The 71,846-nt window shown below is 45.3% G+C and overlaps 2 protein-coding genes and 1 long non-coding RNA gene across 3 annotated transcripts in view; 1 reads left to right on the top strand and 2 right to left on the bottom strand.

Moving 5' to 3' along the window:
- Window positions 1-23,664: 23,664 nt before the first annotated feature.
- RARRES1 (retinoic acid receptor responder 1) lies at window positions 23,665-53,924 on the top strand. Its single transcript, XM_081086670.1, has 6 exons — window positions 23,665-24,075; window positions 41,105-41,167; window positions 43,936-44,119; window positions 46,578-46,714; window positions 53,216-53,278; window positions 53,360-53,924. The coding sequence occupies exons 1-6, from the start codon at window positions 23,752-23,754 to the stop codon at window positions 53,510-53,512; spliced, it is 924 nt and encodes a 307-aa protein (XP_080942796.1). The 5' UTR covers window positions 23,665-23,751; the 3' UTR covers window positions 53,513-53,924.
- On the bottom strand, window positions 26,022-37,686 carry LOC308515955. The gene is made up of 6 exons (XR_013995680.1): window positions 37,578-37,686; window positions 36,986-37,124; window positions 32,884-33,106; window positions 30,076-30,272; window positions 27,474-27,679; window positions 26,022-26,242 (listed from the first exon to the last, which is right to left on the bottom strand). It is a non-coding gene; the product is annotated as an uncharacterized lncRNA (long non-coding RNA).
- A 5,500-nt stretch (window positions 53,925-59,424) lies between the features above and the next one.
- GFM1 (G elongation factor mitochondrial 1) overlaps window positions 59,425-71,846 on the bottom strand; it is a 43,579-nt gene continuing 31,157 nt past the window's right edge. Inside the window, exons 14-18 of the mRNA XM_081087521.1 lie at window positions 66,717-66,879; window positions 64,921-65,065; window positions 61,824-61,984; window positions 60,797-60,850; window positions 59,425-60,647 (exon numbers count right to left, since the gene is read on the bottom strand). Coding sequence (XP_080943647.1) covers window positions 60,516-60,647; window positions 60,797-60,850; window positions 61,824-61,984; window positions 64,921-65,065; window positions 66,717-66,879 — 655 coding nt within the window. The 3' untranslated portion in view covers window positions 59,425-60,515. The remainder of the gene's footprint in view (window positions 60,648-60,796; window positions 60,851-61,823; window positions 61,985-64,920; window positions 65,066-66,716; window positions 66,880-71,846) is intronic.

The following is a 71,846-nucleotide window of genomic DNA, read 5'->3' as shown; positions in this document are numbered from 1 at the left end:
CTCCAGGGAAGGAAAACGTGGTATAACAAAGGAAATATTATCAGTGTACACTGCATGCCTTAGCTGGGAGAAATATTTACAATAATCACAACAATGTTAATTTCTGATTCAACCAAAAAATATGATAAAATTACTTTGGAAGAATGGGAAGAACAAGTGTGCTAAATTCTCATCTTTCATGGGAGGAAGTTGAGTTTATATCTAAATCTGAAAAATCAGTCTAGAAGCGTGTTATGTAGACACTTGGAGGCACAGTCAGGAGAAGCCAAGACGCCAACTGAAAGTGAAATTTTCATTTCTCTGATGAGGAGGGTGTATGGGAAATGGTAATGTCAGACCACAGGGAATTTTCTCATCCACAAACCTCAGATTTTCGTGATTCTCTCCCCCTCCTTCACTGGGTTCAGCCAAAGTCTTCCCTTGAGGGTTACCAAGTGTAAGCTCTAAGGAAACACATAAACACACACAATGAACTTCACTTGAACTTTGTTTTGTCCTTTGTTTCTAAGCCAAAAGTGTCATAACAGATAGGGAAGGAGTCAGAGCCCACACAAATATGTGGGGTTTAGTGCAGAAGGTCTGTTCCCTGAGCCTCTTGCATCTACGTTTTTATCAACATGAAGAACTGAGTGGCTTCAGGACATGTTTGACTGAATGAAAGAATCAACATGTGAACAGCCATGAGCCCATTCATTTTGACACATCGTAGATGCTGCACAAATGTTAGGACCCACAGGGTTTGCCTTTGGTGCTGCTTTCTGACTCACTCAGAGGTTTAATTGCCCCTTACGTATTTTTGCTATCTATGAGGTAGGCACCTCTCATGTGAAGACATGCCTGTCTTCAAAGAACTACCGTGTGTTTGGGAAGGCAAAATGTGAATAAAGGAGAATTTAAACTCATGGCCACAGACAGTTGAGGATGGGTGCAGAGGAAGAAGTTATTGTGGACTTAAACCCATAACCTTAATGAGAGGCTGGGGCAGGGAGGTGTGACTTTCCCAGCACTGGCTGCAAAGTCCCTAGAGTCTTTTCCAAGTATTTTGTTCACACAGAGGGTGGGAAACTGGGAATAGAGGGTCACACCAAGTGACACACTTGTTTACAAAAGTCAACAAAGAGCAATTGGTTGGCTTCCTGCAAGCCTTCTCATGTTTACCTTAGCAATTTTATTCTAAGGCAAAGAAATGGGAGTTCCTCTGGTGATAAAATCTCTCCACCAGCCTTTCCTTCCTGCTAGGAGGGAAGAAGGGGGGTGGGGGGAGGCCTGCCTGAGGGCTGCCGGCTCTACTCGCTCAGTGAGCAGATGAAAATCATTGGGTATTTCTTCCCACTGGAACAATGATCATATCGTTATCCAGGAGTGGCTAAGAGAACCTGGTCTAGGCCACTTCTTTGAGTGTTTACTTATTCTGGAATCCTGTGTCTACACTCCTGTGTCCTCAGGAATCCACCAGGTCCCCCACCAATTCATAGCATAGCAGTCCCTTCCTCATTTGTTCTAGGAGAAACACCCTCATGGAGGAGAAGTCTTGGTCTCAGCCTGAGCTTGTTCAAACTTCAAAGTATAGAGTCCTCACCCAATACATTTCTTTAGCTCTGGTGACACAAGGCAGGTCAGAGGAAGGACCCTAACTTGTCGCCCTCACCTCAAAACTCCATAATCCATTGTTCGGCCCTTTGGACGCATCAGAGTTTGATATCTTTTGGGCTTGTTTTTGTTTAGAGAAAAAAATCCACAGTCTTGTTTTTTACTTTTCAATAAATTTAAATTCCCGAGGGTACAGCATCTCACGGATTCGCTGTGCAATGGCCGTCGCAGGAAGGCTGCTTTGGAGTTTGACAGGAAGCAGGCCACTGTGTCCACGGGCACGAGTTACTTTTCTCCAGGTGCCCAGTTTGTTCAGTTTGCTGCCTAGAGTTACTGTTATACTTTATGCTCATTAACACACCTTTTGCCCAAAGCACATCTCCGTCAAAAATGCAGTTTCATGTCGGGCATAAACACCTGTCATTTTAAGATGAGCTATGTGTCCCCTCTGGTTCTGGAGTCCTTGCTGATAGCCAGCAAAAATGTCCTTGGACTCCAACCTCCCCAACTCAGCTACCGCGCTGGCAATCCTGTCCCTGGCAGGCTTCCTGCACCGGGCTCCACGGCGCTGGTCAGAGTGCACTTGGTCCCTTTTGATAGAATTAGAATCTCTCTCTAATTGGAGAAGAACAAAGTACTTTTTAAGTACAATTTGTCCCAAAGTAAAGTGTTCTGATTGCCGAATCCAAGATGTAGTGATCACCGTAGCCCTAAATCTTACTCAGATTCCTTTAAAACTAGCTTTAATTTCCAGAAGGCTTATACCATATTATTTTGTTGGTACCATTTATTATTTTGTGATGAAAAATTAACACTACAAAAAAGTAATCGTTCCACTAATAATTCCACCCAAGAAAAATAACTTCACTTCTCCTCATTAAAGCTTGAAAGACAGCATATCAGCTTACAGGGAGATTGCTTCAAAATTCGTAATTAATCCCCAAGCGATGTAAGAGTTCTGAGGGTCAATAAAGAGGAAAATAGGAATGAATTTCATGAAGTATTAAGATTGCTCAAGGTGTGGCCCACAGCCATACCCCCTCGAGCTTTGCGGGGTCATGTTCTCAGGCAAAGTGGAGTTAGGGTTGGAGAGAACCCAAAGAAAACACCACCAAAAAGCACGCGGGGGGGGGGCGCGCAGGACATGGTAGTTATGACTGAGGAGGCCTTGTGCGCCTTGAGTCCGCAATAATAACAACAGTTATCCCTCCCAGGGTGCTTCCGAAAGCCCCTCAAAGCCCTACCCACTGAGTTGCTGAGAAAGGTCGTTGCTACAAATACCATGTGACCTGATGTCTCCCACGCTGGTGGACAGCATGGGGAGGGAGAAACCAGCACCGAGTGCCTCGTAACACCCTCCTCACTGAGCTTCCCGCATCCATGTGTGCCTGTTCCATATGCTCACCGCAGGGGCCAGGTGACCCTTTGCAGTCTGCTCACATCACACTGCTGCTAACAGTCAGGCCTCACATCAATCTTACAACAAAGATCAAATCATAATAGGGTCTTCAGGACGTGGCATCCCCTCTGGCCCCACTCTCCACCATCATCTTCTACTTGCTGTTCCTGCACTCTGACCACTATAAGCTCCACAAGCAGTTCCATGAGGGTTCCTTCCCACCACAGAGGGTACAGGCCATTCCTCTGCCAGGAACTCTCTGTACAGACTGTCCCCTTGGTAGGAACTCTGCCCCCTCCACCTCCTTTGCCTGCCTCACACATGTACTCAGGTCTCAGCTTAAAGATCTGTTCCTCAATAAACGTCCTGCCCACACAAGTTTACCTCTCCCAGCTCCAATGATCTTTCCCTCAAGAATTTTTTACAAATATATTTTACTGATTTCAGAGAGGAGGGAAGAGGGAGAAAGAAATACAAACATCAATGATGAGAGAGAATTGTTGATCAGCTGCCTCCTGCACGTCCCACAGTGGGGATCAAGCCGATAGCCTGGGCATGTGCCCTAACTAGGAATTGAACCGTGACCTCCTGGCTCATAGGTCAATGCTCAAGCCCTGAGCCATGCCAGCCAGGCTTTCCCTCAAGAATATATCACAGTATGCAAGTATGCATTCATGTGCATGATGATCTGATTGATGTCTTCCTCCTCCACGTAAGCTGTGATCTCCATAGAGCCCACATCCGTTTTGCTCAGAATTACTTCCTAATGCCTGGCTCAGGTACCTCATAGGCCAGGGGTCCTCAAACTATGGCCCGCAGGCCACATGCAAATGCAAATATTGTATTTGTTCCCGTTTTGTTTTTTTACTTCAAAATAAGATATGTGCAGTGTGCATAGGAATTTGTTCATAGTTTTTTTAAAACTATAGTCTGGCCCTCCAACGGTCTGAGGGACAGTGAACTGGCCCCCTGTTTAAAAAGTTTGAGGACCGCTGTCATAGGCTCTCACTGAATGCTTGTTGCATGCACAAGTGGTAATGGGCTGTCCTGTCCTTTATACGGGTAATATCTGGGTTCACTCCTACCTCTCCAGCACCGGGCATAGTCAGTATGCAAATCTCTATCCCAAATACAGTAAAGACTGAATCATATCTGATTCTCTACCATTGAATAGTATTTTGATTACTTGAATCCATGCATCATCCTTCAAAAGGAAAGAAAGTCATCAGACTTCTAGTGCTAAAGGGGACTCAGTTATTTTGACTGAACAGTTTAAACATTAGGCAAGTGTTAAGCCATCTAGTCAAGAGAACTGAGCTTCCTAAATGTTTCAACTGTTAGAGACCCTCTCCCTGACCAAGAAGCCCAGGCAAATGGCACTTAGATCTGTGTTCACCCCAACAGACAAGGAAACTCCTCCTTGCTCTTCATGTGCCATCCCTCTGACAGACTGCTTGGGACGTGAAGGTCAACCATGTGTAGCTGCAATGCATTCCTTACTGCTCACAGAGCTCTCTGCGTGGTTGACACACACTTGCCCCCTTTTCTCTGAAATAAACAACCACCTTTTCTGACTCAATCCCTTTATTCAAGGTGGTTTTTCTTCTCAACTTTGATCCGTCTTGGAAAAAAAAAAAGTTTGTTTGAAAAAAAAGAGTATGGATAAGCTTGCTCTGCCAAATATTTAATACATTTTAGGGCTGTGATGACTGTTGTGACTAGTGCCAAGATTTCCGTTTCAATAGCCGTGAAAGAAGAATGTGAGATCCCCATAATGCAAACCCTGGCCAGTGCCTGTTCAGGGCTGAAATCCGTCATGGCTCCCGAGGTGTACTTGACCCACTGAGGCTGCTTCTAGGCCAAGGCCCCATTCAAGGATGGCTCTCCCAATCCCAGAGTGCCTGGTTTCTCCGGTCTTTCCCAGCCTCTCTTGTCTTCTGGCCATTACCCCTTTAACCCACTGAGCCAAAACCGTGGTCTCTTCTCTTTCCTCACAATATCTATTGTTGGCCTATTGGGAAAGTTCTCAACCACCTCAATGGTGAGTCCCAGCTGTTAGCAACTGGCATCACCATGTCAGTCCTCAAGGGCCAGTGCTGCTCAGTCGTCCTCAAACCCAATAGTCTAATCTCCACTCCAAGGAGAGCAGGGAGGAGTTCCCTCTCAGCTCTGGAGAAAGTTGCCCTCCCACCCAGAATAGACCCAACAGCTCTTTACCACCCAAAAAGAGCAAGACAACAAAAGTTGAGTTTTTATTTCAAGAGAAAGTTATATCCTGCTTTTCATACCATAATTCATTTAATACTCACAAATATCTCTAGCACATGCACATTAAAAGGTGACATACTCTTGTCCAGCCTGTGTGGCTCAGTGGTTGATGATCAACCTATGAAACAGGAAGTCATGGTTCGATTCCTGGTCAGGGCACATGCCTGAGTTGAGGACTTGATCCCCGGTGTGGGGCGTGCATGGGGCAGCCAATCAATGATTCTCTCTCATCATTGATGTTTCTATCTCTCTCTCCCTCTCCCTTCCTCTCTGAAATCAATCAAAATTTTTTTTTAAAAAGTGACATGTTTTTTATATTTAAGAAACTTCTCAGAGACAGAATACTCATTGTTATTTGTATTTTGTTTAATGCTCAATTTATTAAACATAAGTTTAATAACCAAAACTGTGAAAATCAAATTTTCTTATTCAAGCAATGATCATATACTTAAGTTACCTTAAATTATTTAAGGTACAATTAAAATTGTAGTATAACTGATTTTTGAATATTTCAAACATACTAACACAATGACTATAAAATTCTTAAAATGATTCTAAAATATTAACCCAACTCATTTTCTAATTATTTCTATACTTCTCATGCCTTTTCAAGTATTATACAAATATCTCAGGCCAAAAGGCAGGCAGTATCACTCAGTGTCTGGTTGGGAAAACCAGACCCACTGGGGTTATTGCCGACACAGGGAATTAGGTGCTCCTTGTATGGAGGCTCCCAAGCACCCCACTGCCACCACGGCCTGCAGGAAGCGGGAGCTCACCTCCCACCAACACAGAGCCCACCCCGTCAGGGTCAGAGCCAAACCCAGCGGTGTACTTCACCGCCTCGCCTCCCAGTCAGGAACAAGCATGTGCCCATACCCCGGGTTTGTAAGTAGACGCAGCCCCAGAGAAGAAATACAAAGCCCACGTGTATTGCTGTTCTCCTAATTACTGCCAACAGTACGACATTAAACACATTCCATGGCACTGACTCTTCCACTACAATAAAGGGTCTGCTTTCTCCTCACAGAATTAGCCTGCGGATCAAATAAGAGCCCATGTAAAGCTCTTGGCTCAGCATCTGTCACAGAGAAATTGCTCAAAAAATGTCAGTAATCTTTAGTAGTATTATTACTTCTTTCTGAACCAGCCAGTTTAGAGGCACCTACAATGTGTACGCAGGGGTCCTCAAACTTTTTAAACAGGGGGCCAGTTCACTGTCCCTCAGACCGTTGGAGGGCCGGACTATAGTTTAAAAAAACACTATGAACAAATTCCTATGCACACTGCACATATCTTATTTTGAAGTAAAAAAACAAAACGGGAACAAATACAATATTTGTATTTGCATGTGGCCCGCGGGCCGTAGTTTGAGGACCCCTGGATAGTGATTTGAGCTGGGGTTAGTATAAACAAACAATCCTGCCTATCCACTAATATCAATTATCTTTTTAACAGATTAATTTTATTGATAGAAATGTTGATACAGGTCACAAGGTGTTGTTCTGAGTAAGGAGGAGAGGGGCTGGCAGCGGGTGGGGGTCAGCCAGCTCTGAGGAATGGGATGCACGTGGCGTGTTTTAGTGAAGAGCTTCCTCCCATCTTCTTTCATGATCTGAGAAAAGTAAATGAGTCAAAAAGTAATTGAGTTCAGAACTATCATGGATTAAAGTTAATTAAATGCACATCCTTATTAAGCATTAAGTTAAATGGTCTAAGCATTTAAGATGGCTTCTCTTCACCAAGAAGTTAAAGGACAGTCTTGGTTTTGGCACATAAAAAGAGCCTACTCTATCCAATCCTACTTCCTCCCAATAAGGTACACTATTTTTGTTTGTTTGATTCTTCATTCAGAGTGATTATATTCCCAAATTGAGGTCCACTAAATGGCCTTCTATCTATAGGCATGGTAGATCAAATACACTGAAATTAGCTCAGAAGGTTGTGGAAATGTCACAGTAGAGAAAATTGAAGAGTTCCCATACCACATACTATAAAATCAACCTTTTTAAAAAGCAGAAGGAAAATCCTCAAACTTCTGGTACACCGCCAATCTGTTTTAGTCAAAGCTATCTCAGTTTCTGTCCACAGTGGCACAAATTGACAATAAATAATTCCTTTCAGTTCCTAATTTCTCAAGTACAGAATAAGATACTTAGCATAACTTTGAGTCACCTAATTAGTAACTGCAGTCAATTGGGAAGACATTTTAAAATATAATTTAAAAATATTATATGATTGAAGTCTTCCTATCATACTCAAAAACAGCATTGGGGGGAGACAACCAAGATGGCGACATAGGTAAACACCTGAACTTGCTGCCTCTCACAACCACATTAAAACTACAACTAAGCCGAAACCGGTTTGGCTCAGTGGATAGAGCGTCAGCTTGCGGACTGAAGGGTCCCAGGTTCGATTCCGGTCAAGGGCATGTACCTTGGTTGCGGGCATATCCCCAGTAGGAGATGTGCAGGAGGCAGCTGATCGATGTTTCTCTCTCACCAATGTTTCTAACTCTCTATCTCTCTCCCTTCCTCTCTGTAAAAAATCAATAAAATATATTAAAAAAAAACTACAACTAAAACACAAAACGGATATTATCCAGAACCATGGTAAAGCTGCCTGAGTGGAAATTCTACAACTAGAAGAAAAGAGAAAAGCGCATTGAGTCCAGTAGGAGGTGCAGAGGTGTGGAAGTGTGGAGGTATGGAGGCACGCACAAAAGGGGCTGACAGCTGGGTATGCTGCTGTCTTTTTCAATTGGGAGGGAGATACAAGCTCCCATCTGCTCTGAACTCCAGTTCTGGGTGGAATTTGGGGACCCAGACTCTACGGAGAGAAACTGGACTGTCTGGCATCAGGCCGAAACGTGAGGGCGGCTTTCTTGCAGAGGTGCTTACAGCAGTCATTGTTCCTGCACGGGGCCACAGGACACAGACCCCAGGACCTCTCCGGGGCAGAGCAGACTGGCAGCCATTGCATTTGCTCCAATTTACAACCCCATCCAAGCTGTGAGCAGAGGCTTTTGCATATGAATGGCCTGGCCTTTCTTTGCCTAAAAACCTGGGCAGACTCAGTGAGCACCAAAGGCCCAATGAAGCAAGTCCTGCCCCATAAGGGTGTCTCCAGCAGAGAAGTTCTCCCATTGTAGACACAACTGGTCCTCACAGCCAATTGACCTGGAGGTCAATTCCTCCCAGTGATACCAACTAAAATCAAGGCTTAACTACAACAAGACTGTGCACACAGCCCACAAAGGGGTGCACCAAGAGTGTCCACCTCAGGTAATTAGGGAGGCTGAGCCTCTGGGCCCTATAGGACACCTAGCACACAAGGCCACTCTATCAACACAGGGAAGCAGCCACAATGCAGAGACAAAGAAACAGGTCACAGGTGAAAGAAATGGAGGAAAGCAAACTACTGGATATAGAGTTCAAAACCATGGTTATAAGGTTACTTAAGAATCTTCTAGAAACCTCTGAGAAATATAGTGAGACCCTCAAGGATATGAAAAAGAACCAATCAGAAATTAAGCTTAAGCATACACTGACTGAAATAAAGAATAATATACTGAGATCCAACAACAGAATAGAGGATTCCAAGAATCAAGTCAAAGATTTGAAGTACAAAGAAGCAAAAAAACACCCAACCAGAAAAGCAAAAGAAAAAAAGAATACAAAAATATGAAGATAGTGCAAGGAGCCTCTGGGACAAACTTCAAGCGAACCAACATCCGAATTATGGGGGTGCCAGAAGAAGAGAGAGCAAGATATTGAAAACCTATTTGAAGAAATAATGACAGAAAACTTCTCCTACCTGGTGAAAGAAATAGACTTACAACTCCAGGAAGCACAGAGAACCCCAAACAAAAGGAATCCAAAGAGGACCACACCAAGACACATCATAATTAAAATGCCAAGAGCAAAAGACAAAGAGAGAATATTAAAAGCAGCAAGAGAAAAACAGTCAGCTACCTATAAGGGGGTACCCATATGACTGTCAGCTGATTTCGCAACAGAAACTATGCAGGCCAGAAGGGAGTGGTAAGAAATATTCAAAGTGATGAATAGCAAGAACCTATAACCAAGATTATTCTACTCAGCAAAGCTATCATTTAGAATTGAACGTCAGATAAAGAGCTTCACACATAAGAAAAAGCTAAAGGAGTTCATCACCGCCAAACCAGTATTATATGAAATGCTGAAGGGTATTCTTTAAGAAGAGAAAGAAGAAGAAAAAGGTAAAGATAAAAATTATGAACAACAAAGTGACAACAAATACATATCTATCAACAAGCGAATCTAAAAATCAAGTGAATAAAAAATCTGATGAACAGAGTAAACTGGTGAATAGAATAGAATCGGGGCATAGAAAGGGAGTGGACTGATAATTCTCGGGGGGAAGGGGGTTTGGGTGGTGCGGGAAGAGACTGAACAAAAATCATACACCTGCCGAGACCGGTTTGGCTCAGTGGATAGAGTGTCGGCCTGCGGACTGTGAAGTCCCGGGTTCAATTCCGGTTGGGGGCATGTACCTGGGTTGCGGGCACATCCCCAGTGGGAGATGTGCAGGAGTCAGCTTATCGATGTTTCTCTCTCATCGATGTTTCTAACTCTCTATCTCTCTCCCTTCCTCTCTGTAAAAACTCAATAAAATACATTAAAAAAAAATCATACACCTATGAATGAGGATAGTGCGGGGGGGGGGGGGGGTAAGGGCAGGGGGCGGGGTGGGAACTGGGTGGAGGGGAACTATGGGGAAAAAGAGGAACAACTGTAATAATCTGAATAATAAAGATTTATTTAAAAAACAGTATTGGAAATAAGTGCTAGGTTAAATGCTACAATGAAAACCTATGCTTATATGTATAAACTAGAGGCCCAGTGCACGAAATTCGTGCACAGGTAGGATCCCTAGCAGCTGCCAGCTGCCAGACAGGACCTCCCTTCCCTGGCTGCCAGCTGCCGGCCACCGGCCACAGCCTTTCTTCATTCCGTGCCACCTTCTGGTGATCAGCGCACATCATAGCGAGTGATTGACATCCCGGTCTGTTGAACTCCTGAGGGGACACTTTGCGTATTAGGCTTTTATATATATAGATATTAACTATAAAATATATCACCTAAGCTTATATATTTTATAATTGGTGCTTCTATATCATCCAACCAAGTGTTCATTGAGATATTCGCCTCTCAGATTTCTAATAAATGCAACACAAATTTTGGAACTCCTTGTGAAACACCTCCATAAAAATGTTGCTATACACCTAAATATATATTCCCTCCAATGTATGGGTATCCAGGGAGTTTGCCATCTGACTCAATTATGGATAAAGAGAGTAATTTTTTTTTTTTCATGTGCAATCAAACCTTCAAGCCTACTCCACTCATGGAAATGGGATTCCCATTTATATTAACCAGAGGGTTAATCCGAGCCCCAAAGCCCTGCTATCTCATAAAAGACAAATTCCTTTGTAGGGACAACCAAAAGGGAGTCAGGGTTTCAAGCCTGTGAGATAAGCTATGGACCAACATGAGGGACATATTTTTTTTTCTGTCTCACGTAGAACATTTATAAAAGTTGAACATTTACAAAACTGACCTCTGACCAACAGCAAAAGGAATTTTGTTTTTCACTAACTACCAAGACTTGGTACTATGCAGATAAAGTTCTCTAACCCTTGGAAAGTACAATAAAAAATAAAAAAACAAATTTAAAAAATAAACCAGTGTATTTGAAAAATAAGAAACAGCTTTCTACATGAGTTAAAAAAATAAATCATTTTTAAAATTACAAAATATTTAGAGTTGGATGCCAAAGAAAATCCTGTGTATCATATGGAAGGTAACTAATGCAGAACTTGAAAAAAATAGATATAATAGAAAAGAAGAAAAATTAAAAACTAAAAACCCTAAGCATTCAGTTCAAGAAATCATGAAAATAATAAAACAAATAAAGTAGGAAGGGACTAATAAATATAAGAACAGAAATGAATGAAATAACATGTTAACTAAACAGGTTTAATAAAGTCATAAGCTGACTCTACAAAGACTTGTAAAATGGGTAAAACTCTAACAAAACTGGGCAATAAAAAATGAGAAATTGCACAGATCAATATGAAAATTAAATATGAAAATGGTACAGAAAAATTTAATTTCATGAAAAAATACTATGAATGATATGACAGTAAATAATTAGATACATTAATTTGCTAGACAAATATTTTTTTAAAATTTGATTTAGGGGAATTAAAAACCCTGAAAAGACCTTTAAACATTTAAAAACAAATTGAATCAATAATAAATAAATAAAATCAATTGAAAAAAGCAACAATTCTTCGAAAGGGCACAGCTACTTTGGATGACAGTTTGATGGTTTCTTATGAAACTATAGTCATATGCTTACCACATGATCCAGCAATCAGGCTCCTTGGTATTTACCCAAAGAAGTTGAAAATTTATGGCCACACAAAAATCTGTACACAGAGGTTTATAGCAGCTTTAGTCATCATTACCAAAACTTGTAAACAACCAAGGTGTTCTTGGGTAGACAAATGGATACATAAACTAGTGGTACATCCACACAATAGAATATTACTCAATGCCATCAAACCACGAAAACACAGAGAAAACAATGCACATTACTACATGCAAGAAGCCAATGTGAAACATACTATATGATTCCAACTATATGACATTCTGAAAAGACCAAACTATGGAAACAGGTAAAAGATCAATTATTGCCAGGGGGATCAGGGAGAGAGGGGGGGGGGATGAATAGCTAGAACACAATGGATTTTTAGGACGGTAAAAGTACTCTGTATGATACTGTTATGGTGAATGCATGTCATTATACATTTGTCAAAACCCATAGAAAGCACAACACCAAGAGCGAACCCTAATGGAAACTGAACTTTGGGTGATGAACTGTAGATTCATCAACTGTAACTAATACACTACTCTGGCATGGGATGTTGATAGTGGGGGAAGGCAGGAGTCATGTAGGGAGCATATGGAAATTCTGTACTTTCTGTTTAGTTGCTATGATCCTAAAATTGCTCTTTGTTAAAGAAAAAATATATATTTAGAGAGAAACCAAGATGGCAGCATAGGTAAACACCTGAAATTGCTGCCTTGCACAACCACTTCAAAAATACAACTAAAAGACAAAACGGACATCATCCAGAACCACAGGAAGGCTGGCTGAGTGGAAATTCTACAACTAGAAGAAAAGAGAAAAGCGCACTGAGACTCAGAGGAGTTGTGGAAGTGCAGAGGTACGGAGGCGCGCACAGAAAGGGCTGGCAACTGAGGAAGCAGTTGTCTTTTTCAATCGGGAGGGAGACACAAGCTTCCGATGGCTATTAGGCAGCTTACTTTACCTGTCGGACTCCAATTACTTCATCCATAAGCTCCTCAGCACAGCACCCAGCATAGTGAGCACTCAGTGAATGGTTGGTATGGCTATCATGATGGTGGGGTTATTATTGCTGTTACGACAACTATGCCTTCATTGCTACCCAGTCATCTAAGTAGCACCCAACCCTAGCTGGGCAAAAACCTAAGGCAGGATAACTAAGACTTAATTTGCTATCAGGCTTGAGGAGCTCCCCAGAGTTTTTTAAGGGCACCATTATAGTAAATGTTGAACACTCTTTGCCAAGTGGAATGACATAGAGTTGTCTTCTCTCCACTTATAATGAATGGGCCAGTCCAGTTTATCTCCTGCAACAAGAGAAGTCTTCATTATTTTTCAGTCCAGGCCACACCAATCACTCACATTCCACAGACACCTGCAGGTATGTCAGCCACAAAAGTCAGTAATAAGCTTGCAAACGCAGGTCTCCATAAACAGCAGCCAACACAAACCAGCGGCGGAGGCTGGCCACTCCTGCACCTGTGTGCACCTCTGCTGGCTGCAAACCTCCAGGGTGATTCTGCCAGCCAATGACCAGGACATTGGTCCTTGCATACCTAATGACCCCCATGGCCAGGCAGAGTGTTCCCATGTAAGTTCAATTTTACACACATATTTTTAAAACACTACAAGTTACAACACAGAATGTTTTAATTGGCATGGCATACTGAACTATTTAAAGAAAGTTATACAATAGGAATTGTGGGAAAACAATGTAGTAAACACTTGGTTACCTGACTCATGGGGAAATATGGGAAATTTTAAACTTTTAGGTATTTTCAAATCATGTATAACTATCTTATTTTATAGGACATTTACTCCACCCTTATTATATTTGCACTAGAGGCCTGATGCACAAAATTCGTGCAAGAGTAGGCCTTCCTTCCCCCCGCTGCCAGCACTGGCTTCCTTCCAGTCCTGGCTTCATCAGGAAGGACGTCCGGAATGACATCCGGAAGATGTCTAGTCTAATTAGCATTTTCCCCTTTTATTATTATAGATAATGTGTAAGAGCTGTCAGAGTGTTGGAGCCTGAGCCCATGTGAAGGGTAAGGCAGGGGATCTTCTGGGGACATGATCTGCATCTTGATTGGGGTACAGGTTACATGGATCCATATATTTGTCAAACTCATGGAGCTATACATTTAAGATCTGGGCATGTCTCTGTGGGTATTCATTCCATTTTAGTTGCAGTTATAGGAACATGCAGAGGACTAAAAAAGTGAGAACACAAGTTCTAAAACGTTACACTTGAAGGTTACTGTACTCTCTGTACCAACGTCTTTATGACAGAACAAAACCTTGAAATGCTAAGCAAATTGATCTGAACTCCCCAGGAGATTGCTAAATAATTACTGGTGAGAGGAGCTGACTCAGAGGCCTGTGAATGGCAAAAGGGAGTCACTTGAAGATTAGGCTTTGCTGGGAGTAAACCACCCACGTAATTACAAGGAATTACAAGGTCAACGCCTCAACTACCTGTGCTCATTCAGAATGGGGTGGTGACTCCTGAGACTTTCTGGAAAAGGCCTCAGCCTGCAAGGGATCTAGAGTCTTCAGGAGCATGTACTCAAAGCCTCTGGGGTTGGCCCTGAAGGCCAAAATACAATTAGGCCTATTTCTAGATGGCTGGGCAAGAAAACTATAGGTTCTTGACTGGTTGGCAGCATGATGTTAATTTAAATGGGTATCTCAAGGGGTATGCCTCAGGGCTCTTTCTAGAATAATGACTGGGCCCAAGCCAAAAAGTTCAAGTAGAATAAGTTAAAAGGCAAACTGCCATTAGGCAAAAAAGGGCAATTGTCAAGCCCAGGGTGGGAGTGTGAAACCTGACAGCAACAATTGATCCCCATGCAATTCAGAGCCAATGGTACACTGAACGCGTTGACAGACATGTCCACTGAACTCAACATTGACGATCTCCTTTGGTTCCCGGAGCTGCATTTTAAGAGCAACATTGACAAACTGGGTGTAGGCCAGAGTGGAGGACCAGGACAGTAGGAGATGTAGACACCTCACTCTACTGCACACACTTGAGGAAAGTCATTCTTTAGCATGAGAAAGAGTAGACAGACACAGGCTAGGTGGCCAACCTTCCTAGCGTGTCCAGGACTGAGAACGTTTGCAGACAAAGAGCTTTCCATTTTAAAACTGGGACAGTCCCAGACAAACCAGGACAGTCTGCCGCCTTACGATGAGGGGACAGTGGGGTAAGAAGTGGCAGTGAAAGGAGTTTTTAGGGGTAAAATAGGCAGGCTTAGAGAGTTTTAGGAACTAGGGGGTCCATGGGGGAGAAAGACATAGTTGGTTGGGGGCTTGGAGCTGCCAAAAGGCATATACATTCACAGAGAGCAATAGGTGCCACAGGATAAGGGGAGAGGAAGACATCCATTCACAGAAGTCAGGGACAAGCCACAGGGTATGGGGAAAAGAGGAAACAAACTTTCACAGGGAACAGAGAAATGCTGACAAAGGGGAGAAAGAGGAGAACAGGTTTTCACAGGAGACAGAGAATTCTACCACTGAGCGGGGGAGAGAAGGAGGGGACACCACGTGGGGTTTGAGCTTTGAAGCTGATATAGTGACCGATCAGAAGGGAATAGCAAGAAACCAAGAACTGCAGCCTTTATAAACCTTAGGAAAAGGGGCTTAGTGGGCCACCCCCGGTGGGACCCCTCCCCACGTGGGAGTCTGTACTTGTTTCCAATAAATTTCCACCCTTTTCATCTACCACCTTTGTCTGGCTTCATTCTTCAAATCCACCTGGACAAGAACCGGGAAGGAAATCACCCTTGCATCCTGCTCAGGAAAGAAACCACTCTTTTCAGCAGGACACGTGACCCCGCTGACGCCCAAATGTTGGAGGGACTCGTTCTCAGGTGCACTGGAGCGAACCAGGGCAACGGTGGAAGTTAGTTACTCACGGGAAGAGCGACCTCCAGCTGAGGAAGGACTAAGGTTCCTGAGGAGCTTTCTCAGAGAAATGAGCAGCACACAGCAGGTCTGCATGAGCAGGAGCTCATATCCTGGGGTGTGAAAACTCTCTGAACTCACAACACATCAGAAAATTCATCCTAGCCAGAGCGTCCATGTGCAGTAATACTTTTAAAGGAATCCCTATTATACAATGTATTAATCACAATGGTGTCTTTTTTAATACAGAAACTATTTTTTTAAGTATTCACCTCTTTTTTAAGTATATTTTTATTGATTCTAGAGAGGAAGGAAGAGGGAGAGATAGAAACATCAATGATGAGGGAGAATCATTGATCGGCTGCCTCCTGCACGCCCCGCCACTGGGAATCGAGCCCACAACCTGGGCCTGTGCCCTTGGCCGGAATCGAACCTGGGACCTTTCAGTTCACAGGCCGACGCTCCATCCACTGAGCCAAACTGGCTAGGGCAATACAGAAACTATTTATTATTTACTTATACTTTATTTTTATGGGGGGAAGGGCACACAATAAGAATAGGACCACCATTGTTTAATTATTCACCTTACTAATTATAGGTAAGAGGTTTTCTTACAGACCCTGGTAAACTGGAGAGTGTTTTACAAAGAGAAAGACAGGGCTGTATAAGAGACAACTTGGGGCCAGGATGGGTCCATTGTTCAGAAGAGAAAATACATTTTGAGGACACACTTAGATTTGGCTGTTGTGCCTGGACCCTGACCTCCTCCGGGAGTTTGCCTCAGGAATGCTGACCATTCTCCATCCCAGGACCTGGCGGAGCAAGGTTCTAACACCATTGAAAATTATCTACCTTGTTATCAGGACTTCAGATCCTGGAAGGAGACACAGGTACCATGGACCCTGCAGCCACTGCCACCCTCTTCCTCCTTGCATGCAGCCTTTCTTCCCCATCTATAATAATAAAAGCGTAATATGCAAATCGACCAAATGGCTGAACACTGGAATAACCGTCTGGAGGACCTTACAGACAAAGCTGGGGCTGTGAGGGCCTACTCTTGCATAAATTTCATGCATCAGGCCTCTAGTCCCTATATAATCAGCCAGCTAGGGGGAGGGGCAGAGCAGATTTTCATGGATGACCTGCTGCTCTCCCATACTCCTCGCAGTGCTGGAATAAACACTCATATATGATTCAACCATGTCTCTGCTTAATTGGCTCAAGTAGTGACAGGCAGCCCGGACCCATTACTTGTCCAATTTCATTTTTATTGTTGTCACTACTACAAAAGTCCCCATCCCACACCCCTTGCTCACCTCTACCTAGCCCCCACTACTCCTTCCCTCTGCCCATCACCACATTGTTGTCTGTGTCTATGTGTTATGTATATATGTTCTTTGGCTAACCCCTTCACCTTCTTTCATCCAGTTCCCTCTTCCCCCTCACCTCTGACAACTATCTGTCTGTTCCAGGTACCCATGCTTCTGTTTCTATTTTGTTCATTAGATTCCATACATAAGTGAAATCATACGGTATTTGATTATTATCTGACCGGTGTATTTCACTTAGCATAATAATCTCCAGGTTCATCCATGCTGTCACTAAAGGCAAGGTTTTCTTCTTTTTTAAAGCCACATGGTATTCCACTGTGTTCATGTACCACAGCTTTTTCATCCTCTCATCTGACAGACATGTGGGCTTAGCTATCCCATATAATAAAAGGGTGATATGCAAATTGACCAAACGGTTGAGTGACTTCTTCAGTATTCTTCTCTTGAAATAAAATAAAACAGTTTCCTAACCACAGAGTTGGATTTTTTTCCCCAGCCCTTAATGAGCATTGCTGCCGTGTTTGAATCCCTCCAGTCCATCTGGCGTCTCCGGTGGTGCAACATAGAAGACAGTGCCTGGAGAAAGGGTGGCCAGACCTCGGTGTGGCTTCCCTCCCTGTCCCTTGCTAGTGACGCAATCTTGGGCAAGTCACTTAACCTCTCTATGGCCCCCAGTTTACGCCTCTAAATTGTGGAGAGTAAACGAGATCATGATGCCACGGTCATTAACCTAGTTATAGGACAGGAGCAAAGGGAAGGCCAAATATTATAGGCACGTCATATGGGCAGCTTCACCAGGAAGCTACAACTTCACGTTCCCCAGGGACTAGCCAAAGAGAGGACAGACGCATGCCCAATGAAGTTGGGGTGACGTCAGGAAGGTGCTTGTCTATCAGTCACACCTGAGAACAGGTCATTGGCCAGAATGGGCCTGACCACTACAAGGGCACAAAATTTGGGACATTTAATCCCCTAAACAAAGGAGTTCGCTCTCTTGGTTCCTCTTATGCTCTTGGGACTCTTGTTGCTTGGGGCCTGCATACACAAAGCCATGTGGACCCCACATGCAGTGAACTCATGGATTGCAGCTGGACCTGGTTCCAACATGGCTTTGTTTGGACACTGGCTTTGTTTTCAGCTTTACTGAAACCTCAGCTATACTTCTCCTGTGGCTGGACTAAGGGAAACGGGATTTTGGAAACACAGAAATGTAATTCCATAAATGAAAATCACTCATCCTCCCATGGGAGTCTCAGAAAAATATTTTTCTCCAGATATAATGACCCCACCCCTAGCACCCAGTAGGGAAGAGGGCACCCCAATTTCTCTGATAACAATAGCATCTAGCATCCTGTCTGAAACCCAGCTCCCCAAAATATTATTTTCCCTTTCTTTCCCCAAATCATTATTGGAAAAGTCAGTTCTCTGTGCTGTGCTGTCTAATGCGGTAATGACTAGCCACAAGTGGCTATGTATACTTAAAGCCATTACAACTTAAAATTCTGCTCTTCAACTGCCCTAACCACATTTCACGCACTCGGTGGCCACTTGTGGCAGGACTGTGCAGATGTAGAACATTTTCAGAAAGTTCCATTGGGCAGTGCTGGTTACCTTGTTCACTTGGGTTTCGAGGCTTCCAAACACGTCCCTGTCAGTCTCTGCCTAAACTATGCCTGTGAAGTCTTTTCTTGGTGACAAGATAAATGCAACCACCGTTTCCTATCACATCTCTTTGATTAATACCCTTGTCTCCATAACTTCATTGTAAAGAATTCAGGCTAGAAACGCTCTCTCCATAACCTCAGGGATTCAGAATCTATCACTAGCTGCCCCACCACTGCCCAGACCTGCATTCTGGGGCCCTTGGAACTGCTTGCAATGGAGAGTGTAGGCATCATGCTGAAAGTCCCAAGCCCTGGGTCTTACTCCCAAAGCAAAGCGCCATCTTTGGGGACTTGCGGCAGCCAGCAAGAGCCTCAGGCAGCTCATGGGCCCAGGGTTTAGGACCCTGTAAATTCCCAAGAGTCCCAAGCACCTAAAGGAAGAGATCAGGAAAGCAGCCCACTCGATCAAGCGTGGCCTCTCTTCTTTCCCCCGGGGTTTTTAGGACACACATTACAGGCCGGGGACACAGCAAATATGCAGGGAAAATATGTAGGTTCACAGGGCTTGTTTAACCGGAACAAAGCAGAGCAAGCAAGATGCAGACCCAAAGAACCAGGTGAGCTGCATTTTCCCCACCAGTGTCCCTAATTCCGAGGCTTGGAGATAAGGATCATCTCGGTCACACCCAAGCTCAGCTATTCAGCTTTCAATAGTCAAGGATTGATAATTCATATTCTCCTCCCAACCCCACCAACCTGCACCTCTGCCAAGAAGAAGAATAAAAAAAGACTACAGAGTCGCACACATTTTCTGACTTGCTAATAGCGCAAGATTAGGGTCAAGGAGGCTACAAGTAATAGCCAAGATTTCGTTTAATGGCCTGGCAGTTTTTAGTCCTCACCATCCTTTCTCATCATTTATGAAAAGACATCCACAGCTGATTGCATTCTTTTCAAGAGTAAAGCTAATTTTTTTAAGTTTGTGGATGAAAAAGGAGCCACATACTGAACCTGACAAGTTCAGGGAGGCCTGCATCAAGGTCCTTCAAGCTCAGAGGCCAAACGTAACCACATAGGATAATTTAAAATTAAAACTTCTTTTTTTTAAAATATATTTTATTGATTTTTTACAGAGAGGAAGGGAGAGAGAGAGCTAGAAACATCGATGAGAGAGAAACATCGATCAGCTGCCCCCTGCACATCTCCCACCGGGGATATGCCTGCAACCCAGGCACATGCCCTTGACCGGAATCGAACCTGGGACCCTTCAGTCCACAGGCAGACTCTCTATCCACTGAGCCAAACTGGTTTCGGCTAAAATTAAAACTTCTTAACTAAAAAGGAGTCCTGGTGGGTAGTCATGTCCTAGGCTGGTATCTATCCTGACAAAGGTCAATCTCTACCTTAGCTGAGCCTGTCTATTGTCTTGTTGCATCTAAGAGAACATACCTTTGGGATGTCAAGGTGACTTCCCTTACTATGGCACCAGGGCGGAGACCACAGGTCCTCCCACTGCTACCATGTACTTACTGACTGTGAGCTATCCCATTCCCACAAATGTAAAAGAAGTACGTGTCTGCTCATTTTACACTTTATGCAATCCCAGAGATTTCCCCTCTTGGCTTTCTCCTGCCTTCCCAATCCATCCCCAATGAATTTCACCAAGTGCGTAACCGCCATTCTCTGGAGCATTTTCTTAATCTGTTGAGATTTTGCTTCCTGGCAATTGTCAGTTTGGCTCAAATAAACTCATAAAAATTCTTACAAGTTTGGATGTTTCTTACATTGGCAAGTTAATAGCAATAATAATCGTGATCACATACATCAGGGGGTCCTCAAACTACGGCCCGTGGGCCGCATGCAAATACAACTATTGTATTTGTTCCCATTTTGTTTTTTTACTTCAAAATAAGATATGTGCAGTGTACATAGGAATTTGTTCATAGTTTTTTTTAAAAACTATAGTCCGGCCCTCCAACGGTCTGAGGGACAGTGAACTGGCCCCCTGTTTAAAAAGTTTGAGGACCCCTGACATACATAGAGAGCCCTTACTGTGGGCCAGGCACTGTCCTGAGTGCTGCACATATGCATAGACACGAGCGCACGTGAACCTCACCAACAACTGTTAGAGGATGTACCGGCGTGAGGTGTGCGTGAATAACTCACCTCTGCCCACTGGGGAGGCATGAATGCTAGGATTTAAAAATGTTTGAATATGTGTTCCTGATCAATATCTGCCCCAATGGCTGTTATTATCGCTACACAAAACAGCGGGCCTTGGAAGAGCCCCTGGTGCTCAGGCAGCAGCTCGTGTTCCCCTGGTGTTTCCTGTGTCTGTCTCCCTCCTGTTATGGCCTCCTGGAGTCTCACTACCTCGCAGGCACTATTTGGCTGCTGTGCCTGGACCCTGACCCCTCCCCCCTTCCCCACCTCAGCAACAGAGATCGCTACTACCTGCCTGCCACTATCCACCCTCCCTGCAGCGACCCCATGGGGGCTCTGCCTGGCTCCCTGGGATCCCTTTCCTGGATTTTGACCTTACCATCTGGTGTGCTTTTGCTTCCAACCTGAGGTACCTGTGACTCCCCAGGAGGGCTGTCCTGCCCTTCTGTCTCTTTGCACTCACATAAAGAGAGCCTGAAGTGCCAGGGCTTTGTCACCCAGGGTGGCCCTTAGCCATGACTGACAGACACAGAAGTATGGAAGCCCAGATCCCCTGCTAAGGTGGAGACACCTCTAAGGCGTGATTTACATTCCGAAGCTTCCTGCAGGCCAGGTGAAGTCTCCCTTCCTGTGACTTCCTCTGAGATCCTTGCTTGCTACTCTCCTTCTGATTTCCCCTGCGAGTGTTTCCTTCTGAAATCACGTGCAGGCAATCTTTGTTTCAAGGCCCGCTTCTGGGACACCAATATAAGACACGATCTTCTTCCTTAGTAACAAAGTCCTGACTTCTATCCTGGCACATGCCCCCCCTGAATAAAGGCTACATTTCCCAGCCTCCTTTGCAACTACGAATATGACTCAGTTCTTGCCAATGGGATATAAGCAGAAGTGTGCCGTGGGACTTGTAGGAAGTCCGGAGCTGCTGACTAGAGCTCGTCTTGCCCTAACACAGGGGGCAGGCCTTTGGGATGTGGGATAAAAGATCTGGCAACAACATCACGGACCTGGCAATACCAACCACACATTGCCTACCACCCCTATCCCAACCTCTTTTATGTGTCAAATAAGTTTCTCTCTTTTTAAATTCAATGTCATTTGATTTTTTTGTTATATGTTCCCAAACTTATAGTCCAGACCCTACAGAGGCTGAACAAAGGCGGGTACTTGATTTCCTGCCTCCTTTGCAGCTAAGTTTTGCCATGTGACCCAGTTCTGGCCAATGCGATATAGGGAAGTTCTGGTGGGGAGAAAGTTTGGAGGAAAGAAGTCCTAGAAAGATTTTTTTTTTCCCAGATGGAGAAACAAAAACAAAATCAGGTACATGACACAGAGCTCTCTTGTCACCCTGGCAACCTACTCTCTGCTACTTATCAGATGTGATGTCTGGAGCTGAGGCAGCCATCCTATAGTCACGAAGCAACAAGTCTACAGACAAAAAGCCAGCAGCTGAAGGTAGCTGTGCAGAAGGGCGGAGAGAGCCTGAACCCTTCCAAAAACCACGGAGACACCAAACCATCCCGAGACCTGCCACCCCACCCCACCCCACCCCACTGAACAGGCCGCAGTGTTAACCTGGCTTCCTGATCTTTGCCGCTGAAAGCAGCCTAACGCCAACAGGGGACAAAGCACTGACATAAACTTAAGGAAAATGTAATCTTCATAAGACCGGAAGGTGAAACAGTCTCAAGTGCCCACCACCGTACCCTTCTGGAGGGGACGAGGACGGGGTTCTGAGGAGATAGCTGTCTGTGTTAGGCGATCACTGATGGCAAGAAACAAACTCCAACTTCAAGGAACTTAGTAAGAAATGAGCTCCAGCCTGACCGGAGTGGCTCAGCATCGACCTACGAACCAGGAGGTCACAGCTCCATTCCCCGTCAGGGCACAAGCCGGGTTTGCAGGCACAGGCCGGGTCTCCAGGAGTCGCTGTCAAAGAAAAGGGTCTTCCTTCAGCTCCGCAGTGGGCGGAGTCAGTGGGTGTCAGGGAGGGGTGGGCCCCTGAACAAAATGAAGAGAGATGGAGAAATGGATGCTGGGAATGCTCAGCCCTACCACCTCCGCCCTCTAACCCCTGGTCCTCCTCTCCTTTTTTTTTTTTTTTTTTTTTTTGAGAGAGAGATAGGGAGAGAGAGAAACTTCAATGGTGAGAGAGAATCTATAGGCTGCCTCCTGCACGACGCTTCCTACTGGGGATCAAGTCCAAAATCCAGGCATGTGCCCTGATGGGAATCCAACCATGACCTCCTGGTTCATAGGTCGAAGCTCAACCACTGAGCCACACAGGCCGGGCTGGGCTTGCTCTCTTGTCCGTGGGTTAAAACAATGGCCAGCTCATCCCTTCACTGCCACGTGTCTAAAAACATCAGTCACCACCCGCGCCCCCTCCAGTGCCCTCAGCCCCACCAGCGCCACCGCTGGAATCCGGCTTCCGCCCCCAGCCAACGGGCTTCGCACCAGGGTTATGGACGACCTGCTTGCTTCAAAGTCCAGTGGGGCTCTTGGTCCTGATCTGACTCTGCCCTGCTGACCACTCCAGCCTCTGCGGCCCCAGCGCTCCAGCCACCTGCCCCCTTCCAAGGTCACCGTGCCCCAGGGACCCCACTAATGCCGGCCCCTTCTCAACCCGTCCCCAGTTTCACCCCCTGCGAGGTCACAGCGCCAAGCCCTGGAGAACGGAGGCAGTGAAACCCTGGGTTTCGAAATCGCAGCCACCGCAGGGGAGGAAAGCTAGGTCCGCGAGCCGGGCTGGAGGCGCGGCGCGGGGTGGCGCCAAGTGGGCCGCGCTCCCTTGCGGGGAGGAGTCTCCACGGCCCCCAGGTCCCCGACCCCGCGTCGCCCAGGCGCCGCATCCCGGCTCCAGGCCCCGCCGCCGGCTGCCCAGGCGGAGTGGGGCGGGGCGCAGGGGCGCGGGGTCTGCGGGAATCCCCGCGGGGGCGCGGCCCATCGGGACCCGGCTCCCTGCCGCTGGCCGCCCGGGGGCGGAGGGGAGGGGCCCCCGGCAGCCTTATTTCCTCGAGCGCCGCTCCGAGCCCGGCCCGTGGAGCGCAGCGCCAGCCCTCCCGCGTCCATGCAGCCCCGCCCGCAAGCGCTGCCCGCCCCTGGGCCCGGGGGCCCGCGCTCCGCCGTCCTGCGCCCCGCCGCCCCGATGCTGGCGCTGCTGCTGCTGCTGGCCCTCCGGGGCTCGGCGGCGGCACCCGCGGGCTCCGAGGGTCCCCAGGGCTCGGCGGCGGCACCCGAGGGTCCCCAGGACTCCGCGTGGCAGCGGGACTCCGAGCTCCCGCACGGGCTGCTGCAGCAGGCGGCGCGCGCGGCGCTGCACTTCTTCAACTTCCGCGCGGGCTCGCCCAGCGCCCTGCGAGTGCTGGCCGCCGTGCAGCAGGGCCGCGCGTGGGTGAGTGCGGGAGCGCCACGCGCCGGGTGGGCGGGGACGCCGGGGCGCGCGCGCCTGTCCTCCTGGCGGCGGGTCCGCGACCGAGGCTAGGCTGGCGCCTGGGCGCCCCCGAGGTATCCAGGCGCGGAAGGCGCGTGTCGGTGCTCAGAGTCTGCGGAAAACTGATTGGTTCTTTCATTTGCGAGGCCATTCATTTTCCACCGGGCGTCTCCTACACCTGGGCGAGGTGTCTGGGGAAACTGAGGAACCGACCCAAAAGGCAAGACTTGGGGTGGCCCAGGTGTTGGGGTGGCCACAGCGGGCGCGGCACCCAGTGGCTCCAGCAGAAGCCCTGGGCGGGATTTCCAAATTCTAAGCCAATACTCACGCCTGGCCGCGGACAGACCGGCTTGACCATTGCGGGCCACCAGGCAAAGGCTCCGGGATGTGGCTGGAGTTTACCCATCTTCCCGGGTAGGAACCTTGGTAATCCGGAGTCTGCGTTAATCTGATGGGAGTGAGCGAACCAGGGCTGTTTTCCACGTGAACAGGATGAATGAGAACGTTACAGCTGGCTGTTGGGTTGCTGATTTCCAGGCACTGGCTGTAGCTTTGTGCTGTCTGGCGCTCCATTGTTCTTCACCAACTAGAAGCTTACAAAGTTACACAACTACCCTGAGTCTGTCCCCCAAAGCAACCCTTCTCTTTCCACTGATTCTCAAATATTCCACAGAGCCTGCAGACTCGGCCTCAGAGAATCTAGGCTTGAGCGTGGTGTGTAAATGGGTAGAGTTTTAAAGCGGGGCAGTAGAATTTTAGTTGAAGATTGTTCTCGAACTGGTGCCAGACACGGGGGTAGGGAAAGGCTCAGCCCTGGTTCCGCAAAGACCAATTCTGCAGCGAGAGTGGCTACATGTATCGAATGATGAAATCAAGTCGTTCCTAGGAAAAGGCAGCTTATTCGTGTCACCCGTTTTAAAAATCCTTGCTGTCTTGGGGAGGAAAAGGAAGTTGTTTTACTAGCCCAGCAGATGAGAGAGTACACAGAGCCTTAGAACTTAGTATCAAAGTGGGAGAGAGCAGGCACCTCCCAAGAGGGTGCTCCTGATACCAGCTCCGGGGCTACCAGCAGGGAGGATGCCCTACAGAAAACCACGCTCAGGTGTCTTTAGGGACTTCAGTGCCAAGAATCTCTAGACGCTAAAGTGGTTTCAGTTTCTCCCAGGAATTTAGTGAAATTATATTCCTCCATTTTTCTGCCTCCTCCAAATATCACCACTAAAGAGGGCCCACCTCCAGGGTGATCAAGGCAGCCTGGGGCAGGCTGTGTCTTCAACTTGTGACAACAGCATGCAGGATCCTTGGGGGTGGCAGAAGCAGAAGAGGTGGCCGAGAGTGAGTGGGGGAGCAGCAGGTGAGGTACTGTAGGGAACCCACATTCCAGCCCCTTGCTTTGCCTCTAATGAGCCACATAACTTACAGAGAAGGTCCTATGAGTCTTTTCCGGCTATTTTTCCATTTGGAATGGAAATAATCCATGTTCTGCCCACCGTGCCAGTTATTCTTAAGAGCCGTATAAGGTGATCTGAGCACCAGTTGTAAAGTATAAAAAGGTTAGTTGCCATTATGCTGAGGGCAGTCCATTCATCCATTCATTTATTGACCACTTACTATGTGCCAGGCTCTGGGCTAGATAGTAAGTATGGCCCTAACCCAGGTCAGGGTGGGATCATTAGGAAGGCTCTGAGATTCGCTCAGTTTAGCAGTCCCTCGGCTGCCTTAGTGAGGAACAGCGACCCCACCCTCATGAAGTTTTCAATGTAGCGATTTAGGAATTTCTGCTTCCATTCCAAGGGCAGTCATGGCATTGATAAGTGAAAATGGTAGGGCCCCAAAACTCAGTTTTGCATTCTTTACCCAGTCAGTGCTGTTAGGTCACCAAAGGAGGAATGCACGAGGCCAGAATGGTGAGGGATTATGAATTTATTATTCAGTCATCCATAGACCAGCCCCCAGTGACAGGAGTCAGAAGTTTTTAAAGAGCTTTTGGCGGGCTTTTTCTGGGCGGAGAATTCTCTGTGCAGGTCCAGATTCTGGGCAGTCCGATGGGAGAGATAATGGTCTTAGCAAGTGGGTTGTGGTCTAGGCAAGTGGAATGTCCATTGTGAAGTGATCTAAAGGTTGGTTCCTAGGGAAGGGGGTATTGTTTCAATTATTTGATTAGACCTAGCAAGTGCATTTTCAGAGTGAGTGCTCCGTTGCTGCACAATGTCTGTGGTGCATCCAGGACTGACCCCGGGGTGAGCAGGTGGCTGGTTGGGTGAAAATACAACTGGAGGGATCCCTCTCCAACCTTGGAGTCAGCACGTCCCTGTGTAAGACCAGAGGCTGGGGCTGAGTCAGAGTTTTCAAACGAATGGCCCACTAGTGGGTTATGGAATCAATTTAGTTGGTCGCAGTTGTTTTGTGTGGTTTTTGTTTGTTTTTATTGAGATCGTTTGGAATACCAACTATTAGGGTACATTGCAGAAATATGGTAAGTAGTACCTCAAAATGTTTCAAATATATATGTATGAACTAGGTCATTATGAAGAATGCGGTTATATATATTATATCAGAGAGGAAAGGAGAAAGAGATAGAAACATTAATGATAAGAGGGAATCATTGATCGGCTGCCCCCCCCTCCCCCCGCCCTCTTCTCCCCCACCAGGGATGGAGTCTGCAACCTAGGCATGTGCCCTGACCAGGAATCAAACCGTGACCTCCTGGTTCATGGGGCTGAAGAATGTGGTTCTTTCTATGGGTTTCTCAGCTGAACAAAATTGAAAGCCAGTGAACCAAATGATTAAGATCTCTCCCAGCTCCAAAATGCCCTGAGCTAAGTGATTCCTTGGTTCTGCAAAAATCCCTCATTATAGACACACTGTTGCCCTCTAGTGGTGAAATGTAGTAATGGCTGTGGCAGTAACCACAACTAAGTACAGTGGGGCCTTGACTTACGAGCGTCCGGACTAACGAGTTTTTTGAGATACCAGCTGCCTCTCGGCCGATTTTTTGCATTGAGTTGATAGAGTAATTTGAGTTAACGAGCTCTGTAACCAGCTCCTTAACGAGCTCGGTCTCGGAACGAATTAAACTCGTAAGTCAAGGCCCCACTGTATTAAGAAATCAGTGCTAACTGATGAAGAACAAGTGAGCATTCTGTTTTGCTTTGTTTACTAATAGAGGGACCCTGGGTTCTGTTCCCTCGCTGCCCCCGCCTGATGCCATCTCCTTCCTGGCCTTCCCCTCGTCTTCCATGACCAGGGAAGCTGCTACTTTTGTGATATCACATGGCCCAGCCTCAGAGTCAACGGTGGGCGATTGTGAGTGGTGCTACTTGGGGCATCCTGGGTCAGCCCCACTCCCCACTACTCACTCTCCTCTGGCCACTCAGCAAGTCCTAGGGCCACTGGCCCCAGCCGGAGCGGCCCACGAGAGGCCAGCCCTTTCCTGACGTGGAGAGAGGCGGGCTGAGAGCTCTGTGCACACCCTTCGTTACACCAACCCATTCGGGAATCAGCTGGTGTTTGGGGCTGGACCACTCGCTCAAGGTGACTGAAGGCCCTCTGGCCTGGAACAGATCTGTAGTTAGAAACATAATTGAAACAATTAATCAAAGTGTGGTAGAAAGTTATGCGCATACCTTAATTGCTTCCTTAAATTAATACCTTAATTTAAATTAAAATCCATATGAATGTAAAGGTATCACCAGTCTTTGGGTGTAGGGCTAAGGCTATTGAATTGTAGTCTTTATAGCAAGAAGATACACCCAGGAGGATCTGTGGTTTGTGTTGTTTACTTACCATGGAGGGAGCACGCGCAAAGATTACAGTCCTTAATCCTCTACTTTTCTTTCCTTTTTCTTGCCCAATCTTGACTCACCCACACCCAATTCAACAGCAAGAGTTTGAGAGACTTAACTTTATCAATTCCTTCCTCAGCGTTAAACTTGGATTTCATGGACATGGCATCTTTTTTGCTGCCCTCTCTTCGCCAGTTTATATAACATTTAACTATGCAATGAGAGTATAAGTACACCCGCCTTAAGCATGTTTGGGAGCAAAACAAATGGCTTTGGTTGAGCATCAGGCAGCCCCAGTGCAGGCAGGCTGGGCTCGTCCCAATTCCTGTGGACGCCTGTCCCTGTCATCTGAGCCGCAGGCAGTTAGATGACCACCTACCCTGCTAAGAAAAACCTTCCTTTATCGCCTTTCCATCTATAAAGCACTACAGCACCACATAATTCATCTAATTACTGCTCTCCTTGAAGTCTTCTCTCCATTAATGTCCATAATTCAGAGTGATTGTTCACAAGAATAGGAAAGCAACACATTAAGGAAAAACTGGAGAGTGAAACAGGCCACAGTGAAAATGGAGGGGGAAGATCAGTAATAAAACACTGAAGTGAAATAATCTTTACTTTCGTACAAGGAAGGTTCCTAAGTGCTTTTACAGACCTCATGAAAGAACAAGAGTGGGGGTGGGGTTGCGAGAGGAACTCGGGCTTCTAATCCTAAAAGCACAGAACGGAGAGGCACCGGCCCTCCTTCCGCCCTGGCCCTGCTCCTGCTGGCTTGGCGCTGGTGCACCCACGGCCTCCGCCCCGCCTCCTGCCTCCGGCCACAGCACCCCCCTGGAATGCAGGCCCTGGCTGCAGAGTCCGAGTCCAGCTTGCGGTAGGACAGACCACCTGGCCCTGGGGCCTCAATTTTGGCCTTGGCCTCCTTGGCTCTTTGCCCCGGTCACCCGGACCAACTGCTCCTGGATGCCTTTAACCAGCTGGTAAGAAATTGTGTTTGAATCACAAATGTTCTTTACCAGCCTGCCACGTTCCCACTTGTCTTGCCACAAGTGGTGTCATAGGCAAGGATGCATGTGATCAGAGCGTTAGTCGTGGCCCCACATAAAGTCCACTGGCAGTAGGTTGTGAATGTAACCGCCAGGAGGCGGGCTTGGCTGCACACTCTCCCTCAAAGGGCCCAAGTTGTTCTGCTGAAAAGCAAATGTAAACACTCAGCCCCAGAATCACAGATATTAACTAGACATGGAATGTCAAACACACACACACACTCCAAATCCAGCCTGACCCCTGATCTCAGCATATTGGCAACGATTCACCCTAGAGATTTATGCGGCCTTGACATTTATTTGCCTTTGCGATGGTGCCCGAGTTGAAGAGGTTTTTGCAGAGCTGGACCCATGGCGGTTGGGTAGTAGCCACAGCAGCTCTCCATGCTGGGTTGCTAGTGGTTGTTTGGGATGTCTCTAGTCAGTAAAGCCAAGTTATGAAAGGGGGTCTTGTACCATCGCTGTGTACAGATGCATGCGATTCCATGATGGCCCCAAAGGGATGTGCCCACCCAGAACAGGACATTTATGACCACACATAATTTTGTATCTGTATTAGCTTCACTGCTGTAACAAATTTCACCTACTTCAAACTTGGTAGGTGAAAGGAAGCACGTATTTATTCTCATATAATTTTGGTCAGAATTCCAAAATGGATCTCACTGTGCTAAGATCAAGGTTTTGGAAGGACAGCACTCTTTCTGGAGACTCTAGACGAGATCCACTTCCTTGCCTTCTTCAGCTTCTAAAGGCCACCTGCACACCTAGGCTCATGACCCCATCCTCCATCTTCAAAGCCAGCAGCAAAGCGTCCCTTGAATGCAACCCCACCGACTCCTTCCTGTAAGGACCCTGGATGCTCTGCCCACCACACTGGCCAGGTGCCCTTTACCATGTAAAGTAACATTCATGGCAAGAGATGGATACATGGGGTACCATCTCTCTCTCTCTGCACCTTAACCTGCTGGAGCCAAGTCCTTGTGTAACATCTGCTGGGAACCCCAGGGATTAGGCTGTGGGCACCTTTGGGGGTGATGGTCAGCCTACCACACCCAGCTCCGGGGGGCTGAGCTCATGCAGGAATACTGCTGGACAAGGGAAGGATTGGCAGCTCTTGCTCCACCTCTTACCAGGCTGAGCTCTGCAACCCAGGTGATCTCCTTCCCTCTGACAGTGCCCGTCCTTCACACTCTGTTGTTGGCGGGGGCTGCTTTCTGCTTGCTCCTCAGCAGCCAATTTATTTCCGCTCTGTGTGTGTGTCTGCTTCTGCACGGTGGAAGGCAGTGTGGCTCTTTATCTCCTCCACAGCACTAGCTAGCATAGGGCCCTGCAAGACACAAATATTAAATATTTTAAAATGGCCCGGCCGGTGTGGCTCAGTGGATAGAGCATCAGCCTGCGGATTGAAGGGTCCCAGGTTCGATTCCGGTCAAGGGCACATGCCTGGGTTGCAGGCTCCATCCCCAGTGTGAGGCCTGTGGGAGGCTGCCAATCAATGATTCTCATCATTGATGTTTGTCTCTCTCTCTCTCTCTCCCTTCCCCTTCCTCTCTGAAATCAATAAAAATATACATATTTTTAAAAGATTTAAAAATATTTTAAAATGAAAAATGAAAGCAAAGGTAGCTGGAAGGGTGCTGGGACCATTGGACACCTGGAGCAGGAGGCCAGGCCAGGCCGAACCATTCCTGCCCTACTGGAGGAGGGAGGGAGACTCCACTCCTCACATCCCTCTTGCAACCAGACTTCCCGACTTAGCCCCACCCTGAGCTGGAGGAGAAGCAGAGAACACTGCCTGTGGCCATTCCCACTCTGGCTCCTGTCTAAGGGTCAAGGTCTGGCACCCACAATTGGCAAAACAAAGATGGATACACAGGGTACCATCTCTCTCTCTCTCTCTCCACCTTAACCTGCTGGAGCCAAGTGTCCTTAGCAACATCTGCTGGGAACCCCGGGACGGGCTCTGATCTGAAAGTCGCCAACTTCCGCTGCGTACAGTACGTTCGCTCTGTCTGGTGCCCGAGAGAGGGGAGATGCAGGAAGATAATTCTGGGCTATAATGTAATACGCCGACACTCGCTCTGTCCGGAACCTAAGAACAGCACAGCAGTTTTTATCCGCAAATGAGCTGTTTGCTCGTCTCCAACTAAGCCTGACTCATAAAGCTAACCTTATCAAATGACGAAGTTCGCTCTCCCTGGAAGGACGCGACATTTATGCGTTCTTCCCAGCTGTGGGGGCCGCGGGGGACATTTAGAAGCGAGTCAGTTGGGCCAGGGAGGCCCAGTGTGCGCAGGAGGGGAGATGGGCGTCACCTGGGCGCTCTTGACCGCCCACTGCCCACCGCCCACCCCAACCTGCAAACGTGAATTGAAGTTGTCACCACCAGCTCTGAGGCAACATGGTGGGGCCCTGCTTAGCACCCAAAGGCAGAAAAGCAAGGGACAGCATCTCCCCAAGCACAGCGTTTCTGTCTGCAGAGTCGCTTCCAGCAGAATCGTGTCCGGGGAGACCCAGCGTTTTGGGGCTCCATCCACAGCGGACCGCCAGGCTTCTGGGGGCACCCTCCTAGCTGTTCCCTTTGCTCCGAGGTTTGGAGTCACTTGACAAGGGGTGTTACATTTCTACAATGTGCTCTTGGAATATACAGCACCTTTCTCCACCCTCCTCACGGGTTTATTGTTCCTTAAACAAACAGTGTATCTTATCTAATACAAATACAGTGCCGACAGGCACTGGAGGGATGATCTCTGATCCATTCACATGAGAACAAAGCTCTGTGTGTTCCAGGGAACAGCTTCCTGCTGACAGTAGGCCGGACTTTGTGGCGTTGCTGCTAGAATGTGCAGATGTACTGTCCCCGCGCGCGGTGTGCATGCAAATGTCTTTATAGGGAAGACGGCTGTTCCCATGAAGCCAGGAGTGCAGGCTCCTCACGGACTGTTTTTCTTTTTTTTGTTTTTGTTTTCTTACAGAGAGGAAGGGAGAGGGATAGAGAGTCAGAGACATCAATGAGAGAGAAATATCGATCAGCTGCCTCCTGCACACCCCCCAACTGGGGATGCGCCCAGATACATGCCCCCGACCAGGATCGAACCCGGGACCCTTCAGTCCACAGGCCAACACTCTATCCACTGAGCCAAACCGACCAGGGCCTCACGGACTGTTTTATCGCAGCCTGCCTTCTGCTTGGGGAAGCGCACATCCTAAGAGGGAGCAGGAGGCAGACCTGCCTCTAAGGCCGTGGTTCTCAACCTTGGCTGCCCATTAGAATCACCTGGGAATCTTTTAAAAATCCTGATGTGTGGGCCTCATCCTCCGGAAATTCTGTTTCTTTGTTACTAATGTTGTGGCCCCACCCCATATCAAAGAAACAGAATTTCCAGAGGATGAGGCCCAGACATCAGGATTTTAAAAAGACTCCCAGGTGATTCTAATGGGCAGCCAAGGTTGAGAACCACTGCTCCAAGGCGCCAGGACCTGACTTCCCAGGGACTCCAGGGCACCCAACTTTGAGATCAGGTTCCTCCACTTAATTTAGTCCTCGTGATGCCCTCGGGCGTTTGGAGAGAACGCATGGCCCTGTCCGCACCCGGCTGCATTCTAGTGACCGTCACTGGAGCGACTCCCCCTTCCTACCGCATCCTTAGGGCCTCAGTGTCTCAGCATCCAGAGAGAATTCCTCCGCGTGAGGTGCTTGGACCAGCAGCAGCCGCTCCTGGGACGGGTTAAAATGCACGTTCCCAGGCGCCACCCAGGTCCACTGAACCAGACCTCGCAGCACGCAGTTTTAGCCGCCAGGAGATCCTGTTGCAGCTCAAGTTTGAGACCCAAGTCCCTGCAGGAGACCTTCTCTGGCCTGGCCCCACCCACCATCGTGACCTCGGCTGCCAGTCTACCCCTCCGCCAACGCTCATCTCCTCAACCTGGCTGCTCACCTGGCCCGGCTGACACCTCCTCCTTGCGCTGAAGGCCCCCCTCCCTCTCTGCGGGCCTCAGCCTTGTCCACCGCACGGCGCCTGTTCCTTGCATTCCTCGCCTGAAAGGGTGCGGCCAGGGACTCCTCCTCGCAGAGCATCTCCATTTCCATGCCGCTGTGGGTTGAGTTGTGTCCTCCAAAAAGACAGGGTGAAGTCCTAACCCCCATGTGGCAAATATGACCTGGAAAATAGTGTTTGCAGAAGGGATCATAAGACCAAAGGGGCTTGGCGTGGGCCCCGTCCTATGACTGTCCTTCTGAGGCCCGGGGAAGGTAGAGAGAGAGATGCCACTTAAAGTCAGAAGCTGGGACTGGGGGGAGGCAGCCACAAGCCAAGGACTTAGGGCACCGCCAGAAGCTGGGGAGGGTGGTGGGGATTCTACCCAGGCTCACGGGGAGCACGGCCTGACCACACCTTGATGTTGGACTTAGTCTCCGAAATGGAGAACCTATTTCTGTTGTGTTTAAGGCTCCCAGTCGGTGCGGCTTTGTTACGGCTGCCCTAGGAAACTCATAGACAGAACCATGCCCTGCCTGGCTGCCTCCCTTCCGGCGGCTTGGGGGGTCTTGTCTACAGGCACGGTGGTTGTAAGCACAGCTCCCCCCAGCCCCCTCACACGCGTGGGCACACCCACCCACACAGCCACACACACACACACACACACACACACACACACACACAGGCACACCCCTCCCAAGCAGCTTTCTCTCTGCCCTCCCTGAGAGAGGCTGCGGCTGTGTGCGGGAGAGTGGCAGCCCCGGGGCCTGGCTTCCTCACCACTAGCTCTCTGACTGGGCAAATGCTTCCGTTTCTTCATCCTTAAAATGGGGATAGCGCCCTGGCCGGTGTGGCTCAATGGATAAAGCGTCGACCTGGGCACGGAGGGGTCATGGGTTGGATTCCCAGTCAAGAACACATACCTGGGTTGCAGGTTCGATTCCCAGCCCCAGTTGGGGTGCCGGAGGGAGGCAACCAATCCATGTGTTTCTCTCTCTCCTCCTCTTCCCTCTCTTCTATTCCCCCCAAGACAGTGGTTCTCAATCTTCCTAATGCCGCGACCCTTTAATACAGTTCCTCATGTTGTGGTGACCCCCAACCATAAAATTATTTTCCTTGCTACTTCATAACTGTAATTTTGCTACTTTATGAATCGTAATGTAAATATCTGATAGGCAGGATGTATTTTCCTTGTTACAAATTGAACATAATTAAAGCATAGTGATTAATCACAAAAACAATATGTAATTATATGTGTTTTCCGATGGTCTTAGGCGACCCCTGTGAAAGGGGTCGCGACCCACAGGTTGGTGACCCACAGGTTGAGAACCGCTGCTCTAAGAAAAAGAAAAAAACAAGGATAGCAACAGTCTTTACCCCCAAGGGCCCTGGTGATGTAATGAGTGACACACGGGTACCGTGTAAGAAACACGTGTGGATGTGGGAGAGCTCAACTGTTACTGCTTCTATCATGATTCCCGCCCAGTGGCTAGCAGATGCTTTATGCACAAGCAGTGAATAAGTGTTTGGTATTGATTTGATAAGGACTTAAGGGCCATTTTTTTTCTACCAAAGAAAGTACACACACACACACACACACACACACACACACACACACACGATGGGTTCAGTCCTTTGAAGGCATTCCTGATACACTTTCTCAAAAAGGAAATGAATGGCCTGTCTCCTCCCCAACCTCCAAACTGACTGCAAGCAAAGCCCCCAGTCAACGTGCTGACCGCCCCCCTAAGGAGCCTGTGGTGAGGCCTGGGGGTGGGAGGTTCTCGAGGCGGAGGGCTGGATTCTGCCCTTATTCATGGCCAGTGGCAGCAAGGAAAACAAGAAACCTAAAAAGATAAATAAAAGACAAAAACCAGGTTAGAACCTGAACCATGTCGTAAAGGCCCCTGATGGTCCAGCATTTAGTCCTGGGACAGTGCCTGAGTCCCCTCTTCTGCAGACAGCAGGACCCCCTCCCCCGCCCAGCGCTGCTTCCCCCGGGTCAGTTACCTGCGGTCAACGCTGGTCCGAAAATACTAAATGGAAAATTCCAGACATAAACAATTCATAAGTTTAAATGGAGTGCTATTCTGAGTAGCGTGATGAAATCTCTGCCCCAGGCATGAATCATCCTTTAGCTGTATACACTGCTGCCAGTCACTCAGCAGCCACCGCCGTTATCAGATATTTTAGGAGAGAAGGAGGGAGGGAGTGGCCACATTCACATAACTCTTATTACAGTACATTGTTCTATTTTATTATTATTAGTTTTTTAAATTTCTTTATTGATTAAGGTATTACATATGTGTCCTCATCCCCCCATCACCTCCCCAACCCCTCTCCCCCCACTCATGCCCTCACCCTCCTGTTGTCTTAGGCTTATATGCATGCATACAAGTACTTTGGTTGATCTCTCCCCCTATTATTAGTTACTGGTGCTAATTTCTCCCTGTGCCTAATTATAAATTAAACGTTACCATAGGTAGGTAGGTAGGAATGTATAGAAATAACTTATATATCTGGGGTCCCAGGTATCCACTGGGGATCTTGGATGGTATCCCCTCAGATAAGCAGGGAGGACTTTAATTAAAAAGAAATCTGTGGCAAAGAGCTACTCATTCCTCCCTTCAGGGTATCCAGTCTCATGGTCATTTGCTTTGTTTGCCGAGTTTTCCTTTATATAAAGAGCCTTAATTCTGGAAAATATTAGAGCAATGTGCTGGCCTCCGGCTGTGCTCTAAGAAAGGGATGTGGAACTTCCTAATCTGTTTCACAGATGGGCAGTCCTGGCAGCTGGGATGAAGGGACTGGGGCTGTGATCGGCTGCTCCAGAAACGCTCCTTCCCTCAGGAGCCAGCCACTGTCCCCTTCCCCCAGCGCCAGGTCGGCTCTTGCAAAAAATGTCTGATTAGCTTTTGTTTTTTAATAATAGCTTTGCACCGTGTGGCTGTAGCAACTGGTGTACAAGCCACAGAGGGAGGACCACCTGACCTTGAGTTTCTAGATGGGAAGCCAGCACACAGTGGGCAGTTTACTGTACTCCTCAAATCTAATGAATCAATGTAAAAAACAAAGACCCAAGTTTAAGATATGGGGAGGAGACATCCATAGGAGTTGCTTTGGACTTAATATGCTGTTAAATGACTTTCTATCTTGTTTTCCCCCCAAATATATTTTTTTCGACTTCAGAGAGAGGAAGGGAGGGGGACAGGGAGAGAGAGAGAGAAACATCAATGATGAGAGAGAATCATTGGTCGGCTGCCTCCTGCACATCCCTCACTGGGGATCAAACCCACAACCCAGACATGTGCCCGACTGGGATCTCCTGGTTCATAGGCCCACGCTCAACCACTGAGCCACGCAGGTCAGGGACGTTCTATCTTTTTTAAAGCCTGGTGGTGTGCTTGTGGTCCAGGTACAAAGTGGAGGGAGCAACTTTTTGTTTCCGTTTGTGTTGGTGTATTTATTCTCTTTCGTGCCTCTTTTCGTTCATCCCAACCTCCCAGAGGCAACCACTAGAAATGTTCTTATGTGTATTATTCTGTCTGTAAGTTGCTCTTAGAAAAGATATTGTTGGTTTGTGTGCAAACTTTAATTTAAAAGATGTTTGTACGTGATATGTATGCCATGCATTTTGTTGTTTCCGTTTTCAAGCACAGCATTTAGGGTCTACCTGTGTTACCATATGTGTGGCTAGTTTGCATGGCACTCCATGGCAGGCACCCCAGTTTACCTGCCCTCCCCTGCCCCCAGGAGGGGACACCAGATTGCCTCCACCTTCCCACCACACACACATTGCCTCCAGGAGCATCCTCCTGTGAGGCCCTTAGGAGGGCCTGTGCCAGTTTCCATGGAGACATAACCAGAAGTGGAGTAGCCAATTCGTAGGGTGTAGGTAACTAGATTTGACCCAGTGGGCCAGACTGCGCCCCGCTCCCCCACCCTCAGGCTGCCTCTGGGCACCCTCCTACCAGCCACGCAGGAGCAATCTCCTCCATTCTGGCAAACGACTGGTCCTATCCACTTTCTAAATCATTGCAGTCTGCTCATTGTGCAGGGGTACCTCACTGCTTCCTTCATTGCGTTTCTCCAGTTGCTCATGGGGCTGAGCTGGCCTTCAGAGCTTTTGGCATAGAGACCCGTGCAGTGCTCACAGTGGTCCCCTCTGGCCCGGCAGGCTGGCTGGCTGGCTGGCTGGCCTTCTGTAATACAAGCATCCTTAAAATGTGGTTAGTTTAATAATGTCCTGATAGGAAACGTGCATTCTAGCGATCATTTCTGATCTTGAATTACAAAACTGTTTGTGTTTACATCCTAGTAAGACTCCTGTCTGCCCACCACATGCTTCTGTCCATTTCCAGTCCCCACCTTGATTCACCTTGGTCACCTGGCCCCTGCAGTCCCTGCACCACCAGCTCTCACCTTCCATCTCAGAGGGATCTTTTCACAATGCTTCCTTCCCGCCCAGGGCTTTCCATTTTTCTAAGCATAAACCCTCGCTGGAGCCTGCAGGGGCCGCTCCTGCCTCTTCCTGAGCCCATCCTTGGCCCCCTGGCTGCTCCTCCCGCCTTCAGCCATCTGCTCCTTCTGTGCGGAATGATTTCCCAGCTCCCCTCCCGCAGCCCCAGCCCCAGCCCCAGCCCCCAAGGCAATGCCTTTTTCATCTTCAGTGTTCAGCTCAAAAGTTCAGCTCACGTCCCCATGCCGAGGCTGGGTCAGTTCTCCGGGGACCGACCGTTCATAGCTCTTCCATCACCCACAGTCAGATTCCACAGTGATGGGCCCTGAGCCCTCTCCGGACCTCACCGCCCAGGGGCGGGGCTTTGCGTTTTGTTCCCTGGACTCTGCACCTCCCACAGGCTCCCAACAGGGAGACACCCAACACATCCTAGGGCGGATGTTGGACAACAAAGACCTCTTTATGGCAGAATAACTTCAACCCACACGGAGCACAATCCTAAAGAAACGGGAGCAGGAGACACTTTGCACAGACAGTGTCCCTGATGAAGGCCCGAAGGCCGAGGCTGAGATGCCATTTATCTCAGGAGATCAGCCAAGCAGCCTCTGGGGAACTTGTGACTCAGAGGAAGGGAGAGAGGAGAGGCCTCAGGGGGAGATAAAAGGGCTGCATCCTGATAAGTGACAAAGTACCATCAAAAATATAAACATCTTATTTTGAACAAAATGTAGATGCTTTTAAGACGCCTAATTAAAACAAAGTAAGGAAATCAAATCGGTGAGGCAAATAGCTCGCAGGCTCCGCCGCCACCCGGTCTCCCCCCCACAGGATACACATCCCTCCTCGCTGCCTGGTGCTTCCAAAAAGCCGTGCAAAGATAAGCCTTTTGCTAAAAATGTTACGTGCCTGAGGCGGGTCCTCACCATGACCTGCCCAGTCAGGAATGTCTGACCAGATCTTGCTTGTCGGCACTGCGAGTCCTCAAGTGAGGGAGCCATTTAATCCTGATGCGACCATCACTGGTCCTGAGTTCCCCCTGTGCACGTCTTCCCTGGGCGATGGCATCAGATTCAGTGGCTCCTCTTGAATCTACTTCTACACACTCAGCTGCCTCCGGGCGGCTGCGATGTCCCCCTGCATCACAGATTGCACCTGCCAACTCGGCTTCCTCCTCCTCTTCTCAGGAATGGCCCTGACCCCACTCACCCCACTAGCAGCCTGAGGGGCATCCCTGACTCCTGTGTAGTATCCCCTTTGAGGGGTAGTATCCCCTTCAAGGGGTATTGCTTCTGGCATCTCAAAGGTGTGTTAACCTAGATGCACACTTTAAATGGCTTAAAACCTTTCACTAAAGAAGTGACAGGCCTGGCGCATGACCTGCCCAGTTAGGAATTTATGATGAGATCTCCCTGTGAAGTTACTTCCGTAGAACCCCATTTTCACCCACAACTCCATTCCCACGCCTTTGCCTAGCCAGCACCTGCTTTGCCTAGCCAGCACCTGCTTCTCAGAGAATTAGTTGAGGCCTCACCTGCCCTAGAAAGCCTGCTTGTAGGCTGCCCTTGGCCACACTGATGAGCTAGCTACACCACGTGCCCACTCAAGAAGCAGGTACAGTGGGGCCTTGACTTAGTTTAATTCGTTCGGAGACCGAGCTCGTTAAGGAGCTCATTAAGGAGCTGGTTAAGGAGCTCGTTAACTCAAATTACTTTATCAACTCAATGCAAAAAATCCGTGGAGAGACAGCTGGTATCTCAAAAAACTCGTTAGTCGGGACACTCGTAAGTCAAGGCCCCACTGTACTGGTAAGACTGGCCTGGATGTTACATCTCCTGGGTGCCTGCCACAGGAGCAAGCAAACAGCGAATGAGTGAGAAGACAGATGTTTATGAATTTTGTAAATTGAGGTAAAAATGTTTCCGTTTACACTGGAACTTGTTTTAAGATTGAAAATGAGTCCTAAGCAAATTACTCCTTGGCACTGCGTGCTCCCCTCCCCCCAGAAACATTGATAGATACACTCATGTGTTTACATGTTCTTTACACAAATGCCTGCCACAGGATCCTACCCCTCCATTCTCCAGTTTCCCGGGATCTTTTAAGAAACTACAACAGTAAGGGATGCTATCTGGTCTCGTTAAGATAAGATAACCCTGATTGGTTATTATCTTCCTGGGATGAGCCAAAGGAAATGGATGTTTCCAGAATTAACTTAATCGGGATTATGTGAAATAACCTCAGCTCCACGCAGCACAAACTTCTCTCTTCTCTAGAAAATTCTCCTTTTACTGAATGATTATTTCGCACTAAAAAATGATAGAAACAAAAATAGATGATTGTGTCTGGCCAGCATGGCTCAATGGTTGAGCATCAACCTATGAACCAGGAGGTCACAATTTGATTCCTGGTCAAGGCACATGCCCGGCTTGTGGGCTTGATCCCTAGTGTGGGGCATGCAGGAGGCAGCTCTCTGAAAAGAAAAAAGAAAAGAAAAAAAAGATGATGGCAAACAATATAAAGGTCTCCTAAACAGTTTAAATTGCTTTAATGGTCTGGGCATATATACTCTAAAAATATGCATTGGGATCAATTCAAAAGTTTAAAAAGGCTCAACATGCATGTCCAAAGCGTAGAAGTATGTCTGCTTGTGGAAGCTGCAAGAGAAGGAGAGGCCCTAACAGCTGAGGTCTGGTCCAATGGCAGTAATTCATCCTTCCCACCTCCGACCCACTGGTAGCTCCCTCTGCCACACCTGAGTATGGGTGTGGCTGGCTCCCTACTGTCCCCTGGATCGAAGCTGATGTACCATCTCCTCCCAGACACCTTCCTCAACCACCTGTTGGTATACACAAACACCGGGAAAAGCCCTGAGACGGAAAACCTACCTCTGTAAGGAAGGCTGGGAAACACTGAAGAAAGGGCAGGCCACTCCAGTCTGCCAGTTAAGTCTGTTAAGGGAAATTTACATTCGAGGCAAGTCTTGGGCCTAAAGAATTATATGGAGCAGGGCAGGATGGGTGGGGTGCCGCCATCAGAGAACGGAAACTGCTTTACCTGCTTGCCCCGGGGCAGGGACCAGCACATGGGGGGGTGGGGGGGGGGCATAGGGAGAGGGTCCATCAGACAGTCTCTGAGGGATTTAGGGAGACAATCTCTGTTCTGGCCCTGATCTAGCTCGTTGGTCTGGCAATGGTTGTGCCATGGAACAGCCTCTCCTCCACACCACCTCATAATAGTAAAAGTAGTCACTCTGCCCCCACCGTTCCATTTCTTCGGTTATCACCATCTGAAAACCATTATTTATTACTGGGTACACCTGTTTGACCAGGAGCAGAGGAGGGAGAGCGGGTCTGTCTCCCTCAGTGGCAGCCCTGGGCCCAGGACAGGGTGTGGACGGGCACTGAGGTGGGGGACGAAGGTCCTCCCTCCACAGCCCTGCACACACATCTACTCGCCTGCAGCTGCTCTCATACAGCCAGCCTCCAGCCTCCATGCAACTGTTCCCTTTCTCATCCTCCCTCTTGTGAGTGGGTGTCAGCAAGTAGGCAACATGGCATGATCAGACCAAAATACGAGATCTTTTCTCCTAAAAAACACCGATGTTATTCAGGTACGACTGTGACAGCAACCATTTCTGTGCCATGTTATCCCAGGAGTGTGAGTTTGGGGTATGCAGATGTTAGCAGAGCTTCCACCGCCTAAGAGTCAGTTTCTATATTTCAGATTAATTCAAAGAAGGAATGTCAAGTTGACCTGGAGTTCACCACAGAGCACTACAACCCAGAGGTAAGCTGCTGTCATTCATGGAGTCTTTCTGTTGTTGTTGTTAATCCTCACCCGAGGATATTTTTCCATTGCTTATTAGAGTGGGGGGGAGGGGGGCGGGAGAGAGAGAGAGAGAGACATTGATGTGAAAGAGACACATCCATTGGTTGCCCCCTACACAGGCCGACCAGGGCTGGGGATTGAACCCCCCCCCCCCCAAGTACATGCCCTTGACTGGACTCAAACCGGGATGCTTCAGTCCTTGGGGCCCATACTCTATCCGAACTGGTATCTTATTAGCAACTCGTATGAATTTATTTTTCTGAGTAAGAATACTAATACATAGTGCCGTAGAGGTGGGTTTTTTCTGCCTTTGTTCCAAGAACGGAGGAGCAGACCTAGGCGGGACCTTGATTCCCCTCCTGCCGCGTCGCGGCCGTCCGGGGGGCTGCGTGCACAGCAGTCCACACAGCATCACCCTCCTTCCTCGCCCGGGAGGGAGTTTCACAGCTCCCTCTGGTACCCCTCCCTAGCACCTCGGAGGCCTCCGAATGACTCACTCTCAAATGCCAACCTGTTCCTCTGCCCGTCAGCTGGTGGCATTTCCCGTTAGCAGAGCGGCAGAGCGCACGGCCAGCTCCGGAAGCTGCCTGACATGGAGGCTTTCTGTGAGACACACGCGGGCCGGTGCTCGCCACAGGCGTCAGTAGCCCCTACATCTGACCAGGCACCCAGGGTTTGCCAATTCCCTTTTCCCTGTTCCCAAGAAGAGAGTAAACAGAGAACATACAGTAACTGGACCAGACGAACCTCCATGCGCTGGGCGAGGCTGGGAGGCAGCAGCAGGGTGGAGGCCAAAATCCCCTCTCCGTGGTGCTGAGTGGAAGCAGCCAGGGAAGAGCAGGAGGCGGCCAGCATTGAAAGGTCTTGGGTGGCAGAGCTGGGGGTCAGCGGGGACAGCCGTGACCCCCCAGCCCGATGCTTCTGGAACAACGCTGCCAGTATTCAGAAACAAGCCCTAACAAGACAACAATATACTCTCACGTTGCTAATTAACCTAAGAATTAAAATGTTTCTTAAGGCTTAAGGAAGATGCCTTTCATTTCTAGAGCTGCAAACTGAAAGCATTGGATTAAAGCTAAAGGGGAACAATTACTAGATTATTTTTGATCAACAATATGTGTCTCTGACGAGCACAGCTCGCTAATTGAAGTGTCCATGTCAGGGGGTGAGGAGTCTTTCATCTCCAGACAACGGCTTTGATTCTGTGGCGCTGTTCTGGGGGGTAGAGAGAGGAGGGGAAAACAAAAAGGGGCGATACCTGGTTTTCTCTCTTCCTTGGAAATGGCTTTGACATCAAAGCAGACTGTGTGCCGGCCTGGTTCTGCCTTTGGTAATCCTCTTCCTGACGCCCGCCACCTCTTTGTCCACGTTGCACTATTTATCAGGATTTTCATGCACCACGGGCATCTCCTCTGGTTCACAGCTCACAGAGGAACAGTTGCCCGCTGGAAGCCCATAAGCAGATCCCATTTTAATAACAGTTTGTTTCCTTGGGGGCTTTTTTTCTTTTTAAGTTTATTTTTGGTTGTTGTTGACATTTGAAACTCCACCAGTTTAAAGGACTGAGAACGTGAAAAGAATTCAACAGCTTAACCAACCACATTGTGACAGGGGCCCACGAATGGGTGTGAGTGGGGCCATGGCTAGAGGCCTGGGAACTTCCTCAAATTCCAGGCCGTGTTGTTGGGATTTTTCTGGGACTAGGCTCCCTGGCTTTCGATGTGGGGTTATGGACTGTGTGACCTTTGCAAAAGGGTGAAATGAGTCAGACGCCCGAGTGCCCTTGAAGCACCCCCTCTCCCGCCCCAGCTGTCTCTGGGTGGAACATTGGGGTGATCCCAGAATGCTCAGCACGTGCACGTTTACATGTGAATGCAGGCAGGCACAGCTGGGTCACCCAGGTAGTTGGATTAGTCCCATTTGGGTGACTTCTGCCTCCACTGCATCTGCATTAGATGTGAATGGACATAGAGTTAGTACAGAGCCAGGGCTTTACAAGACAGACATGAGCTGGAGCCGTGGCTCACCACTTCCTGGCGTGACATGCAGTAGCTTCCTCTTTAAACTGCGGTATCTTCATCTGTAAAATTGGAACAAGACCGAGTTCATAGGGCAGCATGAAGATGTGGCCATTTTTATTCATAGGAACCAGCTTCACCTTCGGGTTCCAGTTAGAAAGCTGGAGAGCCAGCTCGACATGTTGGTCCACAGCGGAGTAAAGCGCCCGCTCTCCTCGAGGCTTGAGCAGGCAGTACTCATGGGCATGGGTGGTGTTTCTCTGGGACAGGCCCAGCGTTGTTTTGTAAGAGAATCATTTTTTTAATGGATTTTTAGAGAGAGGAAGAGGGATAGATAGAAACATCCATGAGAAAGAAACATCATCTATCAGCTGCCTTCTGCATGCCCCTTACTGGGGGTCAAGCCTGAAACCTGGGCATGTGCTCCGACCCAGAATTGAACGGGCAAGCTCTTGGTTCCTGGGTCGACTTTCAACCACTGAGCCACACCAGCAGGCAGAAAGCAGGAGTTTAAATGACAGCAAAGAATGAAGGACAATTGTGTTCAGCTATGAGCACAAAAATCACTTTCTATAAACCAAAGGCCACTACATCTGTTGAGCCAGTGATACCTGCCATGTACAAGGAACTTCTCAGTTTTGTGTGTTTGTGTATTGGGGTGGTGGGGAGAAGGAACCAAGCTATTTAATTCCAAACTCTTTATTTCAGGAAGGTGAGGAACGTTTGGGGAAATGTTCCGCTCAAGTGTTTTTCAAGAATGAGAAACCCAGGCCCACCATCAATGTCACCTGTACGCGGTTCATGGAGAAGAGCAAAAGACAGCAAGAGGATTACCTGCTCTACAAGCACATGAAGCAGCTCAAAGACCCCTTGGATGTCATCAGCATACCTGGTATGGACCAGCTGATCTGGAATGTCTCTGTTCAGGAATGCATAAAATTATGAAGTCTTAAAAAAGAATGATCATTTAAGTTTTTATCCCCCAAATGGCACTTTAATCCAACTATAAAATGTGTCATTTAAACAAAACTTGTTATTTAAACAAAACTCAGAAGTACATTTTCCTGTTCTTCACCTCCAGTACAATGTAGGATCTGTGCTCTCCAGGACCTGGGCAAGGCAAGAGGTGCCTCTCCAAGGAATGGGTAGACGTCTTTGCAACAGGACGCACATGTAGGGGTGCACTTTTCCGGGGAGAGTAGAACCTGAAGTGACATTGCTAGCAGTTTCTGATGGTTGCTTTGGAAACTCGAGGTGACCCCATCCAGGGCCTGCACTGTGCCCATCGCGGCCATCCGCCCCAGGGCTGAGCGAGCCGACTGTTGAGGGCCTTCTTGGGGGCCCGCAGAGGAGTCGAGTTGATCTTATTTTAGAGCGAGAGCTAATGGGCAGCGGTGCCATCTCTAATAAGAGACTTGCCCTCTGCCCTGAGTGACTCAGCGGAGTGGAGCAGAGCCCATCTGTTCTGGCAGTCAGCAGGGTGCGGGCAGCATGGACGCTCAGCTCTTACCGGCAAATTCAATTTCCAAACCACAAGAGTCACCTCTGGATCTGCACTGGGGTATTAAGCTTGACATCTGACCAGTGCTGCAGCACTTCCCTTCCCACCGCCTGTCACAGCTCACTTGTTCGCTCAGAGACCGGGACAGATCCGCCTCAACGTGGGGGCCCACGGTCTCCATTCCTGAGCTGTCTGTGCCCCATCAATGTTCTTAAAACCCGAGGTGGGCTCGGACCCTCGCGTTCCTCAAGTTCAGAAGCTCAGATAACACTTATTGTAGCTCTCTGACGACTTAGATGAAACCCTGTTCCAAATAATTGTGAGGAGCAACTCAAATCCCATGTTATAGAATTTGCTTATATTTAGCACTGCCTGAAATATATGGCCTAATGGCAAATACTTTATATAGTTATTTAGGGATTTTTCTTCTCCCCTTGGCATTAGTTGGGGAAATGGGGTTTTATATATCCTCCTTAAAACACAAATTTTAGAAAATGTATAGGACCTCTTCTTTGAAGATTTGCCACAATATCACTAGATTTTGGACACTTGTTAGTAGTGCAGGTTAATTGGTTCTTGTTCAGTTAATAAAGCCTGTATGCCCACAAGGGTCATTCGATAACAAGCCAACTCAATGTGGCTACTATGAAGCATCAAAAAATTTTTTTTTAATAGAATGTACCTCTCATCCACAAAATTTACAAGTTCTCTTGTCACTTTCAATTCAGCAGAGACATTTAATGGTGCTGTTTACAGCCTGTCCATGTATAGAAAATTATCTACTTAGAACGGAAAAAAAGAGTTTGGCTTTAGACGAAGTGAATAAAAACCATGGAGATATCCGTGGAGTAGCCAGTTCCAATCTCAGCGGATTCTCCTGAGCAGTTAATCCGTCCACGGTTCTGGGCCATCATAGAGCAGTTTCTCTACCATTGATGTGAGACCATCAAATCCCCTTCAGGATATCCTTGCTCCACATTGTTTTCCCCCTAAAAGAGTTGTCTGGATTTTATTATGTGTAAAAATGTCACCTTTTCTAATGAATTCATAAGCTTCTATTAGACGAGCCCAAGTATACTACAGACGAAGGAAAGGACTGAGGTGAAGTCCTCCTTTGGGTTCTAGGGCAGGGCCACCAGCATTTATACTTTCAAATTCCCTTATTAGTCACTGTGTTCAGTGTAACTAATTTATCTTCTCTGCTAATGGGTTTTCATCTCACAAGTCCACGAACAGTTATCACACAAATTACTCGCTAAAATGTGAGTTCCTAAAAGTCACAAGAGGTCCTTTATTAATTACTGTATCCCTCCCTCTAGCGGTGTCTGATATTAAGTAGAGTTTTTTGGCAAATGTTTGCTGAATTAAAAAGATTGCAGGTACAAAAACAACGCCACAGGAAAAACCCTAATTGATGTGTTAACAAGTGATAGAAATATTGCCAATGCGTTGATCAGAAACGGACAAAGACATCAGGCAGGTCGGCAGAGACCTTTCTATGACTATGATGACAGTAGACCCCAAACCAGGTTATGGGGCGAAGATCACTGAGAGATGTTTTGATCTAATTAGGAAAGGCTTCTCAACTAAAAGATGTTAGATTAACTGAGTATCATTATAGCTCTTCTTTTGCATTTATATAGTACAGCACATAGCCATGAAACTGTCTTATAGCAACTTGACTCGAAGCACGTAAATCTCAGTGTGATGTAGAAAGAAACAAATATTGCTAAAGGTCCTGCTGTGAGAGAGATGACTGATATGACTAAGCCCTTATTTAATTGCTGAAATTTCTGAAGTTTTGTTCCCAAAATGCTTAATATAATTTTGTGTGTGTGTGTGTTCTCAGACAGTCATGGACATATTGATCCCTCGCTCAGACCCATCTGGGACTTAGCTTTTCTTGGCAGCTCTTACGTGATGTGGGAAAAGACAACGCAGTCCTTACACTACTACATGGCGCAGCTCAGCAGTGTGAAGCAGTGGGTAAGGAAAATGGAACAGTAACTTGTGCCACGAGAGATAAAACCAAATGCAGTGTGCTTAGACTAAATTAATGTGAGTTTCCAATTGCACAGCAAGAGTTTTAATTGCATTTCACTCATTCAATAAATATGCGAATGCTTGCAATGGGCCAGGGGATGGATATAGCAGAGGACAGAAAACACAGTGCAGCTGCCCATAGGGAGATGAATTCTAGTGAGGGAAGACAGTGAACGGATGAACAGGCAAAGAGGTGTCAAATGGTGGTGAGTGCTGTGGAGAAAAATTAAGTATATAGTCTAAAGGAGGGCCCTTCGGAGTTGAGCAGAAGTGACGCTGGAGCAGAGGCCAGAGAAGTGAGAGAGGGCCCTGCTCCCACAGGGAAGAGGCCTTCCTGGTGTGGCTGATGGGGTGGAGAGAGATCAGCGAAGCCAGTGTGACGGGAACGGTGGTGGTGGTGGTGGGGGGGGGGGGGTGCGGCGGGCCAGGAGGGGCCAGTTCATGTCAGGCCCGGAGGCTGTTAGAAGATTTCTCTCTTCTCTCTCTCTCTCTCTCTCTCTCTCTCTCTCTCTCTCTCTCTCCCTCCCTCCCTCCCTCCCTCCCTCCCTCCCTCCCTCTCTCCCTCTCATTATGCGACGTTAGCTGAGGAGTGACATGATCTGACTTACAATAGGATCATTCTGGCTGCTCTGTTGAGAACAGATTGTACAGACGCGAAGGTGGAAGCAGGACAGCCAGTGAAGCACTGCAGTAACCCAGGCACGGCCTGGCGGGAGCCTGGGCCAGGGGGTGGCAGTGCAGGTGGCGAGACGCTTGGATTGAGGAGATGTTCTGCAGACAGACTGATAGTATTTGCTGATGGGTTGGCTATGGACAGCAGAGGGTGAGAAAAGTTGAGGGTGATTTGTAGGATCTTGGCCTGAGTAACTGGAAAGGGAGATTTCATTAACTGATTGGAGAAGACTACAGGAAAAAACAGAATTAGGGAGAAACTAGCTTGATTTGGGGCACACTAAATTCTATGTGCAAGTAGAGGATATGCAGTCCTCTGTACATAGGAGTCTCAGAACAGGGAAGGGTCGGGGCTGCACTTGTCACACGGTAGGTGTTTTTTTAGGCCATGAGACCGGCTATCACAGAGAATGAGTGTTACATAGAGAAGAAAAGGAGTTACGTAAGGATTGAGCCCTGGAACGTTTCTAACGTTAGAGGCTGGAGACAGAAAAAGTGTTTTAAGGATGAGAATCAACTGACTGTATCAAAAGCGGATGGAAAGTTGAGTGAGATGAGGACTGAGGCTTAACCATTTGATTCGGAGCTTATCACAGCTGTCTCCCCCCAGCACAGCGTGGGCCAAGCCCGCCTGGAGTAGGCTCAGAAGGGAATAGGGGGAGAAGCGGACACTCCATCTCTTTTTAAAAGTTGGCTATAAAGGAAGTAGAAGAAAGGGAGGGGCTGTAGCTGGAGGATGGGCAAGCAGAGTTGAAAGAACGTTTGTTTCAGTTGTATTTCTAGGTTTCAGTTGTATTCTAGGAGATTTAGCAGGTTTATATGTTGATGAGAAAAATCCAGGAGAGGGGGCAAAGTGGACTTGTAGGAAGGAGAGAGTTGGAGTTAATATCTCTGAGCAGGCAAGAGCAGGTAAGATCAATCCAGATGATCTGAGGCAGGACCGTGGAGAGCGCACCTGGGCAGGAGGCAGAGAAGAGTGGCCGAGATGCTGGGAGGAGGGTGGATGGCATGGTGGTAGGTGTGGAAGTTCTATTTCAAACGGCGTATGTCTTCTAAGTGAAAAGTGAGGCAGCCACCAGCTGCAAGCAAGCGTGAGACAGGTTTGGGAGTGCAAGGACTTCAGCATCACAGAGCACTGCAGGCCCTGGGGCTATCTGTGGTTGTGGAGTTAGAGGAGGACCAGTCCCTCTTGGCTGGGTGGTGAGGGCATGGAATGAGCCAGGGCTGGAGTTCTTGTCAGGCAAGTGTGATGTAGAGAGAGAGGCATTTCCAGAATAAACAAAATCAACTACTGTGAGAGGCAAGCTGAGCTGACCGCAAGTATAAACGTCTACAAATCACTTCCTTCATGCTATGTGAAGCAGTACATTCACCCATGGATTGGATCCTTGCACTCTTGCATCACGGCAGCACCAGGGATGCCCTTAACACTCTGCTGGGCCTTGCAGAGGCCACTTGTAGATCAGACAACTACAAACACAGCTTTTCTCTAGATAGACACTTCTTTCCCTTTAAATAGTGCTTTTTAATAGAAATTACCACTTACTTGGTTGTTGCTATATAACTAGATAAAACACTCTCCCTCTTTCTCGCTCATCTCCCAAGACAATCATATCCTTAACAAGAGTCTTCCGCCCTAACTGAGAAGTCAGGCGAAACTTTGTTTATGGTGTGGAAGGCGGTGCCAAGATAATGAACTCAAGGAAATAATGAGAGGAAAACTCAACAGGCGCCAATCACCACAGAGACAACACAGAGGAAATTAGGATCTTTTAACATCAGTGTTTTCCTTTCTCTTACAGTTGTGCATGACACATTGCCAAAATAAACACCAGGACATACCACAGTGTGGGAGCAGCCCACTTCTCTCCCGTTCTAGTCAGGCCATCATCTGTCTACCCATGTCCCTCATACCACCCTGCACGTGGGAAAGTAGGAACAATGGAGTCGTGGAAAACAAAAATGCTGGCTCATCAGAAACAGTGTCACAGATTAGGAGCTTGAGAGTTTCTTGCGTTGTGGGGTTTGGGTTTTGGATGAATAACTGAACATGTAACTGACTTGCTGGGTCACCCAAGACAAATTACTTCATCTCTTAGGGCCCATTAACGGAGGATTTACTGAAGTCCTTGAAGCTAACATAAATCTCAATCACTGAATTGGGAAATTTGGTTTCAAGGTTGATAACCCATTTCAGCTCAGAGTTCTCTTATTTTTAAATTCTGCCATTCGGTGGCCACTAAAGATTCCTGTGATTTTTTAGCAAAAGCAGCAACATAACAAAAAGCAGTGATTTTCACTGCATTTTAGAGGGGAAGGGGAAGAGAAAGAGAAAGAGAAACATTGAACGGTAGCTTCCCACATGCTCCACAATCACAGGTCCTGACTGGACTGAACCCACAACCTAGGCATTTGCCCAGGCTGGGAATCAAACCCGGAACCTTTCAGTGTATGGGATGACACTCCTACTGACTGACCCACACCAGCCAGGGCCAACAATAATTTTTATTTTTATTTTATTTTGTTAATCCTCACCTGGGGATATTTTTCTATTGATTATTAGAGAGTAGAAGGGATCGGGAGAGACAGAAAGAGAAACATCAATGCCAGAGAGACACATCGATTGGTTGCCTCCGGCACGAACCCTGACTGGGGGTCAGGGATAGAGCCTGCAACCAAGGTACATGCCCTTGACCGAAATCGAACCCGCAACCTTTCAGTCCACAGGCCAACACTCTATCCACTCAGCCAAATCAGGTAGGGCAAGCAACAATTTTTAAAAAGTCACTAAGATCAGGAAATCTAGGTACTGTCCCGAGAGACTAGAAGCAGGATGGCAGGGCTGATAAAGCCATAGCCGCCCAGTACAGAAACAGCAAGTGACTGGAGGTGCTCTGTGGCCCTTGGTAGCTCGGAAAGTAGCGATTATTGTTTTTCCAAATGCTTTCTGGGTGGAAATTACCATCTTTACACTTAGGGTTAAACTCACATTTCAATGCAAGTGTGTCAGGAAGTGCAGGCTTATAAACCCATAGCTTCATATAAGCAAAGTCTGAATGGTGTGCAGGCTATGAAAGAAAGGATTGAATACCAATGTAAGACCATCTTACTGGCACAATTATTGCGTTAGAACCGAACAACAGATGTCATTCCCAATACCATGAGGACTATGCCAAGGGTAGGGGAGATACCTGTTGGCCAGAGAAGAAGAAAAAGGACAAGGACTTTCCCTACACTCTTGCCTTTAATACGAATTGAGAATAGTACATCTGAGCATTGTTCCAACTCTTATCAACACCAGACATTGTCAGCAACCCAGACTACCTAATCTGCAGCCCGTCACTATCAATCAATTCAAGTCCTGCTGTCGAAAGAGGCCCCCGGTGGCCAAGGCACATTACAGAAACCATCTTATCTACCTTATGTATTCAGCTAAGAAATCCACTTTATATTAAGAGCCTGAGCTTACTCACTCTCTACTAAAACCACACTGGTTCTTCTAAGGATCATTCTCTCTTTTTGGGGGGGATTTGGGTAGGGGTGGAGGCGGTGGGGTGGTGCAAAAGTAAAAGGGAACAAACAAAATACTTCCAGTCTGCCTCTAGGAAGATTAAAGTGCTGAGTTACCAGAAAATGTCACAGAAAATCACCGCCAATTTGGACTATAATGATGTGGCATTTTGTGACGATTTGAATAGACGCCAAGGAGATTATTTCTGAATAATATTAAAAATAATGACTTCTTGGCAGAGCTCCATTCGGCGAGGACAGTTTAACCCTGGAATACCTTGCCAGCTGGGGTGTACACTGTCCCCTCTGTAGTTCTGTAAAAAGTCCCGCTGTTTGGTTTGGTTTAAGGGTGTTTCCACCTGGAGGAGGAATAACCCATAAAACAGAAATGCAAGGGTCTGTTTCAGTGAACTCACTGCGGAGGGTCTTCATGAAGTGGTACCTGGTTTCCAAGCATTATAATAATCCAATTTTTTTGTATGAAAAAATGGGTAACACTGTAGCAGAATAATTTGTCAATGGAGTTGGAATCCCAGTTTCCAGACTTGCCTGTTGTTGTTTTTTGCCTCAAATCTGTAGACAGCCATGATTCAGAAATGCTGTTTGCAGAAACAGAATAATAAGGCATTGACCTGAAAAACATGTTGTTTATAAGGAAAACCAATTTTTTTTTTTTATGATAGAAGAATACATGGTTAATAGAGAGGCCTTGAGAAATAGTGCGGACAGCACAAAAGCTTGAGACAAGTCATACAACGCAGTGGCCTGCTGGTATGGGCCATCTTGAGGCCACCATTTCCTTTCAAGGTCAAGGTAGTTACCAGATGAAGGTCAAGCAAGGCTACCTACACCCTTAAACCCAACAATGCCAAACTGACCACTGGGGTCTCCAGAAACTGTTTTTTTTTTTAATAAAAGCGACACTGGGTATCCTCGCATGAGTTCTCTGACTGTACAGCCTGTGCCTCCGATACTTGCTTTGACTATTTGCATGTTCACTGCCAGGCAGGAGGGAAGGAAATCTACCCATGATGCAGACACACAGAAAAACAGTCAATTTCTGATCAAACCAGGCCCTCGCATTTCCTCTCCCTCTGGCACCCTCCCCACCTGCTGGAAAGTTCATGGTTTGTAAAAATCTCCATCATTTTAAGCAAAACTTAATATCAAATCCTTTTGTTTGACTTTGCTTTTTTACATTAATAGTCTCAATAAAACCTAGTAGATTGAAATTATAAAATTAAAACTATGGCCTGGCCAGTGTGCCTCAGTGGTTGAGTGTGGACCTATGAACCAGGTCACGATTCCAGTCAGGGCACATGCCCGGGTTGCAAGCTCAATCCTCAGTGGGGGACATGCAGGAGGCAGCCAATCAATAATTCGCTCTTATCATTGATGTCTCTATCTCTCTCCCTCTCCCTTCCTCTCTGAAATCAATAAATTTATATTTTAAAGAATTATAATCCAAGTTGAATTTATTTTCTTTTCTTCCCTTCCATTTTTACGATAGATAAGGACCCTAGCTTCCACTCCCACAGCCACCAAAAAAAAAAACACACCAAAAAACCAGGAAGTGTCAAAAATAAAATAGGAAATTGGTTTAGTTACTAGTAAAACTTACAGAAATCAAGTGAATAAGAGGTGAGGAAGACTGCCTGCCACTTTACAATAAGCAGTGCACTGGTTGAAGAGGCAGTGCGGACAGTGGAGTCGGTAGATCTGGGTTTGAATCCCCATTTGCCATTTACTAGCTGCAACCTCAAGCTATCTCCCTTGTAAAATGAGGCTCATAACACGTACTCTTCTAAGGCAGTCAGAATTACATGAAAACCTGACTCCAGTGCTTAGCACAGAACCTGGCCCATGTGGCAGCCTCAAAGGACTGGCTGCTCTGCCCCTTGTCTTATTGCCTGGCACATCAGGGCTAACATATCAGCTTGAGGTGCATATACAGTACCTAATTCCCAAGGTTGCCAAAAGATTCTCCCTATCCCCACCGACCTTAGCCTCCATCAAAAACCATAAATATTAGAGAAAAAGTGATAGACAGTCAATAGATTCTCATAGAACTCAATGACCGAACAGTAAGAATCTATGACTTCCATATCTTGATGCAGGATCCTACCCAAGGGAAACATGGCTAAAATCCAAGAGACAGAAGGAGAGTCCAGGCATCACCCGGTTTATAAGAGAAGCCTTCCAAATTCTGAGCTAATCTATACCTACCTGTTGGTTACACTAACTCTTCTTTCCTTTCTCTAGAAAACAGATGAGGATGCCATTGATTTTGACTATACGGTCCTACTCCATGAATTCTCAACACAGGTAAAACACAACATTATACACAGACTTGTTTTTACCAGAATTTTTTGCAGCTCTTAATGTTTTAAAACCCCTATTTCCTAGGAAATCATTCCCTGTCGTATTCACTTGGTCTGGCACCCGAGCAAACCCCTTAAAGTGAAGTACCACTGTCAGGGGCCGCAGGCACCAGAGGAAGCCTCTGGAATTGAAGAAGGATCAGCTGCGGCACCGACGACGGGACTGACCAATTACTGAAAAGGAAAGAAGACCTGCTGTCCCAAATCCTAAACACAATGACTGTACAAAGCAGCCTAAGTCATTATTCTAGTAAAATAGCCAGTGTCTAAGGCATCCTAATAATTCGGAAAGCCTGCGATGCTCAACAATGAAAAGATACTGGGTTTTTTAAAAGATAATATATTTCAATGAAAGCCAATTGTAGGGAAAATATTATCTGTTTAAAAGGAATTATACTATTTTTATGATTTAAGCAAGTATTCTTTTATAACTTGATAGCTACTTTTAAATAAATGTTTACATTTCTAAATCAACTGTTAAGTATGTTTGTAGAGATTTGTAGGCAAATTCTGTGCTAAGATGGATTTAAATGAACTCTTAATATTGTTTAATTCATATTTTACAAATAAAAATAGAGCATCTCACAGGTAAAGCCTAGTGTCTGCAAACATGTATTAAATGGGACAGTGATGTAACTGTAAGTATAGAAAGTATTTACAGTTTTCACTTTTAAGGACAACTTGGACCCAGTGCTGGCATAAGTAATTTACAACAACAGGGGGGAGAGATTAACCAGGGAACTTATATGCATATAAGTGCATAGCCCATGGACACAGACAACAGGGTGGCGAAGGGTGGGTGTGGGGAGGAGGAGGTCAATGGGAAAAAAACAATAAACACAAAGGGGACATCTTTTACTTTTAACAATAAGATTTTTTTTTTTTTTAAAAAGGGAAAAATGTACAACAGACACAATATGTATGTAATCCGATTCTGTGGAGTACCTACTTCCCCAAAGGTAGGCAGAATTGGTCTAGGAAATGTAGCCACCACTTGCCTCTCAAAATTAGTGTCATTTAATGGAACGCTTACATTTGTGTGTGAAAAGCGGTAGCCAGATTCCTTGGCTAGTAAATTGGTTAGGAAGCATCAGCCTTAAAATATACCAAGTCATTCATTTTAAGTCTGCACTATTAGAAAATTGGAAAAGTTCACACAGAAGAGAAACAATTTAAAGTCATGGATTCTTACAAAATGAAAGATGGATGATACTGTTACTTTTTAGTAGATCTAGTTTATATATATATATATTTTTTAAACCCCAACCCTCTACATTCATCTTCCCAACATCCACTCGACTTAAAGAGCAGTAAGTATTCTGAAGCACTGGGAGACAGTCATTTAAAGAAAACATCAGATTCCCCACCTGTGTCATAACACAGAGAAAATATTTTTCTAAAATAGCAATCTATAATGATTAAGTCATGCCCAAACCAAAGGATAAACTCCTCTAACTGAAGTTCCCTACATAATGTTAAAAAATGGTGCCAAGAGCATTGGAATGGCATATTCAATGCCCTGTGATCTTTAGCTTAAGGGCTAGAAGGGTTTTAGCTTTCCAGAGTCTCACCTCACCCTCATAAAGGCATTTTTAATAAGTGAGATTACACTCAAGTATAACCATCATTCAAGCAGGTAAGAACTCTAAGGTAACCCTTTAACAGGTTTATTTCAGTGTAATTGATTATGAAGGGGGAATTATACACACAGAGACAACGTACAAACACAATTACCTAATTTGTAAATTTACAAAACCCACAAAAGTTATACCTACTAAAAATTTCTCAGTATCACATTAGAACATCTTTTCTAACAAAAACTCTAAAAATTGCTGATTTGATTTTAATAATACTGATTTTGCTAGCTTACTGCAGAGGAAAATTACTTCACTGACCTTGACATAACATGAAAAACTCTAAATTCCCCAAGCCCTCTTTCATTAAGTCCAAATTCTGAATCACTCTGAGCCAATAACAGTTACATAGAGCATCACATTAATTTTCTTAGCCTCTTTCAGAACTTTAAAATATACCCATAGTACCAGGATTTTGTCTACATTCTATTTGATTCTACTCAGTTTCATTTTTTCTTACCTGAATGAATTATGAATTGTTAGAAGTTAAATAAGTTCTTTTGAGAGTCAGTTGGAAGTTTCTACAGTTGCCCTTAAATGATAGTCCTTCATGACATGAGTTTATTACATCAATTTTTTCTCAGCTTAGAACCTATTCTGTGACCTTCCCTGGCTTTCAGAGTGCTACAGTCACCTAACTTATTTGAATAAATGTTCCCTGGCACTTACTTGAATAAGTGTTCACAATAAATTGTGTTGAATACAATTAACTGTTTCAATGATGCATTCCAGTGTTATTTGAAAACACTTTAAGCAGCAATTAAAGCTCAAATTCAACAACTTATAGTGTTAGCAATACAAATAGCTATCTTCTACAAAGAGATGTATTCCATCATGTCATAATTCACTACTACCTCGTGGCTGCCTAGTTTCACTGACATAAATTTTAAGACTCATCCATATTTCAAAAATACTAAAATAAAACTTCAGAATTAACAAAATTTCAGTGATTTAACAACTAAACAATCTGAGAGTGAGCAAGGAGGAAAGTAATAACAGAAAATTGCCTGTATTTCTTTTAAGGTACAGTTATCAAACTAAGAACAACTAGCCCAAACTCTAACATCATACAAAAGAATTAGTTATAGGACACATCTGAATCAATCTTCCATTTCACATCTTGAAGGTGCAGGCAACACTGCAGTTGTCTTTAACCTTACCTGCTATTATAATCACTTGGGAAACTTTTGATCTTGATCCAGAGAATCAGACCACCTGGGGTTGGCCTGGGTGTTTCTTTCAAAGCTCCCCAGGTGACTTTCTAAGAGTGGTAGGGACAGGAATCAGGGCAATACTGATTGTGCTGCTACCATTCTTCAATACAAGCAATAGCGTCTTTCTTTAAATTAACCAACAATTATCCTTCACACTGTAGTAGTCCCCATTGATTTCTTTCTCGCTACAGACCTTGGCTGATATGTGGTCTTTAATCAACTATAACCTAATGAGTTATCAAGAAGTGTGGGTTCTGGTCCTGGATTTGTTCCAATGAAATCCTATTCTACTTACTCCCACCAGCTGGACCTGTGTCGTTGCCTATGAAATGTTGGTGTTGGATTAGATAACTATGCTCTTTTCTGATACTATATCTTTATGACCAGAATGTTTAACAAGTTAAAAACATCAACATTTGCCCATCTTAGTTCTAATTTTTATGACTGCTGGCAATAGCCAGAGGAACTGTGCTAAATTCCATGAAAGCATTTCTTCCTCAGGAACAATATTCTATGTTATTTTGAATGGCATGAGATGCTGATGAAATGCCAATGCAACAACATTTTTCAGGCTTGATGGTATTGTAGCAACAGACATATTCATGGGGAAAATGTACCTGAGATGATGAATAATCAATTTAAGTTATCAATTGAAAACTTACCGAGCTGCATGGTCTTAGACAAGTGATTTACCTTCTCTGCACTTTTGCTTCCTCTATTACAAAATGGACCAATAGTGCCTACTTTCACAGGGGAGTAAAAACTAAATTAGCTAATGCATTTAAAGCACTTAGCAAATGCCTTGAAAACATGTGCACAATACTTTTAAAAAATCTTTTTTTCTAGAAACCTTAAGTTATAAAACCAAATCAAGAAAAACAAAGGAGAGGAGAAACTAAGATGGCGGCATAGGGAAACACCGAAATTGCTGCCTCCTACAACAACTTCAAAACACAATAAAAAGACAAAACGGACATCATCCAGAACTTACAGGAAGGCTGGCGGAGTGGAAATTCTACAACTAGAAGGAAAGAGAAAAGCACATTGAGGGTCAGGAGCTGTGGAAGTGAAGTGCAAAGGTATGGAGGCTCGAGTGTGCGTGGAAAGGGGCTGGTACCTGAGGATGCGGCTGTCTTTTTGAATCGGGAGGGAGTCACAAGCTCCCGACTGCTCTGAACTCCGGTTCCGGGAAGTCTCTGGGGACCCAGGACTCATACGGGGAGAAACTGGACTGTCTGGCAGCGGGCAGAACTCGGAACTCGAGGGCGGCTTTCCCTCAGAGGTGCTTGCAGCAATTAAATTATCAGGACACCGAGATGCGTGCGGCCCCTTAGGGCAGGGCTGAGAATCCTCCATAGTTCCTTGCTCCGCCCTTTGATTCCCTGAGACCCCGCCCCACCCAGGCTGCGGCAGAGGCTTTTGCATATGAATGCCCTGGCCCTTTGCAACCTGAAAATTATCTAACAAACTGCAGCTGGGCCAGACAGACCCAGAACTTCCAAGAGAAGGCCCAGGGCCCACAGCAGCTTGCATCGCTTCACAGCTGGGCCTCATCAGGGCACCTCCAAACTCCAAAAAAGGAAGGGGAATCTGCAGTTCTCTTCATAGCTCCTGCTGGGTAACCTCCAAGAGCCAGTGTACCCAGTGGTCAGAGGGGGACCATCCAGATTACAACTCCTCAGATCCATAAGGGACACACCCAGGGGGAAGACTCAGTGAGCACCAAAGCCCCACTGAAGCAAGTCTTGCCCCAGAAGGGTGTCTTCAGCACAGAAGTTCTCCCACTGCAGACACAGCCGATTCTCACTGCCAATTGGCCTGGAGGTCAATTCCTCCCAGTGATCCTACAACAATCAAGGCATAACTACAACAAGACTGTGCACAAAGCCCACAAGGGGGTGCACCAAGAGTGTCCACCTCAGGTAACGGGGGAGGCTGAGCCACTGGGCCCTACAGGACACCTAACACACAAAACCACTCTACCAACACAGGGAAGCATCAAAAATGTGGAGACAAAGAAACAGGTCACAAATGACAGAAATGGAGGAAAGCAAACGACTGGATATAGAGTTCAAAACCACGTTTATAAGGTTTTTCAAGAATTTTATGAAAACCGCTGATAAATTTAGTGAGACCCTCAAGAAATCTAGTGAGACCCTCGAGGATATGAAAAAGGACCAACCAGAAATTAAGCATACACTGACTGAAATAAAAAATAATATACAGAGATCCAACAGCAGACAAGAGGATCCCAAGAATCAAGTCAAAGATTTGAAATACAAAGAAACAAAAAATACCCAACCGAAAAAGAAAAAAGATTCCAAAAATATGAAGATAGTGTAAGGAGCCTCTGGGACAATTTCAAGTGTACCAACATCAGAATTATAGGGGTACCAGAAGGAGAGAGAGGGCAAGATATTGAAAACCTATTTGAAGAAATAATGACAGAAAACTTCCCCTTCCTGGTGAAAGAAATAGACTTACAAGTCCAGGAAGCACAGAGAACCCCAAACAAAAGGAATCCAAAGAGGACCACACCAAGACACATCATAATTAAAATGCCAAGAGCAAAAGACAAAGAGAGAATCTTAAAAGCAGCAAGAGAAAGAAAGTCAGTTACCTACAAGGGAATACCCATATGACTGTCAGCTGATTTCTCAACAGAAACCATGCAGGCCAGAAGGGAGTGGCAAGAAATATTCAAAGTGATGAATAGCAAGAACCTACAACCAAGATTACTTTATCCAGCAAAGCTATCATTCAGAATAGGTCAGATAAAGAGCTTCACAGATAAGAAAAAGCTAAAGGAGTTCATTACCACCAAACCAGCATTATGTGAAATGCTGAAAGGTATTCTTTAAGAAGAGGAAGAAGAAAAAGGAACTCTTACCATTTGCCACAGCATGGATGGAACTGGAGAGCGGATAAATACCACATGATCTCACTCATTTGTGGAATATAATGAACAACATAAACTGATGAACAAGGACTGATCCAGAGACGGAGAGGCATTGATTGGACTGTTGGGCCTTGGAGGGAAGGTAGGGGAGTGTGGGGGTAAGGGGAAAAGATCAACCAAAGGACTTATATGCAAGCATATAGGCCTAACCAATGGACACGGACAACGGGGGGGGGGGGGGGGGGGGGTAGGGGGTAACGTGGGGATAAGGACACATATGTAATATCTTAATCAATAAAAAATATATTTAAAAAAAATACAGACAAAAAAAAAGAAAAACAAAGGAATTTAAACATTATTTTATTTCTATTATTCACTAAGGAAAATAATTTGGATATGTCTGTTACATCATATGATTTCGGGATGAAGCGATTCTGAACAATATGGTAGAATTGCCAGGGAAGTCCAACTTATTTCAAAAACAAAAGCTTAACATTTGTTCTTTCATGATCTCAATGAGTATAATATGATAAATTCCAAATTCAACTAGCACTCAGTAGGTGAATGAACTGATTAGGCAGGAACTCTGAAACGTGTATTTCATTATTTAGAGCTGCAGAAACCTTCAGATGAACATAAGTGAGAACTACATGTGCAAGGGCCTGTTTTTTACCTCATAGGTCCACAAGAAAGAAACATCAACACTCCTAAAAGAAGGCAGCTACACATTTGCAGATGAAAACAATCAGCTCTACATAAAACAGCTAGAAATTTAGCAGGCATTTTAATATACAAATGAAGAATCTGAAAAATGTACTCTATTAAGACCATATGGAACCTACTCTTAAATAAAAAAGCCTGCCTGTTAAAGATGACATTCCAAGAAGTGTCATGATATGTGCAATTCACTTTCAAGTGTTTAGCAAAAAAATAATTTTTTAAAAATTAAAAATATAAAAGTATGAGACATATAGACAACAAAAAGATAAAACAAATATTGCAAAACAAATAATCAGATTAACAAATTGGTAACAAAATTGCTCATTGTTGAAACTAGATGGACGGTATATGGTTGTTCTTTCAGTTTTTCTTTGTTAAAAATTCTTACGATAAACATTTGAAAAGGAAGGTTACATACATCCTAAGCCTAGACGAGTAACTGATATGTCTCTTCCCACTTAAAATAAATATAAAATATATAACAGTAATAATCATATTTTATTTGAGTTTTTTTCAGTGAACTATAAAAACCATTCAATAGAGTTGAGATATACCTGGTACACAGAATTAACTTTGATATGATAGGAGCTCCTGAATATAATAGAAAGGGCTTCTAAAATTTCTTGTTTCTGCCTGAATTCATTCCACTGGGAGCTATTAAAATATCCAAGCCCTGCAGATTCAGTTAAAGTTAGCCAATGTAAATGAGTATAGTTAGTTCTTTGCTTTTCCTTTTTTTATAGGAAGTTGACCTGTAGCTTCCAAATACTTATTAATGAGTTCCTCTTGTGTGGCTGGTAAACATGGCTGGTATCTGCAGTACTCCATTGTGTACTCTCCCTTCCCCTGGGAGTTAAAAAAAAAAAATAACAGAGATTTAAAAAAACTTTTTATAACTATCAGGTAAAGTCATGCAGACAAGATTTCACAAATTCCATCCTTTTGTAAAGTAGTCTCTTAAAGGGGACTAAAGTAAAAGTTAAACACTTGCTTACCTCTGTACATGACCTAAGCTCAGTGGAATAACCAAACATATCATTTAGAGGGACCTAGAAACAAACACAGTAGATATTTTAGCACTGCTTATTGAAAATATTTGAGAAAAAAATAGAGAATAGCCATTTAATTCCTTTAGACCAGTGGTCGGCAAACTCATTAGTCAACAGAGCCAAGTATCAACAGTACAACGACTGAAATTTCTTTTGAGAGCCAAATTTCTTAAACTTAAACTATATAGGTAGGTACATTGTTATTAACCTAATTAGGGTACTGCTAAGCTGGCCTTTGCTAAAAACGTGGTATTTTGTGGAAGAGCCACACTCAAGGGGCCAAAGAGCCACACGTGGCTCATGAGCCGCGGTTTGCTGACCACTGCTTTAAACTTAGGTTTCTACTAACAACTCTTATTTTAAAAGAACTTTAGCCAAAGAGAAACTTATTTTTGTTTTACTGCAAGTAGAAATCCTATTTGAATATAATTTCATTTGACAGTCACAACTAGAGACCAAATGTTTCGGTTGCACACAGTGGCCATCACGGACAGCCTTCCCCCCATCCCCACTCCACTCTCTGGCCAGCTCAGCACTCAGAAGTGTTTCTCGTGTGAATTTGTTCAAACAACTTTCCTTGGGACACCTTGATGACATGCTGACCGCACTGTCTTCTAGGAAGCCTTCTGGAATGTGATAAAAGACTTTCTCCCAGGAGATTTAAGTCAAGAAAGGAAATTAAATATTAGCCCAACAAATTAGAACATAAATAAAGCACCTTTGCAAATAAAGCTATAATGAGAAAGATAATTAAATATCTAAGAAAAGAACTATATTTTCAGCTTTTGCACTTAAGAGTGACTCTAACAGCAAATTATAGAAATTGCCATATATATATAAAAGCCACAAATTCAACACTCAAATAGCCAGGGAAATGTGTCAATTCGTTCTACAATTTCCCAAAACAAATGCTAACTCTAATTTCCTGCTGTAGTTAATAAAAGCAAGACTGGCAGTGACCAACAGTACTTACATCTGCATACAGTGTGAAATAGTCCTCAACTCCGTCTTGTCCGGTGATTACCCCATGGCGCCGGTTAATTCCTGCAATCACTGTTCCCTGAAATTCATTCGGGGCCACAACTTCCACAGACATAATGGGTTCAAGAATACATAATGTTGCATTTGCTAAGGCTAGATTTAAAAAAAAAATAGTTTATTAATATTTAAACAAACTGGAACACTTTTCCATCAGATATACAAAAAGGGAGATAGAAGGTACTCTCCCAAAGGTACCCACAAAAATGACAAGGTTAAAATATTTAATCTGGTCTCATTTTTCTGATATCATTAACAGTCACTCTTCTAAATGGAAATTTCAATAAGACAAAGCTAAGTTTTAGTATTTCATTACTGTACTTTTGACCTTAAAAATCATTAAGCTACAGAGGATAATATAAAAGGGGTCTTAAAACTATACTAAAGTCCTTTACCATTCCAATCATGCAGTTGAGAGTTACTTATTCTCTCTGAAAATCTGCAGGAGTAAAGACACTAACTGTTAAGTCTTTGACCAAGGTAAGCCAATTCTTTCTTGTTGGTAAGCAATAGATGATAATTGAATTGAGAAGTTTGGTTACCCAAAATGTTCACCCTAAAACTCTCAGATGGCATTCAATGGAGATATATGCTTAAAAGCTGATTTTCTTACTGAGCTTGGCAAAAACTTTATTTTACCCTTTATATTTCTGTCTTTCATGGAGAAATAAGAATTAGATGAAGAAACAGCAAAGTAATTCACTTTTCATGTTAACACCCTGCCTATTACCTGGCAAATAACAATAACGCCCCCCCCCCCCAAAAAAAAACAAAAAACTTCTCAATTCAATTATCATCTAGTGCTTTTCCTTTGCATATCCATACTTAATCATATCTATACACTTAAATAATTAAGTAGTACATATTCAACTTTTAGTTAATATTCACAGATATACAGGCTTTTCTCATGGATGTATATGTGTATATTATAGGCATATACATCTATATCTATATTTCAAATAGGAACAATTAAAAAAGACGAGGCTTTGCTAATTGATAACCATACCAATTCTCTTGCTTTATGTAACCTCTAACCTCTATCTCCAGGAAAGCTACCAATTTCCAGTTGAGAACCAGCATAGAACTATTGGTGACTTCTAATTTGGTTTAACTGTACTTTTAAAAAGTATCACAAGGCATACATTTACCAAATCATCACGTTACACACTTTAAATATCTTACAATTTTGTCAATTATCTATACTAATAAAAGGGTAATATGCTAATTAGGGCAGATGTCTTCCGGACATCCATCTGGACATCCATCAGACAAAGCCACAGTGGCTCCAGGCCTGGGGCTCACGGCAGCCATGGGCTCAGGCAGCGTGAGCCCCAGCGGCTGCGAGGCCAGGTGCTCAGGCCTCGGAGCCACTGGCGCCGGCAGCAGCAGCATCAGCAAGGGGATGGGGGTGGTGACTTCCCCTGATCAGCTCTGTCGCCTCCCGCAGAGGGAGACCAGACTGCCGGCTTAGGCCCGCTCCTAAGCTGTCAGTAGGACATTCCCTGAGGGCTCCTGGACTGTGAGAGGGGGCAAGCCAGGCTAAGCCCCCCTCCCCCCCAGTGCATGAATTTTTGTGTACCGGGCCTCTAGTACTCCAATAAAGCTGAAAAGAATATTAAGTTAATCCAACTAAGCTATCAGCTTAAGATTAAAGTGAAGAGGCAGGTGTTTTAATCTCAACCATGGCTAAAAAAGTCTTATTTTCTTTGTAACTTTATTTCCCTTTTCCTGGCCTATATAATAACAGCCTAATATGCTAAATGTCCAGTTGTCTGTTCAACCAATCAAAGTGTAATATGCTAATGATATGCTAAGGCCACTCAACCGCTCGCTATGACGTGCACTGAACACCAGAGGGCAGACAGTCGACCTGTCACTATGACATGCACTGACCACCGGGGGGCAGACACTCCAACTGGTAGGTTAGCTTGCTGCTGGGGTCCAGCCGATTGGGACTGAGCGAGGCGGGCTGAACACGCCCTGGAGCCCTCCCATGGTCCCTCCCCACCTGGCCAACCTCCCGAGTCCCTCCCCGGCCCGATCGTGCACTGGTGGGGTCCCTCAGCCTGGCCTGCACCCTCTCGCAATCCAGGGCCCCTCGGGGGATGTCAGAGAGCCAGTTTCAGCCCGATCCCGCAGGCCAAGCCGAAGGACCCCATGGTGCACACACCAGGCCTCTAGTTTAACATAATCTTCAGATTGACAGGATTTCTAGATCACAGATTTCAACTGCAATTTTAATAGACAGCTGGCATAAAGACAATGGGAAGATTCTCTCTCTTTCACAACTGAGAAACAAAAACACAAATTACTAATATCTCCCATTAGTTTCAGTAAAATAAGAAATTAGCAACCTAGTCAAGATATGAGCAACCTTTTCCAACCATTGCCCCCCACCTGATTTCAGGACACAACTTTGAAATTTCTTCGTTAAATAACCCTGAAGCCAAACTGCTGTGTTGTCATTTGCTTTTCCCTCTTAAAAACAATGAATCAGATATGTTTGCAATTGCTTAGGGGTGTTCATATGCGTTTTAATATGTATATTATTCTGTGTGAGAAAGGCTGGCAATTTTAGCAGTTTAGCAAGAAGTCTGCACTGTGAATAAGGTTTACTGAATTCTTTCAAAATACGGTGCCACCTTCAAAATGCCTAAAAGCCTTCCATGTCCTACAAGAAAAAATTATTTATAAATTTATGGAGTTCCCCATATCTGACTAAATCACAAAGAAATATTATGACTGTAGTTAATGTGTCTTTAAAATATTTCTTAGAAATCTGAATATTTCTATCTTTTTATGAAAAACAGCATATAGATTGTGATTTTAAACATAAAAATATTAACAGGTAATTTAGGAGAACAAAGTAGGCTTTTAATTTTATATAGGACTCTATCCTCACTTTTGTTCTATGAATATTTGCTCAGGACTAGCCAGGTTCTCTGGTGTGCCACCCAGTGCCCTGGGGAGGGAAGACCAAACCAGCAAGCAAAAACAGTGAGTGATGCGGCATGTGCTAGGACACAGCATACCTTGTTTAAGCGCCCCTTCTCCTGCGCGGATGAAAGAGATTTCATTGGAATCAACCATGTGATGCGCTCCATCTTGCAGGACAAACCGGAGCCCAGAGAGTTTGTGACCAGACAGAGGGCCCTTCTTGCAGGCATCCAAAAACCCCTGTTAATGAATGAATACCACTTCTGGAGTGAGTGGATTTCCCTTGCAGATGCATTACCAAGAGCCCCCAAACATTTTAGTATTCAGAAGCTTAACATTTTTATATATGCTATATTTCATGCCTCATTTAAAAAGTTTTAAAAGTTGAACAGCCTACTTAATTATTTTGGCATCTAGATGAATAATCTCTTGGAAAAGGGTATTAGTTAAAGGTGTTAGTTGGTTTGAAAGTGATGCTGAGGGTGATAACAATCACTTTTTCAAAACCTTTTCAGGAATTATATAACTCTCATAACCCACAATAGAGACAGCATGATCTTAATTTTACATGGAGGAAACAGATGAAAGGCAAATCAAAGGAACTCCCCAAAAGAAACCTCCCTCCAAAAGTGGCATTTATTTAACAGCTGCAATTCTTCTTTTTTAAAAAAATACCTTCATTGAGGTATAAATGACATACAATAAACTACACATATTTAAAGAGTACAATTGATATGTTCAGTTCTTTTTCACCCAACCATTTAAAATATATATGTAGAGCTCCTACAATTCAAGTTAGTTTTTCTTGGCAAAACAATCACATGACTGCACATATACTACAATATATTTCTCTGATATTTAAAAACTGTAAACTCTGTATGTTAAAAAACAATCTAGCTCTCATTCATCTACATTAATCTTGAGGAATAGAAGATAATTAAAAAAGTGTGTGAATGACAAAATATTGTCTTGAAACAAAGTATAATGAATAAAATATGCCAATCACAAAAAATGCTATCACCACTGATACCAAAATTATAATCTGTTAATAAAGATATATAAGTTACAAGGTTAAAAAAAAACAACGAAAAACCTCAATCTATAAGAACAGATAGTTGTTAAAAGTTTACAGCTGTCTTAAAGCCAGTGACCTAGAAAGCAAACAAAACACAAACCACTTACATGTGCAGAGCACTTCACAACTGGCAAAGAAATGTCACAGTCTTATCTGATCCTCAGTTTTAGGAGGGGTTCAAGTTTAAGTATTTCACTCTCACTTGACAGATAAAGAAACTGTCTCTGAACACTGTGATTTACCAGAGCACAGTAACTAGAGCAGATTTAACAGCAGCACCCAGGTGTTGGGAATCTTAAAGCTCATTCTACAAATCTTCATAAATCCCTAATGACTACTGCAAATTTCAATCACTGATTACAATCAATGGAGTAGTTTCAATTTATCAAGAGAAATACAGTGGGGCCTTGACTTACGAGTGTCCCAACTAACGAGTTTTTTGAGATACCAGCTGTCTCTCTGCTGATTTTTTGCATTGAGTTGACAGAGTAATTTGAGTTAACGAGCTCCTTAATGAGCTCAGTCTCGGAACGAATTAAACTCAGTAAGTCAAAGCCCCACTGTATATAACTTTATCAACTTAACAAGAGAAAGAATGATGATTAAGAAACAAAATGATTTCCCTTCATTGTTATACATACATTTATAGCTCTTGAACTTAATGAATTGAAAATTCTAAATTGGATAGAAAGCTTAGCAATTAGATAAAGAAGCAGTACTTTAAAATGAACGAGGGAAGACAATGTGAGAGAAATGTGAGTTGATACCTAATAAACGCATGCTTTTTACTTTTATGTGTTTTTGTTTTGTTCTCACCTTTTCTACAGCAGGCACAAACTGTTTGGGAACATTTGACCCAAATGTTTCATCTGAAAACTCCAACTTAGTGTAGTTCTCTGGCTCCAGAGGCTCCAGGACACCTATCACTTTTCCAAACTGGCCTGCACCACCTGATTGCTTTTTATGTGTAAACTCAAACCTAAAAGAGATTTAGGAGGAAAAAAAAAATCAACATAGCATTTGATTTACCATATGTACTTACAAATTAAATCACTCCCACCGATTTAAATGAAAAACCACATTTCATTATTTTTACTTTTTTCTTTGAATATGATGGCCTTGCTATAAAATTTTATTGTAGAATTTATTTGAAAAAGGATCCTTTCCTTTCTGTTTTTACTTAAGAAGTGAGGATGGGATATACCACCAAAATAACCCATGGCCTAAATTCCACCAATTCTGAATTTATTCCCCAAGTAGAAAAGTAAAAGTCAAGTAATTAAAATAATAAGTCAGGCTCTGGCTGGTTGTTCTCAGTGGTTAGAGCTCTGGTTGGCCTGCAGACCAAAGAGTTTGATTCCCATCCCCAGCCCTGGTTGGTGTACATGTGGGAGGCCACCAATCGATGTGTCTCTCTCACATTGATATTTCTCTCCCCCCGCCCCCCCCCCCCCGCCCTTACTCTCTTTAAAAAATTCAATGGGAAAAATCCTCCAGTGAGGATTAAAAAAAGAAAATAATAAGTCAGTCAGTCTAAGGTTCTTGTTCTAGTAACCGACATTCTGAAAAGCTTACCCATTTCTTTGGAATGCCTCCCTTTCCTAGGATAGTATTCTCTCCTTAAACCTCTACAACCAAGGACAGTTATTTGAAAATGGAAGCTCAGCAGTTAATTTATTCAGATAGTTCCTATCTGGTTTTATTACTTGGACATTATGGACTGATGCAATACAAGAGAAGGGAGTTTTAGGTGAAATAACACCCCAAAAAGATTAGTAGCAAAAAGATAATGACTAAACATAAGTCATTCAAAGAGACACATATATAAACCCAGGTTGGTGTCTACTTTTAATCACTAAGAGCAATATAAATAGAACAAAGTAAGCAGTTTACACACATACTAAGCATATGCACTGAGCCAAACCGGCTAGGGCCATACTAAGCATATTTACATAGGCTACTATTTCATTTAAAAAACATTTCATGAGTATCTACTGTTTACAAGGCATTTCTTCCTTTAAAATAAAACCTTCCTCAAGACATCAAGTAGAAGAGATCAGCTCCTTTCAAAATTGTCTGAAGGTAACTGTAGAGTGGTGGACATTAATGAGTGCATGTTCCTGCATACATATCTTTGAGTGGTTTGGAAAATGTAAATATCAATTTTGGTAGGAGATGCTAGCTTAGAATAAGTAGATTTCATAAAGAGGCCCCGACAGTGTCTGATGAAATGCCTTTAAATAATCTTCCAGTGGTCAAGAGCTTCAGGATGGCCTGGGATAAACAAAATGCTAAAAGGTTAATTCCTGGGAGGGATGTAAACAGCCATCAGAACGAAGAGAAGGAAAGCAGAAGAGAAACAACTGCCAAGTCACCACAGGTTTACTGAAGGTTGCAAAACTGTGGTCCACTGACATATTCTCGGGTATGCCTGAGTTTTTAAGACATTTTACATTTTGTTCTCAATCTACACTAATAAAAGAGAAAAATGGTAATTGGTGTATGGCGATACCTTTTTCATTGGCTAATCAGGGCTATATGCAAATTAACTGCCAACTAAGATTGGCAGTTAACTGCCAACAAGATGGCGGCTAATTTGCACATGTAGGCACAATGCAGGGAGGCGAAAGGGAAAGCAGGAAGAAGCCCCCTGCCACTGACAGTGATCGGAAACCCAGGGGGGAGCTAAGAGCTGGGGGGCAGGGCAAAGGCGGCCCTGGGGCCGCCTTTGCCCTGCCCCCCAGCCATGATCGGAGAATCAGGCGCCTTTGCCGCCCTGGCCAGTGATAGCAGGAAGTAGGGGTGGAGCCAGCGATGGGAGCTGGGCACGGTCGAAGCTGGCAGTCCCAGGAGCTAGGGGTCCCTTGCCTGGGCCTAAAGCGAAGCCCACGATCGCAGCGCCCCCCGCTGCCACTGCGGGTCCCCGCTGCCCGGGCCGGACGCCTAGGCCAGAGGCGTTAGGCCTGGGCAGGGGCGGAGCCTGCAACCGTCGGGAGCTGGGGGTCCCCTGCCCAGGCCTGTCACCTCTGCCGGAGGCCTCAGGCCTGGTCAAGGGGCCGATCCGGTGATTGGTGATCGGAGGGTGATGAGGGTCAACTCCTCTGGCCGAGGCATCAGGCCTGGGTGGGGGGCGGAGCGGGGGTTGGGGGGATATGATGGTCCCCTTGCCCAGGCCTGAAGCCTGGGTCAGAGGCGTCAGGCTTGGGCGGGGGGTGGAGCAAGAGATCAGAGGGAGATGGGGGTCCCCTGCCCAGGCATGATTCCTGGGCCAGAGGCCTCAGGCCTGGGCAGGGGCCAGAGCCAGTGATCGGGGGGAGATGGGAGTCCCCTGTCCAAGCCTGACACCTCTGGCGGAGGCATCAGGCCTGGGCAAGGGGCCGATCAGGCGATCGGAGGGTGATGGGGGTCAATGCCTGAGGCTCCCAGTGTGTGAGAGGGGGCAGGCTGGGCTGAGGGACACTCTCCCCCTACACACACACACACACACACACACACACACCCAGTGCACGAATTTCGTGCACCGGGCCCCTAGTTTATAATAATATAACATCTACACAATATAATCTAGATCTGTGCTATCTATATGGTAATCCATAACCACCGATATTTATATTTAAACTAGAGGCCTGGTGCACGAATTCGTTCACGGGTGAGGTCTGGCCAGCTGGTCCCGCCCCCCATCAGTGTTGGGGGCGCTGATCAGGGCTCCAGTTGGGCCAGCTGGCTGCCACAGTGCGCGTCATAATGACGGGTCTTTCTGGTCGTTCCAATCGCTTGGCTTTTATATATATATATATATATATATATATATATATATATATATATTAATTGAAATTAAATAAAATGTAAAATTCAGTTCCTCAGATACAGTAGTCACATTTCAAGTGGGCAACAGCCACATGTGGAGAATGTCTACTGTACAGGACAGCAAGACAACATTTTCATCACTGCTCAAAGCTCTATGGCAGAACTGCTGCGGAAGACCCACTCACAAACAAGTCACCCATGCAGCTTCAGGGACCACGTGTGAATTTAAAATCAAGTGGATGCCAAATAACAAAACACCTGTGTGCCAGGTTTGTACCAAGCACTTACTTGTTCTATACCACCAATTGATGTACTGTTTTTATCATCATTTTACAGATGAGAAACCTAAGGATCACAGAAGGTTCGTAACTTGCCAAACATGATATAGCTCTATCATGTGCAAAATCCAATGCTCTTAATCAAACATTTTTCTAGAAGGCTAATAAAAAAAGAATATAAAGTGATTTAATCTGCAAATGATGCATTCACTTCAAGAGCCGTTAGAGGGTGCTGCACAAACAGACTGTACACTAGTTCAAATAGAGAACAGGTGGGAGACTATAGGCATGCTGAGAGTTAAAGAACCCAGGCGCCTGTGGTCAGCTCACTGACGTGCTGCAAAAGGCAATTTCGTTTTGGCAAAACATCACGTCTCACATTAAAATTAATGTTAGTTAGAATTGTGCTGGTTTTGTTGTTTATTTCTACTTTATAGATTCATTTGGACTTTATAGTCAGGCCAAAGTTGTAAACGATAGGTGTTTTTACTTAGTTTTATGTTTATAGTTATATAAAATCATAGTTTAATTTATCTGATCCCAGAGACCAATAATAATTTTGTTCTTTTTAAGATAACCCATATGTTATTTGAGGATAGTGATCTCTTGATAACCATTCATGACGCTTTAGTAAGATTTCAAGGAAATCTTACTCAAACATAGAAATTATATAAGGAGATTTTCTTAATGTAGTTTATTTAACATTTAAATAGGCAGCTAATTTTTTAATGCAATTATATTTTTAAAAAACTTAAATTGAGATGTGTGCTTTTAATAAATGCTGGTTACATCACAAGCTTTACTATTAACCTTGATCTACAGAGATGGCAATTGTATTCATAAAGCTTCCAAATGGTGACCTTATCTAACACAGATGTTAACTAGCTATTTGAGAAACTTTAAAGTTCATTTTCAGGAAAAAGCTCTTTCTGCATCATCAAAAGGTGATAATCACTCTTTCCTGAACACTATCAAAGGAGCATACAACTCAAACAATTCACACACACACACACACACACACACACACACACACTCACCCTAAGAGGTTGGCTGACAGATGAATGACTCATACCCTTTCCCCTCAAAAGAAAAACAACCTTCAATTTTTTTAGAAAAAGTCTTGAGGAGAAGCTAACCTCTTTGTCCTCTAGTTGCTTGACAGTTGTTGGCTAATAGTACTAAAAAAGATGGAAATGCCTTACTGCTTCCTTTTTTTAAAAAAAATCCATTTATTCCAAAGAAAGACTATAAGTAAACTGAAAAGGGTATTTGAGGAAGACAACACATTACAAATACATTCTTCACTTTTTTAAAGTACCACCACAACATATGCCTAGCAAAACACAAAAACAAAAATAGACCCCTTCAAAAACCCATTTTTGAGAAAAAGAGCAAAAGAATCTTTATTTCTAAGCCAACAAGCTAAAGGGCAGGTTTGACCATACATCTGATGAAAAGAAACCTTAGCTTTCTGATCTAAAGAAAATCCAAAAAGCCTAAATTATAGCCTCTTTAAAGGTGACCCAAGAAGGTAATTAAAAAATCTTGAGTGAATATGCACTGCCTACTAAAAGTTTGGGCTTGCTTAAACAAAGGAGCTTTAGAAACCCCTGCTTTTGTTAGAAGCTTCTTCAATGTCCTGGCTCTGTATAAGTTCAGTCTTTAAGGATGCTTTAATCCTTAAAGTTAAATTTTCAGTGACTAGAGGAAGTTGGAAGCAGTGTTACATCAAAATCTTATCTAAGTCAGTGATTCTCAACCTTCCTAATGCTGTGGCCCTTTAATACAGTTCCTCATCTTGTGGTGACCTCCAACCATAAAATTATTTTCGTTGCTACTTCATAACTGTAGTGTTGCTACT

Source organism: Myotis nattereri, assembly GCF_964212035.1.
Source record: "Myotis nattereri genome assembly, chromosome: 3".
In the NCBI taxonomy this organism is placed as follows: domain Eukaryota; kingdom Metazoa; phylum Chordata; class Mammalia; order Chiroptera; family Vespertilionidae; genus Myotis; species Myotis nattereri.
Note: the sequence above shows the minus strand (reverse complement) of the source record. Positions and strands in the feature narration are given on the sequence as shown.

What these genes read in the sequence shown, in the direction of transcription:
- RARRES1 (XM_081086670.1), top strand. Translation starts at nt 23,752, where the DNA reads ATGCAGCCCCGCCCGCAAGCGCTGCCCGCCCCTGGGCCCGGGGGCCCG. An exon ending in CAGAGCACTACAACCCAGAG is followed by an intron (nt 41,168 to 43,935) that starts GTAAGCTGCTGT and finishes TCTTTATTTCAG; the next exon opens with GAAGGTGAGGAACGTTTGGG. An exon ending in GGATGTCATCAGCATACCTG is followed by an intron (nt 44,120 to 46,577) that starts GTATGGACCAGC and finishes GTGTGTTCTCAG; the next exon opens with ACAGTCATGGACATATTGAT.